Source organism: Danio rerio, chromosome 22 (genome assembly GCF_049306965.1).
Source record: "Danio rerio strain Tuebingen ecotype United States chromosome 22, GRCz12tu, whole genome shotgun sequence".
Taxonomy (NCBI): domain Eukaryota; kingdom Metazoa; phylum Chordata; class Actinopteri; order Cypriniformes; family Danionidae; genus Danio; species Danio rerio.
In genome coordinates, this window is record NC_133197.1 from 7,314,207 (window position 1) to 7,386,295 (window position 72,089).

Here is a 72,089-nt window from a genome sequence, read left to right on the forward strand (position 1 = left end):
CAGTGTTTGATACTGATGTTTGGCCTCTCCTCTTCAGATGAAGACTTCTGGTTCTGATGTCATATATAAGCACAGCAACAGTAGCCACGCCCACCTGTGCAGCGAGGACCAATCGGATAACAGCTTCAATACCAAAGCAGTAAATATAACCTGAAGACAGAAAGAGAATAATTACGTATTCAGTGTTTAAATGAACTACTGCCATTCTGCTCACTGCTGTACCTGAACATGGCTGACAGTGTGTGTTGATGTCCAGATGAGTGGTCTGGTTGCTGATGGTGTTGTTGATCACACAGCTGTAGGTGTTGTTATCCTGATATTCCACCTCCAGAGGTAGAGAGAGACTGATGCTGAGATCAGACACACTGATGCTGGACAATACACTTTTTCCTTTGTACCAGGAGAGACTCACAGCGCTCACATTCACCACTGAACACACCACTGAACAGTTCTGGGATGAAGATAAGGAGGAAGAACATTGAGAAGAGTTGAAGAGGACATCAGGAACAGGCAGACGACCTGTGTGACATAATATAATATGATGACATAATATCCTAGCTATAATATCTGCAAGATATTTTTATATTTACAATTAAATTTAGGTTAATTAATTACTGTATTAAATGATCAAGCTGACTTTATAGATTTATTTCATGATTCCATAGCACAATATTATAATTACGAGAGTGTTTGATGTCACAAGATTTAAATGAAACATTGCAAGTAATACTTTACTCACCATATACAGTACAGTTGAATGTGAAGAGTGGGTTGCCATGCTCGCTGATCACATTATAAAGTCCAGAGTCTGTGCTTCTGCTGTTTGTGATGGTCAGAGATCCAGTCTGATGGTCCAGCTTCAGTCGCCCTTTGAATCTCCCGTCAGCAGCCGTGTCAAAGAATTTGCTCGTATTATTCTTTGTGAAGAGTTTAGCTATGAGAGTATAACCATTTCCAAACCGCCACTCGATCTCATTATTTCTCTCTTCTTCTGTAACACTGATGTGTAGAGAGACCGAATCGCCTTCAGTCACCAACACAGGCTTCACTTCAACACCAAACACACCTGATAAACACACACAAACTGTTACTCAGCCAAAGACTTGCATCTGTACTTCTTTTGAAACAGTTATATACAGTTTTTATATGTCTGAAAAAAATGAATGCAACATGAGCACAAATGAATGAGTGAATACTACATTAGAATACTACATTAGTCTGCGAATAAGTTTAATAGTGCATGTTAAATAAATGATGTAAATAATAACCTAATAATGAAACTTACCAGCCAAACTCCATGAGCACAAACAGAAGAAAATAAACACGTCTAACATCTTTTGTTGGTTTAGAAATTAACTGAAGGGTTTAAGAATTGTGTGACCTTTTTACAATTAAGAAGTAAACACAGCAGAATTATGCCGGATCTTTCTAAATGAACTAGAGGAGCTGGAGAGCAGAGTGCTGCTGGTCTGTAAGTGGTTTAGTGAAGCTCTGCAGTCAGTGATAACAAACTCTTCTAGTGGGCGTCACCATTCTGAGACTCTGGGTCCTATCATACACCCAGCACAATACACCGCAAGATGTGTTTGGCGTATTTGTTGCTATTTTCAGACCAGTGCAACTGTCATTTTCACATTTTGCACCACATAGTTAAGTAGCAAAAACATTGTCTGAAAAGGAGGCGTGTTAAGGCGCATTGCTGGTGCGCTGCTATTTTGAAGAACTGAAATAGAACACGCCATTGACCAAAAAAAAGATGGTCTAAAGTCCAGCACAGAGCATATTAGTTATGCGCTTTTGCCAGTCCAAATGCTTACACATTGCTTAATACACACAGAATGTACAGTAATACACAAATATCTTCATATGGAAAAAAAAATTATGATTAAAATGTTACAAAAATTATTATTTTCTGCATAAATATAAAACCACTGCATATTCAGTTTTTCCATTTACAAAGCCCGCCGTGTACCAAATGCACCATGGTGCGACAACTGACTCTTAAAAGGAATGGGAGACGAGTCTCTCTAATGCACGTTATGCTCAAAACACACCCATAACTCATTAAGAGAATAAGCACAACCCTGTTAGACCATGTGCCGCGGTGCAGAGCATATTCTGTCCTTAAAATAGCAAAAGTAGATTCGGACACATCTTTAATGCTTTTGCACCATGTGCTTTAGACTTTGCACTTAGTTCGTTACAATAAAGCCCTATGCCTAAAACTAGACTGTTTCTCTTATTGACAAAAGCAAAGAGAAAACAAACTCTATGGGCAGGATTTAAATATAGATAATTTACATTTCCCAGAGTATAAATGGTAGATTTGATCTGATATCTCTCATATAAATGCAGACGATCACCCAATGAGGTAATGAACACTTAGCTGAGAACTCAATTTATGGTAGAATCAGTAGAAACACCAGCATCTGGAGATCTAGGTGCACATGAGAATTTCACCCACAGTGCCTTAATCATTTTAATAATCTACATATAATTAAAGGTTGTATGAGTAAATAATTACTATATTGCCAAATGTTTTGGGACACCCCTCCAATTTAATGAATTCAGGCAACCAGTCACTTCCATTGCCACATATACAATCAAGCACTTATAAGACCCAAATACACTGTAAAAAAACAAAAAATTGTTTTACTTTTAATCATCAGCTTTTTTCATTATTATATTATGGATGTTGATCTCAGCTCTGTCGATTTTTGATGGTAAAAAATCAACTTTACAGTTTAACAAAGTCACTTTAATTGACATTTTAGTAGTTTGAAATAATTGAATGTATAATTAATATGTAGAAAGTTTGTAAAATAACAGAAAATGTAACAGCAGTTTGTTTTATATATATATATATATATATATATATATATATATATATATATATATATATATATATATATATATATATATATATATATATATATATATATATGGGGGTGTATGCATTTTTTCCTCAAAAATAAAATAAAATAAACAAACAGATCTCCATTGCTACTCCTATTCATATACTATATATCATAATCTGACTGCCGATATGGTCAATAAAGCTTTCAGGAGTCTCCAGTTGTATTTCATATATTGTTTTTAGCGCCCCCTGGAGGAAAAATGGACCACATTTAAAGGGGACTTATTATGCCCATCTTTTTACAAAATCTAAAATAAGTCACTGATGTCCTGCTGCTGGTATCCAGAAATGATCAGATGTGCTCTATAATTAGAAAACACATCTGTTTAGCTGTGCCTTTACTGAATGAGCGCTGTGCGGAGTCTGACAGATTGCACTATTATGTTTTTTGTTTTTTTCATTTCATTGCAGCACATTTTAATCAGTTTTTAATAATTTATATCCATTGTGATTCTTGTTTCTTTTATTCTTGTTTAAGTAAAGCACTTTGAATTACCATTGTGCATGTAATGTGCTATATAAATAAACTTGCCAATTCAAACAAGACAAAAAAAAAAGTATATCAGTAAAAAAAAATGAATGATGAAACTGAACTGAAAATGTCCAGAGTCAACAGAGACTCCCGTGTTCATTTGTGCATCCTAAAACTCCACATTCATGATGCCTCTTACTCGTTGACATTACCTTCAGCAGGTACAGTATGAAAACTCTTATGGCAGATGGCTGCTTATGCTAATGAGGGAGAGATTTTCACTAATGGACAGGGCTTTCCCCTTCTGATGACAGGCACACACAGGGAAAAGGTCAACCACAGTGTTTCTACAGACAGTTTTTATCAAGTGTGATTATAAAAAATAGAATTCCTTAATTTTTGACATTAGAAGCTGGTTATATTTACACCCTGCTGCTATGCAACTGTGCTTAAACCCCTTATAAAAGGGATTTTTGCATGATAGGTTCCCTTTAAAGCTTTACATTATATATAAAATAGTCTCAAACTCAATTCATGAAGAGACACAGCTTTGCAGAGCTTAGGTCCAACCAGCTCCAACTCTTTCATTCATTTTCTTGTCGGCTAAGTCCCTTTATCAATCCGGGGTCGCCACAGCGGAATGAACCGCCAACCCACCCAGCAAGTTTCCACGCAGCAGATGCCTTTCCAGCCACAACCCATCTCTGGGAAACATCCACACACACACATTCACACACTACGGACAATTTAGCCTACCCAATTCACCTGTCCCACTTGTCTTTGGACTGTAGGGGAAACCAGAGCACCCGGAGGAAACCCACGCGAACGCAGGGAGAACATGCAAACTCCACACAGAAATGCCAACTGAGCCGAGACTTGAACCAGTGACCTTCTTGCTGTGAGGTGACAGAACTACCTACTGCGCCACTGCTTCGCCCAGCTCCAACTCAGTCCTGCTTAACAGTTTCCAGCAATCCTGAAAACCTGGATAAGTTGGATCAGGCGAGTTTGATTAGGGTTGGAGCAAAACTGTGGATTTGAGTTGAGACCAATGATTTTTTCCCCGATGAAGCCAGGACAACATTTGACAGGGGAATACTAGTGTGTGTGTTTAAACTCAACAAGGACGCATTATTAAGGCCCTTTCACTTGGGAAGTGGCAAGTGATGAATTTCTGCCCTTAGGTGCCTGCAAATGATTTGTCGAGTCAAGTGGTGATTGTGTGTGTGTGTGTGTGCGTGCGTATGTTAACAAGGTCACATCAGTATTTGCTCAAATCTAATACAAATGTCGAGCTTTAGCAGAGCAAATCTTTATTATTGTGAGTAATTCTGTGAAAATCTAGTCTCAGTCTACCCACTTATGGCATCTGCCTGGATTTTGGTTTCCAGTTTTCCTTAAAGTGCCAGCCTGAATCTCTCTGGACTTGTTGTGTAGCTATTTAACTATCATTGGTCGTTTATTCGGTAAAGCTACCAGAAACATACTTATTTGGTTTAGTAAGCCATAAATTAAAAAAAAGTTTAGGAACCACTGGCCCTGATAATGCAACATTTCACTCTTCTACTATTAGTTTTCATCCAGGAACACAAGATCATTATAAAATCAGATAATGTTGATAATTTTTGTGACTTCCTCTGATAAAGGAAACAGCTACAAGAGTTAGAATCCTGTAAGAGGAGATTCAACCAGATAAATGGGTTTAGATCAGGTGTCAGAAGTCAGCGTTTTCAGACATTTCAAGCATTTTCGAAGAGGGTTTTAGTAAATCGATGAAGAAAATGTTTCTTATATTAGTTTTGCTCTTTTCGTGGCATCTGGTTGGTGAGTTTTAAATATGTTTTTAAGAGTTCAACTCTCTATGTTCTGACACCATGTAATAAACTACTGGCTAAAACAATCAAACATGACCGACACAGCTGCTCTCGTATAAAAATCTATTGCAATAAAATGCTGTAAAACACACTGAAGGAACTTTAATCAGTGATCAAGTCTGTTTTGTCCAGGTGTGTTTGGTTTTACAGCAGCGCAACCTGTGAGAGTGATGGAGGGAGATTCGGTGACTCTAAACACTCATCAAGCTCTAATAATGGGCAAAACTGAAATTTGTTGGTGGTTTGGCAAACATTTACTTGCTGAAATGAATGGGATAAACGACAGCATCGTTGTACATGATGAAGTGTTTAACGGGACATTCAGAAACCGACTGAAGGTGGTCAATCAGACCAGATCTCTGACCATTACAAACTTCACTTTTGAAGATGTTGGAAATTATGAAATGCTAACCATGCCACCAATGAGGATCACTTTTATCCTTACTGTCTACAGTGAGTTACAATTGTGTTCCAGTGGCATTACATTTTTAGATAAATAATGTTTGCTTAAATAACCTTAAACTCATATAAATGCTTTCGAATCGTATCTGTGCTCCAGATACGTGTCAAGCAAGAATAGGTTGAGCAGCCTGGTGAAGGTGGCAGGCAAGATCATTGGTTTTAACCAGACTGGTCTAATGGTAATCTACCAAGACTATGTTCTAAGGAGAGCTCAGGGTATCCTATGCACCCCGGATCACCCACTGTACTCTGTATTTCAGCTGTTGCCATCAGGAAGTTGTTTTAGGGTTCCTATTTGCAGGACAAATAGAACCAGAAATTCTTTTATAATGGTGGCCATTGGGTCATTAAATGAGTCCAGGGAGGAGGGGATGTTTCTATATACTGATGTATGGATGTTGGGGGTAATATTTTATTAATGTGTACATGGAACTTCGCCTGTGTTATGGTACCTTGTTGCAATCTTAGTTTCCCTAACGGGATAATAAAGCTGAGTCTGAGTCTAAATAACAATAATGTAAATGTAATAATGTGAAAAAACCAAAGCATTTTATAATAGTATACTATATTGTAGGCTAATAGTATACAATACAATAATTTATAGCAAATTATATACTGTAGTAAAGTATAATCTGTATATTTACAACATTTTGTTAACAAGTGCTACAGCACAGAAGTAATGAAATCATCAACAATAATAAATACTGGAATAAACTTTAGTTTTTACAATAAACTGTGAGTAAATTTTACCCTATAGCTGTAGAAAACTACTGCAATGGATCAGTTATTTGTGTTAGTTGTGTTATGCATACTATAGTAACTGATTAAAAGCGCTTTATTATGGTTCAAAAACTCTGTAGTACTTAAAGTATTTTGTTTTTGTATGGGGTAACTTTAAGGGAAAGAAAGAACAAAACAGTGTTGTTAACTGAGGTTGTGCTACAAAGTCACACATTTGTGTGCTGCTGCAAGTATAGCTTTGTGTTGCTTTTTTGTAAATGTCAACCATTCTCGGCTTACAGACTGATGTCAGAATGTCCGGGTCTGTAAAAAACTGTAACAAAAAATAGAGAAGGAAGCTTATGTTATTAATCTTTTGATAATATTTATAAGTACCATATTCACTGATACACATTTATTAACCAAAAACACTTTTATCCAGCTATACTAAAATAATCAGAACATTATACTAACAACATAAAGCAAAACTAATACAAAAAAGACAGTTTCAAGATTCTGTAATTCCACAAGGCCCTGCATATGTACTTATACACATATATTTGTTTATTTGTTTGTCTTATTTATATTGTTTTTGTACACCCATGATCTTTCTTTCTTTCTTTCTATTTGTATTGTTCTATACTCTGTTTTTTAAGCAATAATAAAAAAGAGGGAAAAAAACTAACCCAGCAGGCACCTTGGTGTCAAAAAGGTAAAAAAAGATATCAAAAAATGCAAATCCATTTGATATAAATTGACGATGTCAAAATGACATCAAACTGACATCCAACATTGCCGACCAAAAAACATGTCAAAAAACTGATTCAAGTATTAGATGTTAATTTGATGTTGTTTAGTAGTTTTAATATGCATTGACACCAATACTCATACAAAATTTCAATCAATACTGTGTCGTTAATTTAGTGGTCAAAAAGATATTAAGGGTTTGACAACAAATTAAACAGCATTTTTGAAGGATTTTTATTTATTTATTTAATTTATTTATTTTTTTCATTTTGACATTAAGGATCCTGCTGGGAACAATTAGACTATCCTACAAGATAAAAATAAATGCTATTCAGATTAACTCAGCCTGCCATGAATTTTCAGATATTTTTAATCAAGTTCCTGATTGTCTATCTTTTTTTCTTACAGAAATCAAAGGCGGAAGCTGTGTATGAAAATATGCCCAAAAAAACGATGATCCATAAACTCTAAAATGCTATATTCTTTTATCTTAAATGTTTTGTTTTTAGATTTCACATGCAAATCAAGCTTTTTATTAAGTCTTGATCCCATTTATGGAATTTATGTTTTAATTTGGGTTATTTTTTTATTATTCTGTGCTCGGAATAACCAATATATATATATATATATATATATATATATATATATATATATATATATATATATATATATATATATATAAAACTGTTTTTTTTTCCTTAATTTTGGTCATATTTACTACACTCAAAAAAAATTATTTTTTTTTGCTCGTTCAAGCTACTTATTTAAAATGAGTTGAAACAACACAATTTCATTTTTTTATGTTATGTTTAAGTTAACCTATTCAATTTGTGTTGGGACAACATGAATTAATTGTGTGAAACCCTGCATTTTTTTGTGTAGATACTAAATAATTTATTTAAACAAAATGTTTTGACTGTATTTTTTTCTCTGTAGGCTACTGCTACAGTGCCATCTAGTGACCAAAGCTTAGCTGAGCATTGGCATTTATATTAAAAAGCACAACATGAAAATAAAGCTTTTAAAATAAAAACTTAGACAGCATCCTTTAGAACAGGGGTGTCAAACTCAATTCCTGGATAGCCAGAGCTCTGCAGTTTAACACACCTAAAGGTATGTATTAAACAAGCTTAAAGGACTCAATTACTTTGATCGTGTGTGTACAATTAGGGTTGGAACTACTGTGCAGAGCTATGGCTTTCCAGGAATTGTCCAGGAACAGTCACCAGTGCTTTAGAAGATTATTAAATATCAACATCCTGTTGTCTCTCACACAAACAGTGTAAGCATGCTCTGCATTATGTTCACCAGTTAACTTCAATAGCCATTAAACCATGTGGATGCATTATTTTTCCCCAGTTGGTTTCATTTTCAAATGATAATGCAGCTTTAGGGGTAAAGTCTAGTTTCTCTCTTGTTTAACATTCTAGTATCTGATCAGGCTATAATTCAAAACACACACCCACACGTCTTTTTCTATTCCAGTGAGGATTCTCCAGATGTAATGATTTTTAAACTGTACAGACTGTATTTTTGGAACTCTTCACATCCAAACCTGACAGGAAACAATATGCATTTCAACATTTTTTAAATAGTTAATTGTGTGTTTTTTTTATGTAGGGTTTTTTATTTTGGGGGACCAAAAAAAGTGTCCCCACAAGGTCAAAATTTAAATTCCTATACATGTGGCGACAAATTGTCTCAACAACATAAGGAAAACAAATACACACAGGCACACGCACACACATACAAATAAAACATAAAAGCAAAGGTATTTTTCACTATAAAATCTAAGGTATGTAGTGCAATGTCACGTTAGAAAATGTACCTTTTAAAATTAATGTAGCCTGTGGAAACACAATCATTTACACATACAACCAATAAAACGATTAGTTTAGGTATTGCAATTATTATTTTGTCTTTATAACTAGATGAGCGAATCTTGATGGTCAAATCAAGGCAAGGCAAGGCAAGGCAAGTTTATTTCAGATCAATCACTTTTATTGTCACATTATCAGCAGCACGTGTGCTATGATGAGTGAAAAACTTAGGTGCTGGCTCCAGACAGTACAAAATATAGATAGTTAATGACAGTTAATGTTCTGATGACATTTAGCATTGCAATACAAAGAACATTCAAGTTGCTTTCCATTTAATTCTGAGAAATAAAATAGAAGAAAAAAAATCAAATCACATTTTTGGCTGTTAAATAAAATAATAAAAATAAGTTAACATGTACCATTTTCACAATTACTTTCTGAGAGCATTTCAAATTAAATACACCTCGATTCACAGAAAAGGCCAGATGTCAAAGTTCAGTGAGATCATGATTTGCATACAAGGAGTCTGAACAAGTCGTTCAAACTGGATAAACCTGAGACAAAAAGTCTTTTTGTTCAAACATGTAAACATACGTCTGTTAGGCATCCATGTGTAAAAAAACATTTGGCGTATTATTTCCCTTTTTCTTCACAATGTCTGCATTAGGATTAATCAAACATAGAAAAGAGTGACATAATCCTTTTACAATGGATGCCTGTTGAAAGTTTGATTCGGATTGGCTAATGATCATTTAAAAGTGTGCAGTTACTTTTAGGCAAACACACAGACTACAGCTGCCTGGGTCATAATAAGACCAGATCATTAGCTGTGCATGTATGATTCTCCCATCACCAGTCCCAAAAGTTTGTTTATATTGTTGTCTACTTTTATGAGTTCATTCATCAAGGAGTTCTCCAAACACACTGGACCAGACAATTTAAATTAAATTATACATTTTCAGATCGGCAGAATCTCCTTTCCACAATTAAAGTCACATGTCACAGCTGCAAACAGAAAATAGAACAGAAGTCAGAATTAGAATTAATTTAAAGGAACAGAACACTGAGCACCAAACCAAATGAACAGCTTATTACATGCACTGTGGCATGTCACCGACAAATAAAAATTCCACCATTATTTACTCACCCATTACTTGTTTAAAATTTTTATGAGTTTCTTTCTTCTGTTGAACAACAAAAAAAGATACTGTGAAGAATTCCAGAAACCTGTAACCATTGACTTTCATAGTATTTGTTTTTCATACTATGGAAGTCAATGGTTACCGATTTTCAGCATTCTTCAAAATGTCTTCCTTTGTTTTTCAACAGAAGATAGAAACTCAAAGGTTTGGAATCACTTGAGGAAACGTTCATTTTTGAGTGAACTTGCCTTTTAAGACCTCAAAGCAGCATATACTAATAACTAGTTTCTTATTTTATCACCTCTAATAAAATTGTAATTAATTTATTAAGGTGTGAGCTGATCTTATAAAACTAAATATAAAGGCAAAAATATGTACGACACACTTGTCATGACATATACTGTCAAATCTACAATAATACTGCGATAATCTGAATTAAGGATAAAACATTTGTTTAATTTTACTTGCCATTAACTGATCACTGAAACAATGCCAAAATTAAGCTATGGTCACATTGCACTCTTCTCCCCATAGACTTCCATTCATACGCACGCGAATGGGTCAGACCGGAAACGCAAGGTCATGCGTCAAGTTTCGCTGGTCACTGCGGTTCAAAGTTCAAGCTTGGTGAACATTGACCTGCGAAATCACATCACTTGACTGCATGAGACCAATTGAGGATCAAAACATGACCTCTCTGGACAGGAATTTAAAATATGGAGCAATCGCTTGCTTTTTTAATGTCTGATGATCATCTTGTTTAATCCCGTTTCTTTACGCAGCGCCGCACGACATAATTTCGCACGCACAAACTCTAGTGTGACCGCAGAATGTTACATTATATTAAAGTAAATTAGAGTTAAGTGTGCATTTTAAAGGCCTAATTTTGAGGGATTTCGATTTGTATGGGTTAAAAGTAGTATTAACAACATATGAAGGATGTTGCGGTTTCCCCTGTAAAAGGGTTATAATAATCCATCCTTGTTGCTTCCGTGCGGTAGATAAATATATCTTTTTTTGATAATATTAAATTTTACACTCCAGAAAGTACTGATTAATCGCATCCTACTGTATTACGTTGGTTATTTTCTTGTCACTGCTGAAATAGAATACAGACCCGTCAACGTTGGGATGTGAAAATAAGAGATATGCCCACCATAATAAGGGATATCCCCCTTCCTCCTGCCCCCCTTTAAAAAAATCCCTAAATATTCTTCTGGAGCTGTATTATTTGTAAATAAACAGTTAAACGGTCAGTAATATGTTTTATTATTATTATTATTATTATTATTATGTACAAAACAAAACTAATAGTTTACATTAGCAGCAAATAAATTAGCTAACAGTTCAGCTTATTAAAATTAATAGCTATTAGAATGAAATAGAATTAAGTTATCAAATATCATTAATCTTTTCTTCACTGTAAAACTTACATCAGGGGTGTCCAAACTCGGTCCTGAAGGGCTGGTGTCCTGCAGGTTTTAGCTCCAGCTTGCCACAACACAACTGCATGGATGTTTCTAGAAAGCCTAGTAAGAGCTTGATTAGCTAGCCTAGTACCACTAGGGTACCACCGTATTTGCTTGGGGTTGGAACTAAACTTTGCAGGACACCGGCCCTCCAGGACTGAATTTAGACACTCCTGACTTATACATTCTGATTAAAAAGCAACAAATGAATCTCATTTATTTGGATTTTTTGTTTGATTACATTACATAACAGATGTCACTTTAAAAATGTACACATCTAACGTTATAAAGTGTTTGATTGCTTTCCTAACTTTTTATGCTTATTTAGGACAAAATTTGTTGTGTTTACATTTTTCGCCATCTTTAGATGGTATTATGAATTATGTGTATATGTCTGTTCAAACACACATCCAAAACCCAGACTTTCGCTCCACTTCAAATTGCGTGTACAGAATCCGTTTGGGAAACAGCGTCTATTTATTACTATGAAGCACATCTGACAGTCACGCACCGCTATATTTTTTGAGGACTGCATAGGAGGGGCGATAGAAACTGTAATGGAAAGGAAGGGAATTCCGCTTTTTTTATATTTATTTCAAAGTGTTTTCATGCCCAAATAAAACGAAAGCACAGAACAGACTCGCATTTAAGAGCATGGGGCAGCCCCTGATGGTTTGATGAAGCAATGAAGCTCTGTATTTTGCTTTTGCTGGATAAGATATGGTACTTACTCTTTTGTTGCCGACAAAAGAGATGGTCAACAAGGAGCAACAACACAAAGATTACACAAAAACCCACTGCTATGGAAACTGAAACTTTATCCACTGCTGGAGTTTCTAAATGAGAACAGAAGCACACACACACACACAAAATTACCAGTAGTGACAAAAAACGATTTTATGTTTGTTTGTTTGTTTGTTTCATCAGTACCTAAAGTGACAGGATCTCCCACCATCATACCTGAAACACAAACGAAACAGAAGACTGAAAGATCCATTTTTTTTACACATTCTCTTTTTTCACATCTCATTTTTTGTCTGGATTTTTGGTGTACATTATACAAGCTTAAATGTATCTTATGATAAGGGTTAGTCTTTAAAAACAAATTTAAATCACAAGCACAAGTTTGAGCCAGGGACGTTTTATGTTGTGAAAGAGTTACTCTAATTGAAAGAGTTTAACCATTTCCTGAGTTAATTTAAATATAATATGTCGTTTAAATACAAAATGTTAAATTGCAATGGCTAAATAACACTTACCAGTGATAGTGACGGTGATGCCCTTTGTAACAGTGATGCTACTGATGTTGATGATCTCCAGTTTGTAAACTCCAGAGTCTGTGATTCTGCTGTCTATGATGGTCAGAGATCCAGTCTGTCGATCCAGTTTCAGTCTGCCACTGAATCTCTCATCAAACTGAACATCTGTGCAGATCTGACCTCCAGTGACTTTAGCGATAAGAGCATCATTAAAAAAATACATCATTAGATCATCTGGTTTTTTCATTCCACCAAGATTTAAAGTGACTGATTCTCCCTCCTTCACAGACTTTGTTTCCTTTTGATTAGCAGCAGAAACATCTGAAACAAACCGACAGAAATATAATGCATTATAAACAAACCTTGTGTAACTAAAGGAGGCTTTCATGGAGGTGTGAATCCAAATGCAGATTTTTTAAAATGAATTTTTAAAAAATAGGTGGACAGAAAAATAGCTATTGACTCACCGTATACAGTAACTCCGAAGGTCTTCACACTGTAGCCACCACTGCTGACAATCTCTAGATGATAATTGCCAGCATCCGTGCTTCTGGTGTTCATGATGGTCAGTGATCCAGTCTGATGATCCAGCTTCAGTCTGCCTCTGAATTTGTCAGTATTTTCATTACACTGGACATCTGTACAGCTCTTGTTGAGATCTTGATTGATTTGAGCGATGCGAACGTCATTAAAATACCATACAATGTTTTCTTGTTGGTTTGTTTTAACGCCACTGTAAAGAGTGACCGAATCTCCCTCTGTCACCGACACCGACACTCTATCTGAACCAACACCACCTGAAGAAGAAATCAACAGTCATTTATATATTATTTCTTGGGTAGTGTAACAAAAAAGTTAAATACAGATTTGAATAAAGATAATGTTTAGAGTCATACTACAGCACATACTTATTTAATAGTAGATCACTCTCCTCTAAATCATTCATTTGTTCATTAATTTTAATTATTTACAGCTTAGTCTCCATTTCATTGGCCACCACAACAGAGTAAACTGAAATTTATGATTCCAGCATAAATTTTATGCGCAAATGGCATTCCAACTGCAATCCAGTACTGGGAAACACCTATAAACTCATTCACACACACACACACACTCATAGACTACGTCCATTCATTCATTCATTCATTTTCTTGTCGGCTTAGTCCCTTTATTAATCCAGGGTTGCCACAGGGGAATGAACCGCCAACTTATCCAGCAAGTTTTTACACAGCGGATGAGCTTCCAGCCACAACCCATCTCTGGGAAACATCCACACACACACACTGCGGACAATTTAGTCTACCCAATTCACCTGTACCACATGTCTTTAGACTGTGAGGGAAACCGGAGCACCCAAGGAAACCACTAAAGTTGAGAACATGCAAACTCCACACAGAAACGCCAACTGAGCCGAGGTTCGAATCAGCGACCTTCTAGCTGTGAGGCGACAGCACTACCTAGTGCAACACTGCCTCACCCTAGACTACGTCCAATTTAGCTTATTCAATTCACCTATAACGCATGTGTTTGGACTGTGGGGAAAACCAGAGCACCCGGAGGAAACCCATACCAACACAGGGAAAATATGAAACTCCAAACAGAAATGCCAACTGGTCCAGCCGGGACTCGAACCAGTGACTTTCTTGCTGTGAGTGCGACCGTGCTAACCACTCAGACACCATGCCACCTCTCCTCTACATCAATTTTTGCTAATGATTTTCTTAAAGGGCCATGAAACCCCCTCGTTTCAGCAGGGTGTTTTCACACCTCTACTTTGGAAAAAGTCAGAAAAGTGGGCGTGTCCAGCTCTGTTTAGGGGGGAGTGTCAGAGGAACTAAAGTGGGAGGATGTGGGAGTGTCTATTTGGGCACGCGCGAGTTTCAGAGTCAAAATAAACACACAGGAGAAAGTGATGGTGTTTAACCTACATGGACATCTGTAGTCGAATTATTTGCCAAATTATTAAATGGTGGACTTTAACTGCAGTTTGGCTCTTTCATTCAGGGAATTCATTCAAGCCCCTCGCGACAAACAAGATATTTGATTCAAGGAACTGCTCTAAGCGTGTATTTTTCATTCAATGTTTGATACCGCACAGCGAATGAGAGAAAAAAAACCCCTCCGCATTTCCCGGAAACTTAGATGCACACGGCAGGTAGCGTCAGAAAGCCGCGTGTGTTATTCCGGTCACTAAATGCGGTAAAAACCCTACACGAGGTTAAAGTTTGGTTGTGGTGCTGCTAACATGTATGTACTTGGTGCAATAGTTAACTTAGTTCGATACGAACAAAGTGAATAAACAAAGAGCACTGGTCGCTTACTTACCAAATCTTTAGAGACAGGACAATCACCAGCAACTAGAGCCGCGTCTTTATTAAGAGTAGACTACAAGCGAATCCGGATCTCAGCGTTTGAGAGTTGAGAGATGAGAGCAGCTCTCAGGTAAACAATAATCCTCCTTAGACACGTAAGTTATTGTTGTCGCGCATCGCGTACACTGTTAATCCACACGTGAGTCTGAGCTCTCACAGAGAGAAAATGAAAACGAAACTTAACTGCAGCAAACTATAAAAGCAACACTCCATGCTTGTTTTGCCAACACAACGTGGCGTCTCTGCAGTCTAAACATTATGACAGTAATGAATATTAATGAAGTTGCACAATAAAGCGCGCTGATTGGTTTGAACCAAGCCTTACTCGTGCATTAATGCATCACACTGTAAGACGTAATAAGACTCACTCTGGCACAGACGTCCAGTCTGCACGCTGGAATACAAGCTATTATGTCATGACCGTGACGCAGCTTCAAAAATTCGTTTCAAACCGGAAGTACGAATTTGCTTGAAATAACGCAAAAACAACCAATTTACACTTTTTAGTGAAATATAGGTGTCCTAATAGTGTTTTTAGCAGTGTGGGACACATATACGACTGTCAACAGCTCAAAAAATGTGTTTTGGTGTTTCGTGACCCTTTAAGTAAGATGCACTGTTTAACAGAAACCTGACTAAAACCAGATGATAACACAACCTTAAATGAGTCTATATCTCATTATAGACACATGTTTCATCTTTAAGGCAAAGGTGGAGGTGTTGCAACAATATATAGCAATATTTTCAATGTCATTGAGCAATTTGGTTCCAAATACAATTCCTGAGGTTACCTACCTCTAATTTCTCTACATGCATAATGCCGAACACCCTGCCCCCTGTCTTTACTTTCTGTATTCATATATTAGATTAATAAATAATCACTTATCTTCACAACCAGTCAGCTGCCTAAAATGAGTTTAGTTTACAAGTTTTTCTAACATAAATACAATAAAGTTTAAAACAACAGAAGAATGATGAAAAAACCTATACAAATGTTTACAGCTTAAAAACAGTAAACAAACTACAAAGGAAGGAGATGTGTGCTGTGATGGTAACTTGACTAAAGGCAAAAAAGGAACTTTTTTTTGTGGATGCAGCATTACAAATATGTCTTAAACTACAAAAATGTCATCCTGTACTACAAAATGAGTGTCAAATCTTTTTTTTAATTAGTCTTATACATCCTTTGAAAGCTAAATAATTTTTTTTTCCATTGATGTATAGTTTATAGCTTTTGGCTTCTGGCTAAGATAGAAATGTTTGAAAATTTGAGGGTTAAAAAAAATCACATTTAAAGTTGTCAATTTAAGTTCTTAGAAATGCACATTAGTAACTATATATCACTTACTTAAAAAATAAGTTTTAAGATATTTACTTTACAAAATTTACAATATGCGTTAATGAAATATGATGTGCTTAACATTGTAATGATGAAAGAAAAATCTTTAAATAAAAAAAATCTATCATAATTTGATAAGAGTCTAACAAAAAACTTAAATGTAGATAAAATTTACTAATTTAGATGTAAGTTTCAGTCTGTTAGTTTTAAGGATATACATAATCTAGTGTGCTTCAAAAGAGTGGTAAAAATCACATTTAAAAGATATAAAATATAAACATCTAAAGGCTTGCAGTTTGTCACTTCCGCCTAAATGGATCGGGTTTACTCACATTACCTCATACTTATACTACTAATACTAATAGTTTAGCAACCAAACAAATCCAGAGTTGTAGTCGCTGTTTCGAGTTATCCGGAGCGACTCCACAAATCTTGATTATCACACTATTATTAAACTCTACAATTATAACAATAAACAGCAATACCCACGCACATTACACAGCTACACAGCTGACTCAGTCATCGCATTGAGACAAAAAAAGCGCACTCATTTTTTTTCTCGTCAACAAAAAAAGAACATAAGCACGTTCGGTGCGATTGGCCCATTGCTCTGCTTTTGTGGTCGACTTGTCTAAATTCACTTTAGCGCTGGATACAGAATATTATGGAATGCAAATTGTTCTCAGAAATACAAAATATTTCTTTTGTTCGAAGTGATTCCCTGCTGAAAAAACAGGCTGGTCGACCAGCTAAAACCAGGTGGTTTAAGCTTTTGTCAACAGGGTTTTAAGCTTTTCAACTCTAAAACGTCAATCTTTTTGCGTGTTGATTTGCATTTGTTTACATTGTGCGTTAGAGTTGGTTTCACCTTTAAGTGGACTTTGAAATTTAATTTTTTTATTAACTTCAAAAAACTTTATAATACAACTTAGAAGACAGTAAAAAATAACAGTTCTTTTACACAATAATCACATGGATACTCTTTAAGTACACTCACAAGCAAATAGCAACTGCGTCACGTTTTAAAAGTTGACAACTGCGTCACGCTTGTTTTAAAAGTTGACAACTGCGTCACGCTTGTTTTAAAAGTGACTAATAAATGTTTTAAGGTCGTGCAAAGCCAGCAAATATAGCTAAATAACACATAGCCTAGATTTATCTTGTTGAATTTAAAGTAATAAAACAAATAGCGTTACTTTCGCTTTCATTTCTCACCATTGTCATGTAAACAACAAAGCAATGTTGCCAAAATAAACAGAAGCTGCTTTTCCTGAAGAATATGTAGATTCTCGTCCATATTTTCGCTCCACTACATAACAGCTTTTATCTCTCAAGTCAGCGCTTTTGGATAGGAGGCTGCTCCGGTTCATTCTCTGTGCCACTACAACATCTCATGGACAGAACTAGCTTTTTTGAGTTTACAAGGGGGAACTCCCAGATTTTCTTTGTTGCATTTCATCTGGTAATGTTTAAAGAAACAGTCAGACCAAAATGAAATACAGCGGACAGCAACGTGTAGTTCTGTAAAAACATTGCGACTTAAATTTTGTATCGTGTAAGTCACTCAAAGTCATTTTAAAATGTACTAAAAAAATTTTAAAAATTCCTTGATTTAAGTTTTACGTTAAGTGGTTGTAAACAATTTATTTGGAATGTCAACAAATAAATTAATTTGATTGTTTAAATTCAACACAAGTAAATAGTTTGCAACAGTTTTGAGAACAGCATTTTTTCAGTGTATGACATTGTTTCAAAGATTTTAATTTAAAAAAAAAACATCCGTTACAGTAAAAGATTAAAGGCGTATATCACCACAGGTTGTGTCAACGTTTTTATTTCAATAGTTAAACGAACGAAATAAATGAAAAATGTTTTTAAAAACGTTTAAATAAAGTCAGGTTCAGCTATTTCGCTGCACATCAAATTTAAAGCATCCAAAACAAGTAGGCCTATTAAGTGATTGTTGGTATAGTATAGTTTTAATATATTCAATTGTATTTGTTTCTATATGATCAACTACACATTTGACCATGAATGACCTAAAGGAGGAAGAGTTACAACATCTAGCAGCAGAGAGCGGAAAAGTTTCGATACACTGTAACCCACTAGAAATATAAGCATTATGAACGTTAACAACAAAGAGGAGACCATTCATGACTCCATCTCTGGAAATACAGAGGATTTCAGACTCCTTCACTTATAAACACTAAAGACATTTAATCACAGTTCAATGAGGAAAATAGGCTTTTACATTTAATCTGCTGATCACATCTCATGATCAAATATGCTACAGATCACTTTTACTGTCGATAAATAAGTCAAATATAAATCCAAAATCAAAAAGTATCATGCAATGATCACATATCTACTTAAATAAATCATAAAAATATAATTTATACATATTAACTTTTACATATTAATATATAGAAAAGTTTGTAAAATAACAGAAAATGTATTTGCAGTTTGTTATATAACAAACTGCATTTTTTCCTCAAAACTAAAACAAACAAACAAACAGATCTCGATTGCTACTCCTATTCATATACCATATATCATAATCTGTCTGCTGATGATGTGAATAAAGCTTTCAGGAGTCTCCAGTTTTATTTCATATATTGTTTTTAGCGCCCCCTGGAGGAAAAATGGACCACATTTAAAGGGGACTTTTTATGCCCATTTTTTTTTTCCAAAATCTAAAATAAGTCACTGATGTCCTGCTGCTGGAATCCAGAAATGATCAGATGTGCTCTATAATTAGAAAACACATCTGTTTAGCTGTGCCTTTACTGAATGAGCACTGTGCGGAGTCTGACAGATTGCACTATTATGTTTTTTTCATTTCATTGCAACACATTTTAATCAGTTTTTAATAATTTATATTCATTGTGATTCTTGTTTAAGTAAAGCACTTTGAATTACCATTGTGCATGCAATGTGCTATATAAATAAACTTGCCAATTCAAAACAAGACTAAGGTTATTTCAGTAAAAAACTGAATGATGAAACTGAACTGAAAATGTCCAGAGTCAACAGAGACTCCCGTGTTCATTTGTGCATCCTAAAACTCCACATTCATGATGCCTCTTACTCGTTGACATTACCTTCACCAGGTACAGTGTGAAAACTCTTATGTGAAGATGGCTGCTTATGCTAATGAGGGAGAGATTGTCACTAATGGACGGGGCTTTCCCCTTCTGATGACGGGCACACACAGGGAAAAGGTCAACCACAGTGTTTCTTTTTATCAAGTGTGATTATAATAGATAGAATTCTTTAATTTTTACCATTAGAAGCTGGTTATATTTACACCCTGCTGCTATGCAACTGTGCTTAAACCCCTTATAAAAGGGATTTTTGCATGATAGGTTCCCTTTTAAGCTTTACATTATATATAAAAAAAGTCTCAAACTCAATTCATGAAGAGACACAGCTTTGCAGAGCTTAGGTCTAACCAGCTCCAACTCTTTCATTCATTTTCTTGTCGGCTTAGTCCCTTTATCAATCCGGGGTCGCCACAGCGGAATGAACCGCCAACCCACCCAGCAAGTTTTCACGCAGCGGATGCAGCGGATGCCTTTCCAGCCACAACCCGTCTCTGGGAAACATCCACTCAAGATCTAATGAAGGGCAAAACTGAAATTCGTTGGTGGTTTGGCAAACATTTACTTGCTGAAATGGATGGGATAAACGACAGCATCGTTGTACATGATGAAGTGTTTAACGGGACATTCAGAAACCGACTGAAGGTGGACAATCAGACCAGATCTCTGACCATTACAAACTTCACTTTTGAAGATGTTGGAAATTATGAAATGCTAACCATGCCACCAATGAGGATCACTTTTATCCTTACTGTCTACAGTGAGTTACAATTGTGTTCCAGTGGCATTACATTTTTAGATGAATAATGTTTGCTTTCATAACCTTAAACTCGTATAAATGCTTTCGAATCGTGTCTGTGCTCCAGATAAGGTGAAGTCTGTGTTGGTGACAGAAGGAGATTCTGTCATTTTAAACTCTGGTCTCACTGACATAAGCAGATATAACATAAGATGGAGGTCTGAAACAGAAGAGCTTGCCGTGGCTTACAAGTATAACACTGAGTGGAGTTTCAAAGACAGACTGAAGCTGGACAATCAGACCGGATCTCTGACCATCACAAACATCACAACTGAGCAGGCTGGACTCTATAAACTACTCATTTTTCTCGATGTGAAAGGGACAACAAAAGAGTTCAATGTTTCGGTCTATGGTGAGTAAAAATCATTTGTCCTGTACTTAAATTAAGATATTTTATTAACACTTTCAGGTGTTTAAAATATTCTAGAGAGTTTGAGGTGATTGGGAGAAGACAACATTTACATCCTCTGACAAGGAATTATGTATTTCTATTGCAACGATATCAAAATTTGACCAAAAATGCATAACGTGCAAGTACATTGTCAATGGTTAGATGGTGTATGTTTACCTCTGTTGAAAAACAGCTGAAACCAGCCTAATTTTGTTAGATTGAGGTAAAGTTCATATTCACACATTTGGACGTTCTCCTTAATAAAGTAGTATTCTTTGCTAAGTCTAAATTGTGAAATCATAAAAGCAGCCAATGGCTATCCAAGAACAACATTGTTTAGCATAATTAAATAGAGCTAATGTTGTTTTAAAGCCTCACTTGTGTGTGATTTCAGACCAAAAATTCAAAAGTACAATGGTAAACAATATAGGGAGCATGTCACAAGTTGTCACTGAACGAATGTGTGAATTTAAAACCAACTTGGCCTAAATGTTTGTTAGTTGGTTTATTCTGGAAGTAGCAACTGGCTAGGCTGGTAACCCTGCTGAAAAAAAAACTGCTTAAACTGGCCTACGTTGGTTTTAGCTGGTTGACCAGCCTGGTTTTAGAGGGGTTTTGGCCATTTCCAGGCTGGTTTCCAGCTATTTCCAGCCAGCTAAGACCAGACAGGAAATAGCTGTAAACCAGCCTGGAAATGGCCAAAACCCCTCTAAAACCAGGCTGGTCAACCAGCTAAAACCAATTTAGGCTAGTTTAAGTCGTTTTTTTTCCATTCTATGACTAGGAATTATATATTTCTATTGCAACAATATCACTATAGTCTTAACATAGCATGTAACATATCGTCCTTTACACTTGTTGATTGTTGCAATGCTACAAATCCTTCTTGGTTGGGTTCAATTTTACAAAGCAATATTAAAAAGTTGGACCAAAACCTCATAACGTGCAAGTACACTGTTTTGGTCAAATGGCTTACTTTTACCTCAATTGAAAAAACAGCTAAAGAATTAGGATTGTTAGAATGAGGTAAACTTAACATTTAAATTTCACAGAAGTATTATTTGCTAAATCTAAATACAGTAATCATATTAGCAACCAATTACTATTAAAGTATAACATTGATCACAGTCAATCAAATAGTGCTAATATTGTTATACTTGCATGTGATTTCAGACCAAATTTTCAAAGTACCATGGTAAACAATATAGAGAGCATGTCACAAGTTGTCACTGAATAAATGTGTGAATAAAAAAACAAAAAAACAACTTAACTTCAATCTTACATCGGCTTTCTTTGTGGCTGTCAAAATATTACATTATCATCATTAGCAAAAAACAATTAAGACATTATTCTTTGTGTGTTTTGAACACTTGCTTGGCCAACCAAATATCCATTCAGCCATTAGTAAAACAAACACTGCCATGATTAATTTTTCAAACAATTGACCATGAAAAAAAATACTAAAAATATAGTTACGAATAGGTGTGTCATATGTCAGCTCAATTCATAAATAAAAATAAACCAAGTTCCAATTAGCCAAGGAAATATAGCATAAAACTATTTTTTATATTTATTTGTTTTGTTATATTTCTTTCATTTATTTGGCGCCACTTAACTCTCGTTTCCCCCACCATCTTTAATCTATATTGATTGATTTATGTTGTGAGATCTTGTAAATAATACTTTATTACTTTTTGACTTCCTTTCACTATTGCAAATAAATTCACTTCTTTTTGCAGTATTTTGGTTGTCGTGTTGATATTTTGCCAACTGACCACAAAATATTATCACCTTAAATGTTACCTTTTAAACCCTAGATACCAAAAAGTTAAAAGTCGTAACACAATAATCTCACCAAGTTTCTTCTTCTGCCAAAGTAGAGGAGCAGATTTTCCAATTAAACCCAAACAGAAACTCATATATTCCACAGGAATCAGGCCTGAAAACCAAGTAATCCCAGTGATTGTGCAGACAAAGGCCACGTGTAGTTAAACAATTCACTCAGGTTGAGCATTCATGTGTTTGTTAGTCACCTGTATGATCATGATCATCTTCTTTTTCTTCTTCCATGTCGGTTTCATGGTGGGTGTTTTATCGCCACCTAGTGTGTAGGAATGTGAAACCCCACAACCCCCCCAAAAACTACCAAAAGAAAACACTATATTTTGGTCTCACTACAACCCAAAAACATGTTTACCTCACCACATCCAAAAAAAAAACAACAACCGAAAAACATATTTTTACCTCACCACGCCCAAAAAAATCCCAACTAAAAAAAACAAACATCTTCACCTCACCACACCCAAAAAACATATTTTTATCTCACCACAACCCAAAAACATATTTTTCATTCGCCACCCCCCCCCAAAAAACTATTTTACCTCACCACACCCCAAAAAACAGCCACAAAACATTTCTACCTCACCTCACCCCAACAAAAACCCAGCCAAAAAACATCTTTACCTCACCACAACCCAACAAAAATACCCAAAAATATTTTTACCTCACCAAAACCCAAAAAACAACCAAAAAAAAATAAAAAACATTTTTACCTCACCACAACCCCCCAAAAAACAACCAGAAAACATTTACCTTATCAAACCCACTAAAAAAACAACCAAAAAACATCTTTAGTTCATCACAACCAAAAAAAAACATATTTTTACCTCACCACAACCCAAAAACAACCAAAACCGTATTTTTCTTTCACCACACTCCAAAAAACAATTTTTTTTTACCTCACCACACCCAAAAAAAACCTAACCAAAAAACTTTTTTACCTCACCACAACCAAAAAAACAAATTTTTACCTAACCACACCCCAAAAAACAGCCACAAAACATTTCTACCTCACTACACCCCAAAAAGCCCAGCAAAAAAACCTCTTTACCTCACCACACCCCAACAAAAATACCCCAAAATTATTTTACCTCACAAAAACCAAAAAAAAAACATTTTACCTCACCACAACCCCCCCCCCCCCCCCCAAAAAAAAAAAAAAACAACCAGAAAACATTTACCTTACCACACCCCCTAAAAAAACATCCAAAAACATCTTTAGTTCATCACAACCAAAAAAACATATTTTTACCTCACCACAACTCCCCCCAAAAAAACTACAAATAAACATTATACCTCAACACACCCAAAAACATATTGTTATAATGAACTTTATTCTTTTGTGATTAATTCATTTAATTTGTTTCCTTCCACTGTCACTTTAACACCTGTATCTACTTCAGACATAACATCAATATTAGAACAGTTCTTGTTTGTTTTTTAATGTTACTGTGAGAGGCAGGCTCAGGGTTGGACGTTAATAAAACACAATTATAATGGATAATTTAATAAGTAATATAAATAATCCTGTTCACTTTTGGCCAGAAATGTATCTCTTCTACAAATGGCCCCCATATGCCCTTTCTGTGCAGAGCTGGCTATCATAACAAAAGCCTAATCAATCCCACATTCAAATCAAATAGGTTTCCCTGCAAAAAAATAAAAATTAAAAATTAAATAAAAAAAAAACATTAAGACAATATGCACAAATATAAATGAATATTGTCAGATATGAAAAATCTGCTTGAACTTTTTGTGGCAGTGTCACAATTGCCATTATAAGACTCTAATTTAGAGAGTTTGTTCAGTCACTAAACTGAGGTAAGATTTTATTTAACATCATTTCTTTTATCTTTTCCAGCTCGTCTGCCTGTTCCTGTCCTCATCAGAAACTCATCTTCATCCCAGTATAATTGTTCAGTGTTGTGTTCAGTGGTGAATGTGAGCGCTGTGAGTCTCTCCTGGTACAAAGGAAACAGTGTATTGTCCAGCATCAGTGTGTCTGATCTCAGCATCAGTCTCTCTCTACCTCTGGAGGTGGAATATCAGGATAACAACACCTACAGCTGTGTGATCAACAACCCCATCAGCAACCAGACCACACATCTGGACATCAACACACTCTGTCAGACGTCTGAAGGTATAGAAGTGCTAATAAGAACTAATAGCAATATATATAGACTGATCTGAGCTCAGTTTGATGTTGTTATTCCTCAGACTCTGCCTATTGCTGTGGTCCTACTGAAGCTGTGATCCGATTGGTCCTCTCTGCTCTGGTGGGCATGGCTACTGTCATTATTGTGGTCTATGACGTCAAATCCAGAAGAGCAGAAGACACTCAAGCACATATCCACACATCAGAAACCCTAATAAGTTAATTTCTGAATTTTTAATGCAATTTTTGTGAGGTTTCAAAATCTAAAGAGGCTGTCAGATTAGCATCAAAGGTGTTTTTGTTGTAATAAATAAAGATTGTTACTTAAGCTTGTACCTTAACTTGTGTATTATTATTTTACATAAAGGCTTTTGTTTTTAAAAATGTATATGAATAGAGACAGATCTTACTAGAATATTACTGCTGCTGTTCATTTACCATGTGTACTTGCTCGCCTTTATCAATAAAGATTTCTCTGTCTGATGTTCAAGACTATCTTTTTGAGTAGAAAACAAACTTTAATTTTTCAAGTTTAAAAGTGCACGAAATGTTAATAAACTGATTTGTGAGTGCTTATGTTATTAATATTGAGCTCTAACGTAGAGACAAACATATTTCATTTTTTTTTAAAGCAGAGATACCCAAAGTAGGGCTCGCAGGCCAAAGTTAGCCCATTGTAACCTTTGATTTGGCAAGCCATCCCATCTGAAAAGAGAGTAAGAATTATGGAGGTGGTTGGGGCGAATGCCGACAAAAGAGATTATCAGTTCTAGCTTGACGCAACCTTTTTTGTTTGTTTTATTGCTGAGCTACAAATAAAATAATTCAATTAAATGTAACAAATATGATTTTTAAAATGTAAATAATGTTACTCAGAAAAACATTGAAGAGCAAATGAAGGCAAAAACTAGCGTAACTCCACTCTGTTACAACTGAGATTGTTTTTGTTTTACTGTAATTTGTGTAATACTGTAAGTTCATTATATAATAAAAAAAATGCTGTATTATTCAATGTAAAGCAAAGTTTTCTAACTACTTTTAAATATTTTTAATAAATTAGGATATTACCCATGCTATATTTCCCTTCGGCCCACTTATCAAGGTTGCGTTTTGGCCCTTGTTTGTCATTTTTACTAAATGCATTAACTAATACAACCTTATTGTAAACTGTTACCATTTAAGTTCACTTTATTAACAATGATTATTCTAATCTAATCCAACATTTGTTACAGTTAATAATCTTCATTTATGCTAATGTATAAGCACAAGTCCTACAGATGTAATAGTAAGGCTGAAATGGAAATAATAACCTATTAATATATCCCCCTAAATTAAAGGAAACTATAAAAATAATTTTAAAAAATAATGGTTACTGTGCTTTTTTTATAAATCTAAAATAAAAAGGACTCCTGTTCAACCAATATTTCATAAAAAAATAAATAAATTCAAGCTTACAGGCTTCCAATCTTTATATGAGAAACAATTGGGAGTTTGTTTGTTTTTTTCAACCAAAAATCACAGGCTAATAATAATTTTAGACCTCCACACTTTGCAAAGATCAATTTAGGGATATAAAAGCATAACAAATTAGGGTCAGCATTCAAGAAATGATCCAACCCATTTTGAAACCCTCATTAGAGCAGTCTATTAATAAATATTTAGGAGATGAAACAGATGTGAGTTCGGTGAACTGATGACCTTCATGACCAATCACATTCATTTCTGCTGCGCTTTAATGTTTGCGGTACACTGAGGTTTTTACAATTTCAGTATCGATTGGTACCGAATTCCAGTATCATGTCAACCCTATTGTAAAGATTTCTCACTGGTGAATAACACACGATGTAGTGCTGTAATGTTGCTTGTGGTCGTCCATTTAGTACACGTTCATGACTTAAAGCTATGAAAGCGTGGCTTTGAACAGCAATTTTCATGCAGTGAATGACATGCATTTTCAATGCTATCAGGTTAAAGTTAGGATTTTCCCAGACCACCTACTGCACCTTTAAGATATATAAAAATATATAAACTAAAAATCAGTCAGAACTGGCTAACACTTAGGTCACCAGAAATGAGTTCCTTCTAGTTGCCCATCTTCTTGTTCAATGAAAGTTAAACAATAAACCAGTGTTACGTTGGCGTCTCGATGGCAGCTTCAGTCTGATTGGTGGACGAGTTGCTAATAGTTTTCATCAATAGAGTGTCATTCTGATCAGGACAGTCTTCAACACCTTTTGCCTGTTGAGAAAAAAATTAAAATGAGGAAGACAGAAGACATGGAGCTGTCCTTTGAAATTAATAACCCATCTTTAATGTACAATGACTACATTTACATGGACATCCGTTTACTGACATCTAATTATTTACCGTAATGTAAATAAGAGAATAATTTGATTAAGGTACAAGTCACTCCATCACCACCCTATCCAATGTTACCTCTGGAGTTTTATGCAATTATGGGCGTTTCATTTTTAATTTTTCAACTTTAAAGCAATTTGGGACTTTCACTTTCATTTAGGAACATTTCCTTGAGAAAAACTCTCAGCTGCTGGATGCGAGTATGAAGTAAAGATTGATAGGAGAGTGTTTTTGTATTGGAATTTAATACTGCGCGCCGAATGGAAAGAAAACTTGTGCATTTCACAGACAGCATAACAGTGTGTTCAGTGATGATGATGATGATAATGTCGGGTGTGACGAGTCTCCAGGCAATGCATTTCTTTATTTAATTACATTAACATTCTCTGTGATTGCTATAAAATAAGCATTTTATTATATCATTTACATGTGCCATTTCCAACTACAGTTTTAAAATGTAAACTACACACCATATGTAAGGTCTAGTGTTGGAACTGGTTATTTTGGTTGTGTTTTTGTGATTTGCAGAGACTGCATGGTTCATGATTTGTGGGTGGGTCATCTCACCTGACACCCATTATCTGCTGTCTATAAGGAGTCCAACATTTGCCATGAACGTAGAGCTCAATTAGCCGGACCTTCCTGCCTGTTGTTTTGATTATTTTATTTTGGTTTGGACCATGAACTCAGTTCACTACCATGCACATGTTCTTTACCACTGACTTAGACTGACTTTGGTTGCTTTAAATATGCTTTGTTAAGTACTGTATGTTATTTGGTAATAAATCATTTCTCTTTACAATTTACCTGGTCCGCATTGTCTCTCTTATGATATTTTGAGTCTGTTGCAACACTTTATTTTGATACTTTATAAGTTGCTAAACTTAGCTGAAAATGTAATACTGTTTTAGTTTAGGATTGGTTAAATTTGTGTATTAATATACTAATTAAAAATGCTAATCCAGCCAGTGGTGCCTATAAAGCAGCAGCAGAAATAATGATGTTGCCAACGGTGTCATCTCGGTAAACAAAAATCAAATCTAGCATGATTTGATCAATTTCATAAACTACACAGTAAACCAATATTAGCAGACTAAATTCAGGTGAACTTTAGCATACAACTACACACTGTATAATCAAAGACTTATTAGTATGTTTTAAGGGCCAATCAATGTTTTTTGATTTTTTTAATCAACTTGTAATACTTTTAAGCCCCAGTAGACACCCTGAGAGAGTAAATAGTGAGTGAATTATAATTTTTTGGTAAACGATCTCTCTTAAAGGTTCAAGACACCCTGGAGTACTTTGAGACTTTACCAGATTTGTGTTGAGCATCAGTTAAGAAAATCAGCTTTAATTGTGGGGAAAACTGGATAATATAGATCTTCTGTCAGCTAATTTCATCTTCTGGGTTTAAAATAATTTTTAGGGCTGGATCAGGTAGTGTGAATCTGCTAGTAGAGTGATGATGCATTGGTTTGTCAATATTATTCATAGCAGAGTTTTTTTTATCCAACGAGAAGATGCTGCTTCTTAATTAATTATGACTACACGCCCACTATGCCCACTTCCTCCCTCTGCTCACAGCGCTCCACACCCATCTCAGAGCAATTTGTAAAAAAATTCTGAGGTAGACTTGGGGTGCTTTCACACCTGTGGATCGATTATTTTGTTTCGAAACAAGAATAAAAATTTCTCCTTTTTTGCACTTTGTTCTTGGTGCAGTTCGCTTTCACATGGCAAAGTTTCTAAACAGACCAAAAGAGTTAAAATAAGTCACGTGCGAGTAAACTCTCCTCACATTGGTCAGAGTTTCAGGGTTTATTTAGCAGAGTCCCGCTCAGCAGCCATAAGTCCTTATTTTAATTTATGACGATGAGCAATAAGACATTATAAGTGAAAAGCTTTGCTTTAATTTTGAATGGTGACATTCACATATATTGTCATCGAATATAAATCAGAGGTAAGGCTTTCTCATACATAGCCATTGACTTATGCATTATAGGCTTTACATCTTAGAAAGAAATAACAGATAAACCAAGACTGCGGTTCAGTCAATTTTAAAATGGATTAACAGCTCTCGTTAATAGTTAACATACTTTCACTTTCGTATTTGACATGAAATGCACATTTACCAGTAGGAATGACCTCCCGCACTACTCATAATTCTCTCTTCATACTGCCATATATGCCTATTACATATTCATAATACACTGTAATATAGCCTGGCTCGGATCGTATTGCTTTCGCACTACATTCGATCCACTACAGAGTTCGTTTCAATCGAGCCGAGACCAATTGTTTTGATTATAGCGTGATTGCTGGATTCACATATGCCAAATGACCCGCGTTAACTGGGGAAATGTGCCAGGTTCCGAATCAAAAGTCTAGGTGTGAAAACACCCTTAAACTGAAAGTAGGGGGTTTCATAATCGTTTAAATAAAGAAATGCTTTGCCATTTAACTTATTGCATAACAGTTTTGATGACTTGTGCTCACAATATCTCACCTGATCACTCCGCTGCCTCCTGGAGTCTGACTGAAGAATTAAAACAAACTCAATTAAACATTCTGACGCTTTAAAACAAATCTATGAATGTAATATACATCATATGTCCATCTTTTTACTTAATCTGAACGTTATACTCACTTTTACCATTTGCTTTGCTCTTGTAGCAGCAAATTACACCAGAAACTGCAGCAGCAAGAAGCAGAACAGCAGCAGCAATAGCAACAATTTCATATAGTCTTGGTACAGCAGCTGAAAACGGCCCAGAATCTGGATATATGAAGACCAGATGTTATTTTTAAAAGAGTGACTGAGAAATTGGATGATCACACATTTCTACTCATCAATTGGATGAACTACGCTAAAACATCAAAACAGTGAGAAAACTGGAGCACAGAGAAAACAAATGTTAAGCATTTTTATGATAATAACATTAGAACTGTAAGCAGAAAATATTGCATTGATAACACAGCATGCCACTTGATGTTTAAGTGTTGAACATTTTAGGCAAACAAATCTGAATGAAACAGGTGATCCATTAAATTGCTGACATGGGACACCCTTTTTCACAAACTGAAATGATTCTGAGGCCTTAATCAAAAGTCTATAACTTTCTTTGGTTAAATTCTTCAAGTGTAAATAAACACCCTTTTACCTTTTCAAAAACACCTCAGTCCACAGTGACCCATTTTGGTGCCTGTATCTTTAAATGATAATGAGCTGCAGCTCACCACGCCCCTCTCTGAAGCTCTGATCCATTCTTGATGTGGAAAACCCAAAGCACCACACAAACAGTGCTTAGCTGAGCCTCGTGGTGCTGCAATCTGGATGGACGACTGTCATGACAAAGCATTTGAAGATTTTTCCCACATTATTATGACAAAATCTGAGGCTGCATTGAACCGTCATGGGTGCATATAATCACACGTTTAATTATATATAATCGATCATTGACCACCCTTATCAATATAAAGTGTATTCAAAGTGCATCATCTGTGGTTACACTAGACTAACACACACAGCTCTGCACATTAGAAGGTTATGATCTGATCTAAACACGCGCTAACATCACATGTACAGTACAGCTACATATACATACATCACAGCTACGTCATTTAATTGCAGTTCTAGCTTAGTATACCAGCTAATATGAATAATAATTAATAATCAAATACTTTGTCAGACTCACCATCAACAAGAACTCTGAAGATCTTTCTTCTGCTGCCTCTGTTGCTGATGATCTCCAGTTTATATTCTCCTCTATCTCTGTTTCTGATGTTCATGATGGTCAGAGATCCAGTTTGATGATCCAGCTTCAGTCGGTCTCCGAATCTCTCAGCGCCTTCATCGCACTGAACATCTGTGCAGATGTAACTGAGATCTCCTCTGATCTGAGCAACACAAATGTTATTGAAATACCATTTAATTTTGTGGAGCTGCTTTGTTGTAGTGTCAGTGTTTAGAGTGACTGAATATCCATCCGTCACGGACACTTCCACTTTCACTTCTTGAACCCAATGGACATCTGAAGAAAAGAACAGTTAAGAGCAATTCATTATTATTTAAATATAATACACAAAAAGGTGTGGGGAAAATGTGTTTGTGTCGTAAAGACAGTGAGCTGAGAAATACACACACACTTACAGGCCACTTTATTAGGTACATCTGTCCAACTGTTTGGTAACGCAAATTTGTAATCAGCCAATCACATGGCAGCAACTGAATGCATTTAGGCATGTAGACATGGTCAAGACGATCTGCTGCAGTTCAAACTGAGCATCAGAATGGGGAAGAAAGTTGATTTTAGTGACTTTGAACGTGGCATGGTTGTTGGCACCATGCAGGCTGGTCTGAATATTTCAGAAACTGCTGATCTACTGGGATTTTCACGCACAACCATCTCTAGGGTTTACAGAGAATGGTCTGAAAAAGAGAAAATATCCAACGAGTGGCAGTTCTGTGGGCGCAAATGCTTTGTTAATGCCAGAGAAGAATGGCCATAAGTACCAATTGAGGTTTGTATCAACACCACAGCCTAATTGAGTATTGTTGCTGACCATGTCCATCCCTTTATGACCACAGTGTACTCATCTTCTGATGGCTACTTCCAGCAGGATAACATGCCACGTCATAAAGCGTCATCATCATCATAAAATCATAAAATCATCAAGCGTCATAAAATCATCTCAAACTGGTTTCTTAAAAATGATCGAGTTCACTGTACTCAAATGGCCTCCACAGTCACCAGAACTCAATCCAATAGAGCACCTTTGGTATGTGGTGGAACGGGAGATTCACATCATGGATGTGCAGCCAACAAATCTGCAGCAACTACGTGATGCTATCATGTCAATATGGACCAAAATTGGAGGAATATTTCTAGTACCTTGTTGAATCTATGCCACAAAGGATTAAGGCAGTTCTGAAGGCAAAAAAGTGAGTCCAACTACAGTAGGTATGGAATGGTAACCATTTTCAACATATACCGGGGTTTGGAAAAGTCATGGTTTTAAAACCACCAAAATTTTCTTCTGTACCGTTCCTACAGAATTATGTACGTTTTTGTTTTTTTTTCATATATTTTGTTTCAAGTTTTTTAGGACAACAGTATATACAGCAGAAAATATATCTAAAGATGCCATTTTAAACTGCAATGAAATCTGTGTTTAAAAATGTTTAAGACCACAGAAGTCAATTCATTGGAATTGTTTAACCTGACATGATTACTTTTCCAAAATAAGTTTGGTCAAAACAAAACATATTCTGTTCACAGGGGGAAAATATTTTTGTTTTTTACCCAGACATTTAAAAAGAGCTTATATTTTAAAGCAGTAATCACCATGATATTTTTATCCAAGGTTATCATACCATCAGAATCTTATACCAGCCCATGCCTAGATCCAACCCCTTACTAGTAAGGTGTGCCTAATAAAGTGGCCGATGAGTGTATATCAGGATTCATAATGTACCAAGCAAACAAACAGCTGAAATATACAAAATATCCAGAGATATATATCCATATTTATCCAGAGACTGACTGACTGATATAAAATACATTCACTGTCAGAATGTATCATTATTTAAACATCAGTTAAAATGCGTCTTGTTTGACTTTTGGTCAGAAAAGTTCTATTTACAGAACTAAAATTCTATTATTGTTGTTGTCATTAAATTACTTGAATAATAAGATCTATGAATGTGAAATTATAGTTGTATTTAAAGAGGTGATGATAAAAGCTGATCAGACTTGATGAGATGGGAATCTGTCCTGTGCACCAGAACAAAACTATTAAAACTAGAAAAACTCTTTAAACTCACACTGAACTAGACTTGTCGTTAAAGCAACACACTCCACTTTGACACAACATAAACACATTAATGAAGAGATTTAAATGTACTTCTTCTATTAAACATTATGACTCACCATGAACAACAACTCTGAAGATCTTTTTACTCAAGCGGAAGCTGCTAAAGATCAGTAGCTGATATTCTCCAGCATCTGTGTTTCTGCTGTTCATGATGGTCAGAGATCCAGTCTGATGATCCAGATTCAGTCTGTTTTTGAATCTCGTAGTGCTGTTATCACACTGAACGTCAGTGCAGATAACATTGAGATCTCCGCTGATTACAGCGACACGACTGCCTTCATTAAACCACACAATTCTGTCCTGTTGGTCTGTTTTAACACCGGTGTGTAGAGTGACTGAATCTCCCTCAATCACTGATACTGACTCTTCATCATTATCGTCTTCATCAACCCAATAGACATCTGAAGAAGAAAAAAACAGTTAAGAGCAAGTCGTTATTGAAATAATACACAAAACCAGATGTGGAAAATGTGTTTGTGTCAAAAAGATGGGATGATAACCAGTTTCAAGGTTTACAGTGATTTAGGAAAGTTAAGGTTTTAAAACCACTGTTATACCGTTTCTGTTATACTGTTTGTGTATGTAAGGTTTTTTTAAATGTTTTTATGTGTTGTTAATAAATCTGAGTTTTGAAATCAATGATTTATTTTAATTAGTTAGCCTGATATGTTTCCTAAGATAAAATATATTGTGTTCAATGGGTAAAGAAGTTGTTGTTTTTTTACTCAGACTTTTAAAATGAACTTATTACAGAGTAGTAATCACAATACCGTCATACCGTGAAACTGTGGCACATTTATCCAAGGTTATCATACTGTCCGAAACTTATACCAGCCCATGACTAACTAAGCGTAGACAAATATATCATAATTCATAATGTAACGGGCAAACACACAGCAGAAATATACCAAATAATATTAGTCCAGCTGTCTGAATCTTTGCATAAATTAGTCTACATTTTTACTTATTTGGCCCAATTTTTATTTAGTGACTAGAGCTGCACAATATATTGCTGCAGCATTGATATTGCAATGTGTGCATACAGAATAGTCACATTGCATAGATATTTAATGTTGAGTTAGGATTGTATCTGAGCAAGAGTCACAGTTCAGAACACGAGACTTGTGGATTTTGAACATGACAATGTTCACTGTACTCAAATGGCCTCCACAGTCACCAGATCTCAATTCAATAGAGCACAAAATAGCTTTGTCATTTGCATGCTCTTTAAGGCCTGAGAGAGAAGTATTCTGGCACAAGACACTTTGCTAATTGAAAGTTTAATAAATAATAATTTAATTGCATTATTTTTTACAAAAAAGACGTTAAAATGTAGTTTTTACACTTGTATTTACAAAACCACAAAGGACGCACTGCTTACTTCACTTTCATCATTGCTTTTAATTTAAATTAATACATTTGGAAACACTTTATGATTAATTAATTAAATGATTGCTTATTAGCATGTTTGTTATTAAGATATTGGCTGCTTATTAGTACTTATAACTAGGCCCATATGGAATCTGCACGCGCATTCTGCAGATTTCAAACCTGTTATTGATTCAGTTTATTTACTTGTGTATATGCATGTAAATTTATATTTATTAAGTTTTTAAATAAATTTCAGTATAACTATTGACTAATATGAAAATGTTCATGTAATTTATTCACAATACAGTTTGTAAAGTAATATTTTCTGTCTTTTAGTAGATATATTATATGAGAGATTTGCTTTGTTTACCAAATAACGTGGATCTAATTGCATTTGCATTGTAAACATTAAATGAAAGTTAAAATGTATTTTTTATTTTATATATTTAGGTTTTAGTTGTCATACTAGTATTGACAAAAAAGATAATGATTCGCACTCAAGTAATTGCTTCGCACTGTTTTTCAATATTTATTTTCTTATATTCTTCGGGTGATTAAAAGACGCAGACGTTTCGGCACAATGCCTTCCTCAGTTTAGTTGTCATACTTTCAAAATCATTCCGCATAAATCTGCAGATTTTTAACAAAATTATCAGCAAAAAAATAGCAAAAAATGTCTGCAGATTCTGTCTAGCCCCACTTATAACCTAAATATTCTGCATGATTATTATTATAATATTATTTTAATTTATTTATTATTTAATTATTGCCACATCAGCAACTTCTTATACAAATTCGTATTCCAATAAAAAGTTACTTAGACAAACATATAAAATAGAAATAAATAAAATTCACACAAAAATATATTCAAAGTTTAATATGATTTTTCAGTTCAATTTTTCATAAATGATTTAAGATTCTTCCTGGTGGTACCTTTTTAAAATGTCCAAAATACTCTCCTTATAAAAATTTTGTCTAATGGTATCCAAACTTCCACATTCCAGCAAAATATTTTTCATGGTAAGAGCAGCCTGGCAGTAATTACATTTAGGTGGTGCTTCGTTATTCAGTAAATACAAATGAGTCAACCTAGAATGTCCAATTCGACATCTAGGGTAGAGAGTTTGATCATGCATGGTCTCAAATTTATAATTTGCTAAGTGTTTTTTTTTTAAATATATTTTCAGGTTAATATTATTATAATTATAATATTCTACATCCCTATCCCAACACCTAAACTACCTTCATTGCTATTAAAAAGGAGCAATTTAGGAGTTTATTGAAGTAAAAGTCATAGTTAATGGTTTGCTAATAGCGAAATGTGAACATTAAAAGAAAGAATGACTATAAATTGTTTCTAAATAGTGCTATTCAATCATTTGGTGAAACTTTAGATACAGTTTATCACTATATATATCAAAATCAAAAAATCACACTAAACTAGACTTGTAGTTACAGCTACACACTCCACTTTAACACTAAATGTGTTTGTGAAGAATCTGTGTATTGTGGATTAATATATAGGTGAAGATAAACACCTCTGGAAGATCCAGTAAACACATCATTAACACATTCGTTAAACATATTGACTCACCTTTAACAACAACTCTGAAGATCATTTCATTGATGCTTTTGCTGCTGCTGATCAGTAGCTGATATTCTCCAGCATCTCTGAGTCTGGTGTTCATGACGGTCAGAGATCCAGTCAGATGATCCAGCTTCAGTCTGTCTCTGAATCTCTCAGTGCCATTATTGCATTGAACATCTGTACAGATATAACTGAGGTCTCCTCTGATTACAGCGATACGAATGCCTTCATACAACCACACAATTATGTATTGTTGGTTGGTTTTAACACCAGTGTGTAGAGTGACTGAATCTCCTCTGCTCACAGACACATCATCTTTACCAACACCAGACACACCTGGAAGAAAAGCGCAGTTCATTATTAGATCAACAATATCACAACTACTTTTTGTGTGGTGTGACAGACATTTTTCTAATAACAATAATAGTAATAATAATAATGTTACTATTAGTATGATTTCATAATGTCATATTTGATTTAACCCTTTAACTGCCCCACCAACAAAATGTAATGTAATGTATTTTTTATTTAATGCCATGTCAGCAACCAAGGCTTTCCTGCCAAACTTTCATGGAAGGAACATTTTAATAATAAATATACAATTAAAAACCAACAACCAAATTAATACATAAATTAAATAAATTTTTTAGTGTTAACACATGATACAAATTCTAAAATCTTTTAATTTCATTAAAAAAAAGATCTGGAATAATTAAAAGCAGTACAAACACAAAGTAGGGTTTTCACCTTGAAGTAAAAAACCTTGGTTTATTCTTGTATGCCCCACCAAAAAAAATAAATAAATAAATAAATAAAATAAAAAAATTGCATTGCATTTCTTAATTCGTAATGTCACTAGTTAGCACACTCAATGTATTTTTTAAAAACATCCCATAATTTCTAAAATATTAACCATTTGGTAGAAGTTGATATGTCGGTGTAAGGTAAAAGTACCAGAATTAATACATATACTACTGAAAATATGAAGTGTTATTTAAAAACATAATCAAAATAAAACATTTTTGAATACTAAATCACCTTTACTTTTTGAAGTATGCAATAAATATTTCAGATTCTCATTTAACATGTTTTCTTGTTTTTTTTTACAATAAAACCAGTCAAGTCAAGTATAGTAGTGCAACATTATTATGTTTGTATGTTGCGTAAACCATTATTTAAAACAGTCATTCTTTAAATTACTTTAACATTCATCATTTAAAACAGTCAAAACATGGTCAAATCATTTATTTTTAATCTTTAAATTAACATTGTGTTATACAAAGTGTTTTCATGATATCGGACTCAATTTGAGCTTAAACCATCAAATGAGCAGAGTTTTATGGATGTCAAAGTGAATGTTTATGTCAAAAGTTTAACTTATTTAAACTGGGCTGGGCTACTAACTTAACTTAGGTTAAATTTCTGCATCGTTCAACAATCAAGTATAGCGTCCATTACACTAGAGATACACGAAAAACAACAACAATCAGGGAAAATATAGACAAATAAACTACAGATAAGTTTGACGTGAAGCTAAAATGTCGATGTTATGAGTGTTCAAAACAGGCTTAACGTTAAATGTCTTACCATTCTCGTGTAACGTTAAGAACAGTAGCAAAAAGAGAGAAAATAAGACTTTCATGTTCCCTTTCTGGTCAAAGGTGAGCCTTGATTCAGCGAAATAAAGTCCATCTGTCGATCGACGACGCCATGAAATTACTAGTTTACAATTACGTAGACCGACGTTTTTTCAATCTTCCTACAAAACAAGTCTTTTTGCTGCGTCCTAAAACCGTAGTATGATAAAAAGAGTTTCAAGTGTAATTTGAAAATATTTATTTGACAGGGACAATGCTCATTAGCAGTAAAACTGTAAATAAGACACAAAGACTCATTTCATCTGTTGACAGATTTTAAAAAGGCAACCTAAAATCAAAAAACCCATTTACACATACAATTACAGTAAAGTTACATACATCAAAATGACAAAACATAATAAGAATTTCATAAAAAAAAGCTAAAAAAAAAAAAAAAAAATTACACGATTATTAACTTGATTGGCTTTTAACTTGTATTTAAATGTGGAATAATTTGTAAGACCCCTTAAACCAATAGGAAGTGTGTTCCAGAAATGACTGGCTCTAACTGAGAAGTACGTCTAAACTGCACAGTAGTCTCCTCTAGTAATAGATTGGTTGCTCTACCATTATTACTCTAATGTGTCACAAACTCACATAAGGGAGATGGAGCATATCCATTACATTTTTAAAAATCAGTCAAATATTTCATAATTTTTTAATATTATCAAACATTAACATTTGTTTGTATTATATTACAATGATGATACCTTATAGTCTTTGATGTGGAAGCTGAAGTATGAGAAGCAGCGCTATCCTGCTGAAGAATTTGCCTTCTCCTGTGGTTTATAACATAATGGGCAGCACAAATGTCTTGATACCTCAGGCTGTTGATGTTGCCATCCACTCTGCAGAACTCTCACACACCCCCATACTGAATGCAACCCCAAACCATGACTTTTCCTTCACCAAACTTGACTTATTTCTTTGAGAATCTTGGGTTCATGCGGGTTCCAATAGGTCTTCCGCAGTATTTATGATGATTGGGATGCAGTTCAACAGATGATTCATCAGAAAAATCCACCAACTGCCACTTTTCCAAATGATCAACAACAAGACTTTTGTCATGTAGTGTACAATGCAGTGCAGTTTTCACTGGTTCTGTTCCTAAGATTCTTAACAAACACTTTTAAAATGTGTCAACTCTAACAGATGAAAACACCAGTTTAGAATAATGTGAATATTGTTAATTATTTATTATTATATAATTACAGTGTATTAAGTTTGCCATGGATACTTTTGTCTAGCGTTGTCAAGATGCTAATAAAATTGTAAAGGCAGCATATAAATAAAATCATTAAAAAAAAGGTTATCTATTGTTTGTATAAGATTATACAACCAGTATAACCAGTTGTTGTTTTTTATCTGGATCGCAACTTTACCAAAACTACACACTGAAATAATCTTATTAATCTAAAGCACTCTTTGATTTGAAGTTAAAAGGCTTTAGTGCAGGGGTGTCAAACTCAATTCCTGGAGGGCCGAAGCCCTGCACGGTTTAGTTCCAACCCTGCTCCAACACACTTACCTGTAGGTTTCAAACAAGCCTGATGGACTCAATTAGTTTGATCAGGTGTGTTTAATTAGGGTTGGAACTAAACTGTGCAGAGCTGCGGCCCTTTTGGAAATGAGTTTGACACCTGTGCTATAGTGTTTTTGATTTTAATGCGAATTAACTGTTTCTATGTTCTCCACCAGGCGAGGCAGTGGCGCAGTAGTGCTGCCGCCTCACAGCAAGAAAGTCGCTGGGTCGAACCTCGGCTCAGTTGGCGTTTCTGTGTGGAGTTTGCATGTTCTCCCTGTCTTCACGTGGGTTTCCTCCGGGTGCTCTGGTTTCCCCCACAGTCCGAAGACATGCAGTACAGGTGAATTGGGTAGGCTAAATTGTCCGTAGTGTGTGTGTGAATGTGTGAGTGATGTTTCCCAGGGATGGGTTGCAGCTGGAAGGGCATCCACTTGCTGGATGGGTTGGCGGTTCATTCAGCTGTGGCGACCCCAGATTAATAAAGGGACTAAGCCGACAAGAAAATGAATGAATGAATGTGTGTTCTCCACCAGTGCTTGATTATTTGATCATGACTCACTTCAGAATAAAACTCTTAAATGTGCAGTGACTCCCAGTGGATGAAATAAGTATTGCACCTCTTTGTTGAGTTATGTGCGTGTTTGTTTGAGATTTTGGTGCTATCAAATAACAAAAATATTGGTTAAAAACCGCATAGAGGATGATTAGTTTCCCTGTGAGTTTCTTTAGGTTTCCCATCTTCTCTTTCAATGGATATGTCAGCAGATGAACTAGCATTACATTGGTGGGCATCTTGATGGCAGCGTCATTCTCTGCCCAATTATGTTCATCCATGAGTCTTTAACACCGTCTGCCTGTTTAGAAATAAACTCTATTATTGGCGTCTCAATGTAATGATTTCAATACACATTAATGTGTTCATTTGCTGGCGGATTTTCATGTTGAGCGATACACAGATCTTTTTATAGGTAGCTTTCCATCCTACAATAAAATAAAAATGAAAACTTTCCACATGAAAACACTGTTTGTTTTCTTCTTTTCCTCCATGCTCTGCATTTAAACCCAGTTCACACACAGAAATCACTTACATATGTAGTAATATAAAAGAGTATAACATACCTGTGTTTGTGTGGACAGAGCCTCAATGCATCAGCAAGTTTTTCATCTGAATTCTACATTGAAGAATTACAACCAATAAGTACAACAAATTCTGACAAATAAGGTTTATAGACTGGTTTTAAACTATATATTTATATTAGAGGTGTAACGGTATATGTATTCATCTTAAACAGTCATGGTATGGGGGTGACGGTTTGCTACATCCGCCCACACAACGAATACAGTCAGTCCAGATGTGCCAGCCCAGTCACAGGAATAGGGTAGAAAAGAACTCGGTAGTGCAACAACTTAGCAGCAGTTCACAAATAATACATCTTTGCATCTGAAAACACAAATAGTTCTGCCATGTTGCTGTTTTCATGTCAACTTGATAAACCAAAGCTCGCGAGAAACTCTTGCCCCGCTTATGAGTACTTCTGGTTGGTCTACTGCTGTGGAACTGACAGTAATGAGCGCCACTCATGTGCGAGGTGCTGCAGAAGACGCGGATGGTCACACACACGTCTCTCAACTGCATTTACATAGAAACGCTAGAGTTGGTTCTTCACCCATACCAAGGAAGATTTTGTGTTCTCTAAAGTATGCAGTACTGTGCAGTAAACACAAGCCAGGCTTGAACTGGGTTTGTGTAAGATGAGCAGTCTGCAGAAAAGAGGTGCAGGAGCAAATTAAGTCTTCTTCTGGTACTGAAAACCTCCAGTCTGATCGTGATTAACTAATGGAAAGGTCGGAAACTACAACACACACACACACACACACAAACACACACACACACACACACACACACACACACACACACACACACACACACACACACACACGCAAGATTGAACCAATAGCAGCCTTTATGATGCAAGCTGAGATTGCATCACTCAGCAATAGAATGTCAGACTCAATGCACTCAATGGAGTGAGTGACGTCACTGTGACGGGTAGGGTTAGGGGTGGGGTTAGGTGAGCGCATTAAAAAGCATTGGATGCAGCTCAGATTGCACTGCACCAAGCCTGCAGCCAGACCACTCTCAATTGAACAGTTGTTGTCCACTGCCCTCGCTGTTATGATGGGCCTCCAGTCAGTGCTGAATTTTCATAAGAGATTACAGTTCAGAAGCTTACTGAGTCAATGCACAATTATTCTGTTGAAATAAGTTGGAATCAACCTTTGAAAGTTTAATACATAGTTAATTGTGTAAATTAAGTTTTATTTTTCATTATTCTGTTGATTTTGTACTTATGCATCACAAGAAGCCCTTTAGTTCTGAATGTGATTGTGAAAAAAAACACGTCTGCCTGTTCAAAACAAACAGGGATTTGGGGATTTGTTGATATTCCTGTTGGACTGTACCTGTACCAAACCCCAAATCTGTGGTACATACTGTATCATAACACCAGTGTACTGTTACACCCCAAATATAAATGTGTGCATCTTGTTGCATCATCTGAATGTAATACTCACTTTTTCTTCTTGCTTTTGCATTTGCAGCAGCAGCAAATCACACCAGCAATTGCAACAACAAGAAGCAGAACAGCAGCAGCAATAACAGCAACACCAGCAAAAGGTAATCCTAATGTACATATAACTGACACAACAAAGACAATATATTGTTATTATTATTATTATTATTAATATTATTATAATTATTATTATTATTAAGAGAGAGAGTTTGCTAATATTAATATTCCCAATATGACATTACAAGTCCTGCAATGTGACTAATGCAGATGCACACGTTGCAGCATTGATGCTTAAAGGATATATTGTGCAGCCCTCATTTTTGACATTTCATTTTGCAACACTTGCTGGTATTTCACGTTTATAAACTTACTTGTCATACTTTTTACATACTCGGTTTACTAAAAATATAAATATAAAAAACGTGAGTGTAAAATGTAACTAAAGGACATGAAATATGATATACAGTTGAGGTCTAAATTATTAGTCCCCCTTTTGAATTTTCTTTTCTTTTTTAAATATTTCCCAAACGATGTTTAACAGAGCAAAGAAATGTTCACAGTATGTTTGATAATATTTTTTCTTCTGGAGAAAGTCTTATTTGTTTTATTTCAGCTAGAATAAAAGCAGTTATACATTTTTTATGAACCATTTTAAGGACAAAATTATTAGCCCCTGTAAGCTATATATTCTTTCTGATAGTCTACAGAACAAACCATCATCATACAATGACTTGCCTAATTACCCTAACCTGCCTAGTTAACCTAATTAACCTAGTTAAGCCTTTAAATTTCACTTTAAGCTTTATAGAAGTGTCTTGAAAAATATCTAGAAAAATATTATTTACTGTCATCATGGCAAAGATAAAATAAATCAGTTATTAGAAATATTAAAACTATAATGTTTAGAAATGTGTTGAAAAAAAATCTTCTTTCCATTAAACAGAAATTGGGGAAAAAAATAAATAGGGGGGCTAATAATTCTGACTTCAACTGTATATAACACTATCTAAAACTATTTTCAATGAAATGCTTTTGATGAAATGATGCATTTACCGTTTGTGAATTAACACACAGGAAAACAGAAAAACACCTCTGAATGATTGAATCGTACAACACAATGACTGACCTCTTGGAATGACGGACACGGTGAAGGTCTTTACACTGACTCTGCCGCTGGTGCTGCTGATCTCTACTTCATATTCTCCTTCATCTTGGAATGTGCTGTACATGATGGTCAGACATCCAGTCTGATGATCCAGCTTCAGTCTGCCTCTGAATCTCTCAGTGCCATAATTGCATTGAACATCTGTACAGATATAACTGAGGTCTCCACTGATTACAGCGATACGAATGCCTTCATAAAACCACACAATTCTGTATTGTTGGTTGGTTTTAACACCAGTGTGTAGAGTGACTGAATCTCCTCTGCTCACAGACACATCATCTTTACCAACACCAGACACACCTGGAAGAAAAGCACAGTTCATTATTAGATCAACAATATCAAAACTACTTTTTGTGTGGTGTGACAGACATTTTTCTAATAATAATAATAATAGTAATAATAATAATGTTACTATTAGTATGATTTCATAATGTCATATATTATACCACTGAGATCTCCTCTGATTTCAGCTATTTTAATCGTATCATAATACCATCTGATATAGTTTTGTTGATTTGTTTTAACACCAGTGTGTAGAGTGACTGAATCTTCATATTTCACCAACACTTCTACATTTGAATCAACAGCAGACACACCTGGAGAAGAAGAAAAGGGCAGTTCCTTATTTGTGTAAAGACTTTTAAGCATCCAAAGCAACACTATTCCAGGAATATCTTCCCAACTGATGTACTTTAGTAAACAGATAGACATTTGCACATGCACATGGCTTTGTTTAAGGATTATGTGTTATATTTTATACTAAATTCACATGCACACCGTAGTGAAAACTCATTGAACTCCAACACTTTGTTTTACGAGACATCACCAATACACTGTTGGATCCAGAAAAACCTGAGTGTGCCTTTCACGTCAGACACTAGCAGAGTGCGAGGGATCATGGGATTGATCTTGACGCGAAGAGTACTATCACTGAGAGATGGCCAGACAGAGGCGGACTGGCCATCTGGCAATTCTGGCAAATGCCAGAAGGGCCGGACCAATTTTTTAAATGTGGGCCGGTCAGTTTTATATATGTATATATATATATATATATATATATATATATATATATATATATATATATATATATATATATATATATATACATATATATATATATATATATATATATATGTATACATATATATGTATACATATATATATATATATACACACACACACACACACATATATACATATATATGTATACATATATATGTATACATATATATGTGTATATATATATATATATATATATATATGTATATATGTATGTATATATATATATATATATATATATATATATATATATATATATATATATATATATATATATATATATATATATATATATATATATATGTGTGTGTGTCTTTTAGTTAATCATTTGGTAGCAGAAATGACTTATATGAAAGGCAAAGGCCTCTAGATTACGCTGATTTTACCAAAATAAAATAGGAGAAATAATGTACAGTATAAAATATAAAGTCATGGTGCAGTGGAAAAATAATGAATAATGTGTATGACTCCCATGAGCTTGGAAGACTGCATCTATACATCTCTACAATGACTCAAATAACTTATTAATAAGTTGTCTGAAATGGCAAAGAAAGCATTTTTGCAGGACTCCCAGAGTTCATCAAGATTCTTTGGATTCATCTTTAATGCCTCCTCCTTCATCTTACCCTAGACATGCTCAATAATGTTCATCTCTGGTGACTGGGCTGGCCAATCCTAGAGCACCTTGACCGTCTTTTCTTTTATGAACTTTGATGTGGAGGCTGAAGTATGAAAAGGAGCGCTATCCTGCTGAACAATTTGCCCTCTCCTGTGGTTTGTAATGTAATGGGCAGCACAAATGTCTTGATATTACACGTATGAAGCAACACTATTCCAGGAACATTTGATTAACTAAAGTACAACAGACAGATATTTACTCTGTAAATTAAGTTTAACTTTTGACATTCGCAGACATTCAGTTTGATACTCCTAAAAAATAAATTAATTGTAAATTTTTTAAATATCAATTTTAGAACTGTAAATATACTCAGTAAACTTAGCAGTTTGTTTCAGATTTGACTTGCAAATTTCTCAGATAATTATTATCTTTAATAAACAAGGGTGGTTTTACATACAATCTGTTTCGTATTTCACAGAACATAAACATTACTTAATAAAACGATTCACATGGAATAATACATGCAATTAAATGCATTAAAATAAGCTAAAAATACATTTAAGTTGCTTACATTCCCTTTAATGAACAAGGCATTAAACTGAACGTCTAATGTCAAATGTTAAACTAAATGCACCACGTTACGTCACTATATATGTTAAGTTGCTGTACAAAATTAGCATTTACAGAGAAACGTTTTAAACGTGTATTTATTCATTTTGACTGCTTATAATCGTTGACCAGGAAAGAAACTCGACGAACGACTACGATAGAGCAAAATAGTTACAGACAATGAACTACAGATAAAAAGATTGATGTCAAACTAAACTGTGACGTTTATTTTGACCGTTATTAGGAAAAGGGCTGAATAATGTCTTACCATTCTCGTGTAGACACAGCAGCAAAATGAGGAAAATGAAATGCTCCATGTTCAGTTTCTGAGTAAAAACAGAGTAGTAAGATGCAGATGTGTTACATTTATAGTGTTCTTGTTGGAGTGTGAAGTGATGAAATTATCTGAGACTGCTCCCACAGAGCGCAACATGTCATAACCTGAAAGCCACGCCCATTACGGGAAGATGCTGCCGCCTCGTCATTTCTGAGGAATGACAAAAACAAAAACTAATTCCGCAGTAGGTAGTGCTGTCGCCTTACAGCAAGAAGGTCGCTGGTTCGAGCCTCGGCTGGGTCAATTGTCAAAAATCCCCTTTTTTTGCTCAATATGATGAAACATTAAAGCATTTAGTTTGGGAGTGCACTTACTGTGTTTTGGGTTGACTTTTCCAACTTCATGAAAACAATTCTTACTTCCAAACTTTTGTATTTCCCCAAGAATTGTGTTGTTTGGTTACTCTCTGAATGTAGATACTTGTCATTGTACATTTATTATTAATTTATTTATTTTCGTCAAATTTTACATCCATATGTAAATTTTCAAAGAAACACCCTTACTTTTTATTATATGTGAATCTTTAAAAGATTCTAACAATTATATTGCATGTAAAACTCTTTCCTTGTGTAAATCATTTAAACTTTTAATTTGCTGAAATTTTATTTGTGTAACCCTTTTGTCACTTTGTTCATACTGTATCTTTCTAATATTCTTTCCTGCATAATAATAATAAAAATAATAGTAAAAAAAACGAATTCCTTGTTAACCAAACTTTCCCCATTTTGTGAAGACTTCAAATTATATGTAAATCTTTAGGAACAACCACAAAACAAAAAAGCACTGAAATCAAGTCATTCTCTGAATATATATATATATATATATATATATATTCTCTTTCAAAAACTATTTAAATATATAATACCAAAACATTTGAAGATTGTAATATATATGTAAATACATGCACATTGCTGTTTTACCACAATATTAAATGTGGTAAATTAACATGTTTAATATAAATAAAAAACTTATTCTACAACACAACATACATTATAAAAACACATTTTAGAGTAGTCCTTGATAGCCACATATATGTGTGTATTTACATCTGCAACACATGTTTAGGGCATTTGCTCATCTGTCTCCGATGGATATTAGGTAGATGTCTAGAATGTATTCATATTTAAGGCATCTTCATATTTATCTTATGATTTAGAATGCAACAAACAAACAATTACTTAAAATATGCAATCTGGGTTACTACAGGTTCAGTTTCCGAGATTCATGTTTTACTCACAAGTCTAAAAGTAACAACCTTACACTGATTATGGGACGTCCCAAGTGTGGTGTTCATCAATATGTCTCAGTCTGATAATGGGCTGTCTCACTGCTAGAGTTCATTGGTTGGTCATTGGACATCCTATTGTTAGCGTTCACCCCTGTATGAATAGAGGACGAGGCGTCATCATGATTGCCCTGCAAGAAAACAGATTCAATGAGGGTCAAAGACATAAACATGATTGAGGTTTTAAAAAAGTATTATGACACTTAATTTGCTGTCACATTTTCTAATCAATGATATACTGCATCTAATCATGTTTGACGTTTAAAGAAGATATTATTGGTACTTATAATTACTCTTAAATTAAGCTTGTTGATTTTATATTACTTTTCAGTTTAATTTATTTTGAGTTATGTTCTGCTTGGGTGTAAAAAAAAAAAAAACAAGTTCCTGATGCTATTCCAGCACTGAATCAGTTTGAATTAATGAATTTCACAGGAAAACAGGAAATTCAGATCTAATTCAGGCCGACTCACAACTCCAACATTACTAGTGTTGGGGCCGAGTCCACCTTTGGTCCAAGTCAAGACCAAGTCCTTAACCAGTAGAGTCCGAGTCCAAAGTGTCACGGTTGTGGTTAGGGAAAGGAGCGAGGACTCAGGTGCAGCAAATAATGGGTATTTATTTATAAAAAATAAAAAGCAAAACAGCAAAACAAACTACCCGAGGGGGAAAATATTAATAAAACAAATAAACAAACAAACTAGACTGGGCAGGCTGGCAAACTGGAGAACAGGACAAGACAGGAAACGATGACATCTGATGACGAACTGGCACAGGACAGCAAACATGAGGGGTTTATAAACTGTAGGAAATTAACACAAACGGATGAACATAATTAACTAATAATGGGTTAACAAGGAGGGTGGGACTAGACAATAAACGGGAGAGTGCATGACACAGAGACAACACAAGCCATGTGCTCGCATAACACAGGACAAGAACATGCAGCCAATGAGAGAACTCATTAACCGAAACCAACTAGACTGGGACGCTGGGAATGAAACACTACGCTGCATACAGACGAACACAAACACGAGTACAAGAGCGCGCGCGTCCGAGCGGGAGCGCGCACGCTCTGCGCACACCCACGAAGGCGTGCGCACACACGGAGACACACACAGTAACAGAAACAAGTGCTCGACCCAAGAAAACTTGAGCCGAGCACAACAGGACAGGACTAGACATGACTAGTGTCCGGATTCTGCCACCAAAACAAGAATTTACATGACCAGAGTGGCAGAACCCTGACAAAAAGTGGGTCGAGTCGCACTTAAGTCTGAGTCATTAACATCCAAATCCGGCTGAATCCAGAAAGTCATAAAATTCATTCATTCATTATTTTTCTCTCAGCTTCCCTCATTTATCATGAGTCGGAATGAACCGCCAACTAGTCCAGCATAAGTTTTCTGCCCTTCCAGGTGCAATACCAACACTCGGTCAACTAGATTGGATTTCATGACTGGATTTCATGACAGTGATGTTGTGAAAACAGTCGCGCAGGAAAACTTTGAATATTTTGCCTTCAATTTTATTACGGCCATATTAAAAAATAATAATAATACAAACAACTAAACTGTTGATTAAACAAAGTTTATGCATTTATCAATGAAGGAAATCCACAATTTGAACCTTTTACGCATGATCTTGCATTGAGAAATAGAGTCGGGTCTGGATTGAACAGCTTCGCAATCCGGATCTGGACCGGAGTCCGGATTTGAGAAGCCCTGGCCTAAAACAAGCGCTGAACGCATCGTTCTATGGCTCAGAGCCAAAGCGCAAAAGTTTGAATCTGGCAATTATTTGTGGATATATTGACACCAATATCAATAACAACACAGTAGCCCCTTTTACACATACACACCTTTCCGGAAAATTACCGGCAATTTTCCGGAAAGGTTGTATGTGTGAACAGGCCCTTTTCGAAAATACCGGTAAATTTGTTCTGGCTATTTTCCGGAAAGAGAAGTTGTAACATTAGCGGTATTTTGCCGGAATGCTGCGCTGTGTTAATGCAGAAGGAAGATTGCCGGAATAAGCGCGTGCACGTCTAGAACGTGGTGACGTGAGACGTCTGCTTTAGCCAATCACAACAGTCAGACGCATTTACGTCCGCGCGGTTTGTGAGAATAAAAACCTTTGAATATTTTTCCAGACACATTTAGCTGCTAGAAGTTAGTCAGATCACGTTTAAATGTTCTTCTTAATGCCAACTGTAAATAATCATCGATGATATGCCTATGATAAGCCGTTGTTTGTTTACCTTCAAGCTTTGCGTGTACCTGTGAAACAGCTTGCACATATTATGAACATCTCGACATGCGAAAGTGATCCTGCGAAAGTTGTTCACAATAATGATCAACCACAGAGTTTGTAATTTAGTCAAATGTTTACAAATACAAGCGCAGCCGTTTAAAGCTCATTTGTGGTGAATGATGTCAGAATTTACCGGTATTTTGGAATGGATGTGTGAATGCTCTTTTCCGGAAAATTTCCGTAACGTCCTCGCCTGTGTGAACAGCGTTTTTTTGAATATACCGGTAAAGTCGTTCCGGAAATTTTCCAGATATTTACCGGTATCACTGTGTGAAAGGGGCTAATATCTACACCAGGGGTGGCCAATCCTGTTCCTGGAGAGCCACCTTCCTGCAGATTTCAGTTGCTACCCATATCAAACACACCTGAACCAATTAATTAGGACCTGAACACATGTGATAACTACAGGCAGGTGTGTTTAATACTGGTTGCAACTGAAATCTGCAGGAAGGTGGCTCTCCAGGAACAGGGTTGGCCACCCCTGATGTACACTATGAATGAACATCGTCACTACGATATGAATATACAATTTTAAAAAATAAGCTCCTACCTTTCTTTATGTTTTCTTTCAACATGTCGATAGAAGTCGTTCTAGTTGGTTGAAGTGACTTGCAAATAAATTATCTATGATTTTCATAAGCAAAACAAATTATTGCTGATTTTAAAGGCATTGTCCTAGACCTAGCCACGAATTGTGTGATATGGCTATTTCTGGTTACAAGTTTAAGGAAAAGACAGGCTACCGCTGCCTGCCGGTGCGGTGCAGTGGCGGAAATAAATGCTGGCAGCCAGAGAGTTCGCTAAATTCTTGTTATAATTTCATGCTCTTATTTATTAATTTTTAATCTCTTTATTTGTGTTGTGGATGATGTGGACTTTACTGTACTCATGATATTTTCTGAGTCCAAAATGTCCAAGTCTAAGTTAAGTCCGAGTACAAGTTCACCTGAGTCTGTGAAAAGTCCAAGTCCAATCAAAATTGGAGTCTGGACTCGAGTCTGAGTCCAAGTTCAAGTACTCCAACACTAAACTTTACCCTCACAAGTGTGGAACAAACCAAACAAACCAGACAGGAACAGATGCTCACCGATGGCCAGTGGGTGAACCGTTATCACTGTGCTCAGTCCTCCATCCGATGGCTGTTTAAACAAAATCAGCATTAAACGCATTACTTAAAATAATTTATTCATAAAATGGAGCTTATATTTCAGCTCACCTTTTCCAGTTGCTTGGAGTTTTAAATAGAAAATCCCAGCAGCAGCTGCTGCAACAAACAGAACAACAGCACATATTCCTGCTACAACAGCTGGAGGAAGAGCTGGATCTGGAAATATAAACACAGATGATCATTATTCCTTTTGTTCAACATTTACACCTTTAAACTCTGGTCATCAGTTGTATGTTATTTCTTTCATCAGTGAATAACCTGGTGTGGTCGTACATCACAGTGCCAGGTTAAGAAATACTGCAGTGCTATTCAGGTGAAGCCAATCCTAATCCTATAATAAATATAATGTAATACAATATACAAGCAGCGACCTTCTTGCTACCCACTACCTACTGCGCCACTGCCTCGCCCTATATATATGAGCAATATCACATGAGTAGCAGTGCGATATGGCTGTATATCGGCACTGGTGGGAGGCGGCCACAGGTCGCCTGCTTCGAGTGTGATATTGCGTTTATACAACAGTTTGACGGCATAATTGTGTATATAAACACAAAATCCAACACAGAGAGTTTTAAAAACCCTTTTGTATGTGGAACTACTTTCTTCCACATTGGATTGAAATCATAAGCTGACAGTTAAACAGTTGAGCGTGCATCTTTTAAACTTTAGATCTGTAGTGTCTGCCTTTTGCTGGCTGTATGTGGGCGGAGTAATACATAAGTGTAAAGAGGCTGTAGGAGTTCTGATATTGCAGAATATTGCACGGCTATCAGCCAATCAGATTTGAGAACCAGACAGAACTGTTGTGTGTGTATATATATATATATATATATATATATATATATATATATATATATATATATATATATATATAGTTGAAGTCAGAATTATTCTGCCCCTTTTATTTAATTTTTTTCTTTATAAATATTTCCCAAATGATGTTTAACAAAGCAAGGAATATTTCACAGTGTTTCCAATAAAGTTTTTTCCTCTGCAGAAAGTCTTATTTTGTTTTATTTTGGCATTGTAAGGTCAATATTTTTACCTCCCTTTAGCTATATATTTTTTCGATTGTCTACAGAACAAACCACTGATATTCAATGATTTGATGTGATTGTACTGAAATTCCCATCGGGGAGTTGGTTCATTTTCACGTCAGTGAGTGAAGTGAGTGAATCTCCCTCCATCACAAACACTGGCAATCTGGCAATCAAACAAAAACATTATGTATGAAAAAAAAAGTGCTGAGTGTTTTTCATTGACCACAGAGAATTCATATGATTCATGTCAAGATTACAAGAGTAAAATATCTGTGAGACAGACAGATCTCGCTTGTTATTATGAGACCAAAGATGAAAATATTGAGAAATAATCATCACTCAGTAATACTCACTTGTTACAGAAACATTGAAACTCTTCACGGTGTTGAGGACTATCAGCTGGTAGTATCCAGAGTCTGTGTTTCTGATGTCAAAGATGGTCAGAGATCCAGTCTGATGATCCAGCTTCAGTCTGTCTCTAAATCTCTCTTTACACCGATAATCTTCACAAATTTTACTCTGATCTCCAGTGATTTCAACAATGGTAATGTTGTTAAAATACCATTTAACATCATCTTGTTGGTTTGTTTTAACACCCGTGTGTAGAGTGACTGAATCTCCCTCCTTCACTGATACTGGCTCTGCATCTGTATCAGCACAGAAAACACCAAAAGCAGAGAAATAAATATTCACATCACTTTTATTGTTATGTTTTTATGTTGATGTTTTTTTCCATCTTTCAAGTTATGAATATCTGGATCACATATCAACAGAACAAAACTAAGATAAGATCACAAACTGTGAATTGTGAGCATTTGCGATCCATATACTGCACCAGCATCTGTTTTTCAGTCATTTAAAACCATAATGTCCTTTTAACGCTATTTTTTATTGCACAACAATTAGCTTATCCAGCTTTTTAGAAGTAAAAAAAGAGAAATTATGGTTTAATTTATAAATATTATTTTAAAATTTGCATGAACTAAGTTGTTGAATGTTCAGCGTGCTGCTTGCACTTTTTTAAAATTAAAATTTTTCTTAAATTAGTTTGTAACCGGTTGCATATTATGTCGTGGATATACCCCTCTAATGCATATGCAGTCCTTTTTTGGCTTGTTTTCTCAGATATCTCACCTGTTTGCCAAACACTAGTAGTTACCTCCTTGGGAATGTCTGACACTGGTGCAATCTTGCTGTAATAAACTTGCCAGATGTGAAAGTTTGACTGGCTTAGCAACAGTAACCAAGGAAGGCAGGGCTTAGCAAAAGGTCAATTTTGGGTTTCCTCCAGATGCTTTTGATTTTGAGCCTGCAGCTAGCTCTCTGCAACTCTCACATGGTCGCCCACTGAAGCCAAACAGGGCTGGGCCCGGTCAGTACCTGGATGGGAGACCACACGGGAAAGCTAGGTTGCTGCCAGAAGTGGTGTTAGTGAGACCAGCAGACACTACACTGCTCAGTAAACGCTGTCTTTCGGATGAGACATTAAACCGAGTCATTAAAAATCCCAGGATGTAATTCGAAAAGAGTAGGGGTTTAACCCCGGCATCCTGGCCAATTATTATGATAACATAATATATGCCTTCAGTGATTTCCTGAAAATAAATACCTAAAAATAACACAACTGGAATAACTACAGCAGTCACAATCATCTGATCTCATATGAAGCAAGAGATCGCGATGACATATGATAAAGCGCTTTATGTGTAAAGCGCACTCAAAGCGCTTTACACAATGGGGGGGATCTCCTCATCCACCACCAGTGTGCAGTATCCACCTGGATGTCGCGACAGCAGCCATTTTGCTCCAGACCGCACACCACACACCAGCTGATTGGTGGAGCGGAGACAGGGATGAAGCCAATTGAATATGGGGATGGTTAGGAGGACATGATGGACAGAGGCCAGTGGGCAGATTTGGCCAGGATGCCGGGGTTAAACCCCTACTCTTTTCGAAGGACATCCTGGGATTTTAAACGACCAAAGAGAGTCGGGACCTCGGTTTAATGTCTCATCCGAAAGACGGCGCTCACTGAGCAGTATAGCATCCCCGTCACTATACTGGGGCATTAGGACCCACACAGACTGCAGGTTGAGCGCCCCCTGCTGGCCTCACTAACACCACTTCCGACAGCAACCTAGCTTTCCCGTGTGGTCTCCCATTCAGGTACTGACCGGGCGCAGCCCTGCTTAGCTTCAGTGGGCGTCCATGTGAGAGTTGCAGAGAGCTAGCTGCCGGCAACTTCATGCTTCTTGCATGTCATGTGTCCATACACCTGAACCAGCGAGTCAAGGCTAACTAGAAACTTACAGACAAGTGTGCTGAAGCTGAATAAAGCTAATTTGATCTACATTTGCTTTACAAGAGCAGGATTGTATACTCCTGGCATGGTTTACATGAATTTGGAATAGCGCTTTTTATTTGTGCAAAGAGTTCTCATAGTTTAAGACTGAGCATAGTCTGAGTAAAAGTAACTTGGTGGGCACTAACCATTAAAACAACAAAGATATCGTGAGGTAAAATGAAAATGAAGGATATCGAAGAAAAAAAGCAGAGGAGGTGCCATAACTAGTGTCATTTGCCAGGGAAGTGAACCCATGATCCTGATCATACTTCTATAGGGGAAGATGTCAACGAGATCTAAAGGTTTAGTCTGCTTGCCATTCATGGGTGGTTTTGGACCTGCGGACAGCCACACACCTTCCTATGAAACACCTCTGCCTTTTTCAGTAAATGCTCTTTTACTTAACTGTGGTTCACCTGGAACTGGCAGATGACACTACTAAATGAGCACTGTTGGATGAGGAGGGAAGGTCTAGAGCAGTGTTTCTCAATCCCGGTACTTGTGACACTCCTCACTGCGCATTTTGTATGTTTCTCTTTTTACTATAGACACCCTGCAAAGTGGACTCCACAGGATATTCCACTATGATTTCATTTTGAAGGGAGCATCTAGGTATCCTTCAATTGGAACTTTAGCGAGTGATAGGAGAATTCATATTTTATTTAATTATGGAGGTATGTCATGTGTTACATCCTATGATGTATTTAGGTAATAAGTTGTTGGTGTGAGTGGCAGCTTATTGCTCTTCCCTTTTGTTTTATTAATCGCTCTCTCTATCTCTGTCTCTCTGCCTCTCTCTCTCTCATTGAGCAGCGTTCCAAACCAGCCGCACCTGTTTTCAATCAGAGCAAATCGGATCGGTTGCTGTTGATTGAGCTTCCAGGCTTTATAAAGAGGCAGAGCGGCAAAGCACGGAGAGAGTCCCTGTTTTCCCTAACCCAGTGATTTTAGTGTGATAGAAATTTTGTTGGATATTTACAACTGTGAGCTTGTGAAACTTGTGAGATTATAGTGTGAATAAGTGTGACGTGTAACTTTATGTGAAAAGTAAGCCGTGTAGAGAGACAAGTGCTGATTTATTTTGGGTTTATCCTTTAAGTTTCCTCCTTTTTCTGGATTTAGCCCAATGACTGTAAAAAATATGGACGACGCGACAGCCCTTTTTCCCATTGAACGCCTTGAGGGCAAAACGCCTGCTTGACAGGCACAAACTGTCGCAAAAGACTGCTGAAATTGGAGCCAGACATGCGCAGAAGGATTGTCTGATGGAGCCAGAGGAGGAGCCGCGAAAATGAGCAGAGTCGAGCTTCCAATCAAACGCTTTATGTAAAATCAACTACGCCCCCCGAACTTCTCAGCATGCGTTTGCTGTCATATCAACACAAATGGATGTAATAACGTTAACAAATATGAGGGTTTTATATATTCAATCGCGCCAGCTCCAGGCCGCAACACATAACTTACTCGCGGCGTCGCTGGCTGATTCCGGCTCGCATGCGGCAGCGCCTGCTCGCTCGGCCGCCGCATCTGGCTCGATTGACTCGGGCTGGAATTGGGTAGTGAGTCCAGGCATCCGGAGTAGGTCCAGCAGAGGTAACATTAGTCAGTCTGAGCTCTAAGAGATAAGTCTCCGGCAGGCGAGAATCTAGCCGGAACTGTGTTTTGCTATCTGGGTGGCTAGGCGTGTATCAGCAAACTAATAAAGCCCGAAAAAAGCCCTGAACTTAGCGAATAAACAGTGTTCCACCAGGATCATGTATGTCAGAAACTATAGTTTACTGCTGAACTCATTTTGTCATGGTAAAATAACACAGAAATCGAATAATAACACTTCAGTCTCCTGCCGAAGCTCAGACGCCGCGCTTTGAGAAACTGTCAATCACAGCTGTCAATCACGATGACACGCCCAGCATTAAATTACTGCTAAAAACAAACTGTTTACAAAAATGAAGATCTGCACCTATTTCAGCACAATAACCAGTGCCTTAATCGACCAGAACTATCTTTCGGGACATTTTATTGCAAGTGTAATATTTTTTTTATTTGGGCTTAAGTCTCCTTCATTAACATGGAGTAGGCGGGCTTTATGACTTGTACTGCAGCCAGCCCCCAGGGGGCGATCTAACGGCCGAAACCTTCACTCAAACGTAGGCTTGCGGCACACTTGATTTAGCCAGGTTGTGGGGTAAGAGCATCGTCATTGATTTTGAGTTTTCTTTATATATATATATTAGGAAATCTAGAACTTTTTGTCAATTTAGGAAGCTTTTGTTTTGTTGGTTATTTTGGCCTTACCCTCTCATAATGATTTTGGTTAGGATAATTTTCATTTACGTATCTCTTTGTTTTTGTTTACCCTGTCTGGAAATGTAAAAAAAAAATTTTTTTGTTATTATTATATCTAAAGTGAACGTATGCTGGGATAGAGAAAAAGGAGATTCTCCACGCACATTATTAAATATTAATTTATTATTAATTCGATCCAATTAAAATTTGATATATATATATTTTTTTATCCTAATTAATTTTTTTTGTTACTTTTGTCTCCGTTCCCCTAGAAAAGGGACTAAAATGTAACACATGCATGCTTCTTTATGTAAGAAGACACTGCAAGCAATGTCGTTTTGTAAATCTGTGAATGAATGTTCAGAAGTGAAATAAAAGTTCTCGTGCTCTGGTAGAGAGAAATGAAGGAGAAGGTACTAAGGAATAATGTAGGGACTCTGTCACTCAGAGCACAGTCCGTGCATGGAGCTCTTCTGATGAGCTGGTTATCTAAATCAGGTGTGTTAAATAAGAGAGACATGTAAAATATGCAGACGCAAGGACTGGGATTGAGAAACGCTAGAGAGGAGAAGAAAGAATCGCCGGATACCTTTGACAACGGTCAACCATGCAGATTTATGGGAGATACCGATAGAATTGTCCACCAAGCAAGTATACTGCCCAGCATCCTCAAGCGACACATTCCTCAACTGGAGCACTACTTCTATCTCCTTGTCGGTGGTGCTGAGGTCAGCCATCTGGAAGAGAACGAGAAAAGCAGACCCGAGACCCAGAGGGGAAGGGATGAAAAAGCTTGAAGAGATTAGGGGAGACATTGCATCTGGTGCTCCTAAAGCACAGAAATCTTTTCATCACCTGTAGAGAGGCCAAAAATCTCTTCCCAGCACCATCACCCTCAATCTACCTTTAGGCAAGCCACATGTAAATTCCCTCCAGCAAGACCCAATCTATTAATTGGGCCGACAGGGAGTTTCCACGGCATTATGGGATAGGAAAAACCCAAAAGATTGAGATAAACCCCAAATCAAAAACGCCTAGAGATCATTTCGAAATAGCCTGTGGTCAAGTGGCTGACTGATTTGCTTCTCCTATATAATTGGACACTTTGCATACATATTCGTCGCCCACTTCTTCTGAGATATTGTCAGCACCTAAGTGTCCGAGCCATTGAAGCATGAGTGCTGAGGACAACAAGAGACCAAATGCATGACATCTAATCCCAATACATGGTATCCTAGGGGTGTACTTACACCAGGGTATCCAATAGGGGTTGGAATCAAAGGATAACTCACGATACAATATTTTGCCCCTGATAATGACATTCTGTGATATATGTGATCCTACGATATATTGATACATGACAAAAAAAAAAAAACCTCCACGATAAATCACCATATTTTTAAATAAAGGGGGAAAATGTATCCAAAGGTTATAAGATGCATTTTTTGTCACTGATGTAGATGTGAGAACTCTTTCTGTGGTTGTCTGTGTTATCACCTGTTTATGTTTTGCTTTACTCCATGTCGATTTTATTGCTGCGTTTCTGTGTTGCGATCACATGTTTCATTGCCCAACGCCGATCAGCAGCGGTTAGTTTCCGCACCTATATCTGAGCGGCAACTCTTTGCTTTGTTGTATAGGAGTATTTCTTATGCATATACTTTTATTATGTAATCACTATATAATCTGCCACTATTAAAATAAAGATTCTTATTAAAATACACTGTTAAAACTTACAGAAATACATTCAAGTGATGCAGAGGAAAACACACAGACATGCAGGGCCTTATAATTGACGAAAACACACAGACATGCAGGGCCTTATAATTGAGGGCCTAACGGCCTTGAGGCATGGCAGGTCATGCGGCGAAGTAAGAACATTCAGACTACATATGCAATACATTTAGACACATGTATGTATTGACCAAGACAAAAACAACCCTCGACAAAATAGCATATATAAGGAGAATCATTCAGAAAGTATGGAAACAACATGATCATGTGCAAACACATGATGGTAAGCACATGCTATATGACCTTTAAGATATGTAAAAACAGAAAAACATACAGCCATTAATTAAAAAGCTAGGATCCTATTGGAGCTGGGAAATGTCATAATGCTAAACCACTTCTCATGATGACTATGAGAAAAAACTGTATATAAACTGTGGGTTTTTGAGCATTGGTAGGAGAGAGATCGATCGACCAACTCTGCCGTAACATGAAACTGCTTCAACTTAAGAACTTCGAAGACCTCAGCTTCTTTTTTCGAAACCTAGAAAATGTTTGTCGAGATCCAGCACAACTTTCCACAACAGTTGTCAGTTCGTTATTGTTTGTTCTCTTGTTTCTCTTGTCTTGTCTGGACTCTCCTTTGGCGTTTTGCTGGATTAAAATGGGAGTCATACATGAGTTAAATTAAATTCATTCAACATTGTGCACTGGAGAGACCGCACGCGCCGTGAACCTTCGTCCACCAGTGGATACCATCATTGGACTAACTGGCTGGATCTTACAAGTTAAACAAAGATGCAAACTCCTCACTGCACTTCAGCTGCCAGCTTTAGCAAACCTCCTAATTTGTGCAGCACATGGAATTTTACGAAAATTGATGAGCGTCAAAAGTGGTAAATCTGTTCAACAAGATATTCGGCATTGTGTAACTGTGTCCCTCAACAATGTAACTAAAGAAATCTACACTGCACTGGCCAAGGTTGCTTCTCTTCCTGTTTTCTTCAAAACAGTTGCATTGATGACACTCATCAAGTGTGCTTGGAAAGTAAAAATGCAACCTGAGGGCAGGCTGTTAAGGGAGAGGGGAGGGGAAACAACTGTGGCCAGTCACAGATCAAGGCAACCATGTACACGCTTAAACATGTGGATCACCAGAATTAAGCATTCTGACTGCACCTCAAGTTGAAACGTTTACCTTTAGTACGCGCACGTAAGGGATTCCGTCCGGTCCTTCTTGGCTTCCGTTTACCCTGATGTGTTTGATCCATTGGATGTAAGATTGAGAATCGTTTATTACTTTGCACACAAACTCTACGTCACTGCCGACCATGGCCGTTCGGTTTGCAGGAAGTCCAGCGTATAGGATGGGTCTCTCAGGCGATGACTCTGCAATGTGCACAAAGAGAGGAGATGGTTGGATTTAATGGACCATTTTCACAAGACTGTCATGACGTGTTTATCAGTCATCAGCATCTTAAATCCTTGAACGTTTTTAATATTTAGATTTTTTTTTTACATATGAACAATTATGTGTTTTTATGTATGTATTATATCATCTTTACAGGCGAGGCAGTGGTGCAGTAGGTAGTGCTGTCGCCTCACAGCAAGAAGGTCGCTGGGTCGAACCACGGCTCAGTTGGTGTTTCTGTGTGGAGTTTGCATGTTCTCCCTGCCTTCGCGTGGGTTTCCTCCGGGTGCTCCGGTTTCCCCCACAGTCCAAAGACATGCGGTACAGGTGAATTGAGTAGGCTAAATTGTCCGTTGTGTATTAGTGTGTGTGAATGTGTGTGTGGATGTTTCCCAGAGATGGGTTGCGGCTGGAAGGGCATCCGCTGCGTAAAAAACTTGCTGGATAAGTAGGCGGTACATTCCGCTGTAGTGACACCAGATTAATAAAGGGACTAAGCCGACAAGAAAATGAATGAATTAATATATCGGGCTCTATTTTGACGGTCCATGCGCAGAGCGCAAAACGCAGGGCGCAAACGCTTTCAGGGCGTGTCAGAACGCATTTTTGCTAATTTACGGACGGGAAAACCTGATTTGCGCCAAGGCGAATGGGCTAAAAGGGTTGAGTTTATTTTCTTAATGAGTTATAGGTGTGTTTTGAGAATAAACCAATTAGAGTCTCATCTCCCATTCCCTTAAAGACCCAGCTGCGTCGCGCCAAGAGCGCATCCGCTATTTACAGGACGCAAAGTAAGTCTAAGTGGAAAAAATTAGCATTTCACAAGCAAACAGTTAACAGTTGACAGTTTTTTAACAAAAAAAACTGTTAAACAGAGCATCTACTGCGTGAGAATGAGAGATAATGGAACTACTTTCACATTCGCTCTTGGATAGGGAAACCTTTACACACAGACATCAATTAGTCTATAAATAATTAATTTTGTTTGTTAAGCGCAAAGATTTGTTTCAAAACTATTTCTAAATTCAGTTCTAATTTCTAGCAAATGAATAAATGAACAATAATGACCAAGTGTGGTCAAAATACTGAGTTATTTCCAAATACACCTGCCATGCCCCATATGGTCTAAAACCTGACAGGTGGGCAAATCTAAGCTTGTTTTTAATAAAACAAATATAAATATGGATATATTAAATAATACTGCTAATAATAATAACATGTTTCCTGTGTTTTTATTAACATTATTGTCCCTTATCAGGTATGAAATATTGAAATCGTTATCAAAATGTGTTGAATATACTTTAGAGATATAAAAGCAACAAGTGTCATCTATTAAATGAACCTGATAGTGTATATTAATATATATAAGAGTTCGTATTAACTGTATATATATATATACGCTCTGCACTGTAATTCCAACGGCAACAGTGATGATTTAAATGCCAACTGAAGAAACGGTCAAGTGAATGTATATTATATGTATCAACATAACAACTAACAAAGGGACTATTGTTACAAAAGTAATTATAAAGTCACAAAGTGCTATTATTTCCCATAGTTGGTTACAATGTATATATAAAGAGAGATATATGTGTAGGTCGGTTATATGCCTTTGTGTGTGTTATAGAATAATTAAACTGTGAATAGTTTATTTAGGAAGAATCATATAATTACTTTATAGTAATTTATAACAGTAATGTGCAGGGAATATGTATGTGATTATTTTGTGATATGTGTATATATATAATATCTGTGAAGATGTTTACATATGTTGTTCTACAATGTGAAAGTATACTTTTAAGTGCATTCATTTTAAAAAACAATACACAGACTCTGACGTGAAGCAGCAGCAGCTCCGTGTTTCCTGTGTTTTTATTAACATTATTGTCCCTCATCAGGCGGTGAGGGCGCTACACCAGCGGTCCGCCTCAGAACGCCTTCCTTTTTAGACCAGAACGCCTATGGGCGCACAAATGAGCGCTAATGCATTTGCTATTTAAACAGCGTAGCGCAACGCCTCAAAACGACTCTTGCGCCAAGCTGAAACTACCAATAGACTACTGCGCCGTGTCTTGCGCCACACTGCGCCGGGTGTATGATAGGGCCCATCATCTTTACATCAAGTAACAAAAAACAAATTACCACGTATGAAAGGTGTTTCTAATGCAGCGTCTATGGGGGCAGGACAGTAAATTTGACGTTGTTTTCTCTTCTGGCTGCAGTTATAAGTCTCACACTATTTCTTTCCTGCTTCTAAAAGTCTTGATAACACCATTGTGGAGTTTTTCTTTCATTATTTTAGCCAATAGGATTGTAAAAAAAATTATATGTTGTACTCCCATTCACTGCGCTCTGAGTTAGCCAACTTTGACAACTTCCACTGCTGAGAAACCCGGAAATGTGAAGAGTCTATTGTGATATTAATTGCTAAAATGTCAATGGTTAAAACTGAGTTGTTACTGACCCCATACATCCAGCTGATAGGTGTGGTTGATGCTCCCGTATTCGTTCTCCACCAGGCACGTGTAGTTGCCCTTGTCTGAGGGCACCACCGACTCCATGACTATGGCCCATGTGTTTTCCCACAGCTGGGAATGGATAAAAAAATTTTCTTAAAAATAACACATTCACAATGTTTACGTGCATAATTCAATAAGTAAATCTCTCAGGCCCTATTATGACCTAATATGAACATGCGTTTTCACAGTGATCCAATCACAATGGGGTATACGCACAACAGACTTTTAATTTTCAGTCAGCCATCCTGATCGATTCTGGTGAACTGTCAGGCCATAACAAAACTGCCACATTTAAAACTTGTTTTTTCAAAAATCTGATCTTCACTGTTCGATTGATATACAATATAAAGTAGGTATCAGACCAAACAAGAAACACTGCATTAAATTACATTGTTTCGCGCCATGTCTTAAAAAATGGAAATGTATACAGTATTTTCAATGTTTCTGACGGCGCTTGCTCTTACTGCAGTCTCACAAGTCTGCATGAACCTAAGACTTTAAATTCAGTATGTTGGTTGTGGAAAAGAGATAGAAAGAGCTCGGCTATGCAGAAACCATTATTAATCAGAAATCTAGTGAAGATAGTGTTATGTTAGGAAATGCAGTCTTCAATTTACAAACAGTCGGCAAGTACCAAAGAACAGATGTAAGACATTGATCAAATGTAGTTTTCAGTCACGCTCATGTAAGTCATATTCGACTCGTTTAGTTTTGCCTTCATTCATTTTTGATTTCCGTCTTGTTTTATCTTCCCCATGTTGACAGTCAGTTCAAAACATTTTACTAGTTATTTCGCAAGATGGTTGTATTCAGACAAAGCCCGTTTAAGTATTTTATAGTCTTTTATCCAGATTAAAGTGTCATTTAAAGACTTAATCAGTTAACTACAAAAGCTGGAATAATTAGTCAAATTATTTTGTAACTGATTTGTTGTGTAAATTAAAAATATACAGTAAATATTTCTTAAGGAGGCTAATAATTATATCGTTCATGTCTTACCCTCAATGTAAAACTGTGGGAATGTTTTTTTCAATTAAGAAAAATGAGGAGCACTGCTCAGATATTTTAGTTAATGGAGAAGTAATAAATATTGTTGATCATTTTAAATATTTAGGTATAATTATTGACTCCAATTTAAATTTTAAAAAACACATTAAGAAGGTTTCCAAAAGTGCTAGAGCAAGCCTGAGGATCTGTAGAAACATTAGGCATCAGTTACCTATGGCTGCTGCTAAACATTTTATGAATACAATGATTTTACCTCATTTATCTTATTGTGCTACAAGCTGGTCGCATACGAACATTACAACATTACAACCATTGTATGTTATATATAAACAAACTGTTAAAATTTTAGCTAAAAAGCCAAGGAGCTATCATCATTGCAAATGTATTGCACAACAAAAATTACTAACATTTGACAGTTTCTTATTTTATGCTGATGTGTGTTTAATGTATAAAATATTTCATGGTCTTGCACCACCACCCCTCAAACAATGTGTAATTGTCGGCAAGGACAATATAAGACAGACTAGGTCATCTGTTAGAGGTGATTGTTCAGTTAAACTTAAGAGAACTGCTTTTGGACAATCAGTTTTTTCAGTTAAAGCAGCAGAAAGATGGAATAAAATACCAGTGTATATGAAAGAGAGCAGCACTTTTAATCATTTTAAATCTGTTCTTAAAATCCGGCTAAAACAAAATCAAATATGCAGCCACTGATTTGATTTCATTTTATTGACAATGATGTATTGTATTTATTGTACTGTAAGTGTATATTGTATTTGTTATAAGTGTTAAATTTGTTACTTCCTGCCCAGGGACTACAGATGTAAATTAGCTTTATAGCTAACTCTGGCACAACATGTCATGTTGTACATTGTCCCTGTATAAATAAATAAAGTAAATAAAATAAATAAATAAAATAATACTGACCTTATTTTTTATAATTAAAAACTTGTTTTATTTACAAAATAAGCAATAAGAAATAGGACTTATTATGACCCCAGAATAATTTTTTTTCTAGGAAACACTGTGAAAAATTTCAGAAACATTATTTTAAATGAATGGCAAGGCAAAATAAATTGACTTCAACTGTAGGCCTATCTGTTAAAGTTTACAATGTGCCTTGATGCACTTGAATGTTAGAAATGTGTTCTCCTACACCAATACAAAGTTACTTAACAAATGAACAAGGAAGATTGTTTTGAGTTTAAGTTATTTAATTATCTTGTTTATGAAGACTGCAGAGTGATGCATGAAAAAAATGACCCACAAATAAGTTAAGTATTTTGTGATATATGTTACATGCCCACCAAAAGTACAAGTGGCCCCTGCCCGCAAATGATCAAAGGAAATATATCAACGTCACTTAAATATATAAAATACATATTGATGTTTACTTTTTGACAAACTTTTGTTCAATTAATATTTTTAAAAATATTTTGTCAAATAAAAGATTTTTCTAGAGTCATCAACCATAATTTTGTGGCTCAAAAGTATCGGTTCAGGCACCGTTTTGGCACCCGTATCATTTTAAAAGTATCAATTTAGCATTAGTATTGAAATAAGACCAAACGATACCCAACCCTATTCGTCGTGCAATATCAAATTTCATTAAAACATCACTCCCACCAGTCCTTATTTAATACTAGCATCAAATAACTCAGTTTGTCACAGGGACATGAATGAAATGTTCCTGAATGAAAGTGAAAATGCCGAAATTTAATTAAAGCCGAAAATAAAAAAAGGAACACCCGAAACGACATGAAACTTCAGAGGAAACTCTGTCTAGCGCGGTGACGTAATAATGTTAATGGATCTATGTGCTATAACATGTAAAACTGGATCATGAAGAAACATTCAAAAAGCAACTCATGTAAACACCCTGATTATATAATAATCTTATATAGATTAAGGGAAATCGTTAGATCACTGATGAACCCTAGAAAAAAAGTTCTCTAATTTTGAAGACAGCTTTTCCGCAGGTTAGTAATAAGCTGATGTAATTTTAATTGCTATATGCAAATCTTGCATTCATGCTAACAACCAAATGATCAAAATAAATATATTAATGCAATACAAATATATAAAATATGAACTGATGTTTACTTTAAACTTTAATTATATAGTTCAATTAAAATTATTTTTAAAAAAAGTTTTTTTTAAATAATTATAAGGCTCAAAAGTGTTTGTTTAGACACCGTTTTGGCTCCGGTACCTTTTTAAAAGTATCGATTTAGCACCGGTATTGAAATAACCCCAAACGATACCCAACCCTACTGATAATCATACAGTGTAGCCGCCGGTGCGTTGGTCACTGTTGAACTCTTTTCCATTCTTCAGCCAGCGAAGTTTGGGATTTGGGTTTCCTTCAGCTTGACATTGGAATTTCACCGTTTTGCTGGCCAGCGCAACATGCACCTTTCTTCTCATCTTTTTAGGTTGGGTCCAACGAGGCGCCATCGCTAGAGGGAAAATAATGGGGTAATTATCTATAAACAATGCACTGAGGTTTGACTATCAGATTACAAAAAAATAAACTCCGTTTATTAGGGAAGATGCATAGGCCCTATTGGAATTGATCTGTTTATTATTATCATTATTATTATTAGGCAGCACAGTGGCTTAGTGGTTAGCACTATCGCTTCACAGCAAGAAGGTCGCTGGCTCGAGTCCCGACTGGGCCAGTTGGCATTTCTGTGGGAAGTTTGCATGTTCTCCCTGCCTTCACGTGGGTTTTCTCCGGGTGCTCCGGTTTCCCCCACAGTCCAAAGACATGCGGTACAGGTGAATTGGGTAGGCTAAATTGTCCATAGTGAATGAGTGTGTGTGTGGATGTTTCCCAGAGAAGGGTTGCGGCTGAAAGGGCATCCGCTGCGTAAAAAACTTGCTGGATAAGTTGGCGGTTCATTCCGCTGTGGCGACCCCAGATTAATAAAGGGACTAAGCCGACAAGAAAATGAATGAATGAGTTTGCATGTTCTCCCGTGTTGGTGTGGGTTTCCGCTAGGTGCTCCGGTATTCCCTACAGTCCAAAGACATGTGCTATTGATGAATTAGATTAACTAAATTTGCCATAGTGTATGAATGCATGTGTGAATGAGTGTATGAGTGTTTCCCAGTACTGGGTTGCGGCTTGAAGGGCATCCGCGGAGTAAAACATATGCTGAAATAGTTGGTAGTTCATTCCGCTGTGGCAACCCCTGATAAATATGGGACTATGCCAAAGGAAAATGAAGTTAAATGATTATTTTTTAGGGACCGCACACCGGTGGTGCGTAGGTCCTACTAGAATTGCTGTGTTTATTATTATTATTATTAAGGACTAAGCTCCAAATGTGCTTGTTCCTATTGGAATTGCTCCGTTTATTATTATTATTATTAAGGACTAAGCTCCAAATGTGCTTGTTCCTATTGGAATTGCTCCGTTTATTATTATTATTATTAAGGACTAAGCTCCAAATGTTATTGTTCCTATTGGAATTGCATCGTTTATTATTATTATTATTAAGGACTAAGCTCCAAATGTGCTTGTTCCTATTGGAATTGCCCTGTTTATTATTATTATTATTAGGGACTAAGCTCCAAATGTGCTTGTTCCTATTGGAATTGCCCTGTTTATTATTAGGGACCGAGGGTTGACCAAGTAAACACATCATCAACACATTAATGAAGAGATTTAAATGTACAAGAGTTTCTTTCAACATAATGACTCACCATTAAAAACAATGTAGAAGATCTTTTCTCTGCTGCTGCCGCCGGTGCTGTTAATCATTATCTGATATTCTCCTCTATCTGTAAATTTGGTGTTTACGATGGTCAGAGATCCAGTTTGACTGTCCAGATTTAGTCTGTCTCTGAATCTGTAAGCACCTCCACCACACTGAACATCTGTACAGATATAACTGAGATCTCCACTGAGTTCAGCGATGCGAATGCCTTCATAAAACCACACAATTCTGTCTTGTTGGTGTGTTTCAACACCCGTCTGTAGAGTGACTGAATCTCCCTTGCTCACAAACACATCCTCTCTATCAACACCAGACACACCTGGAAGAAAAGGGCAGTTCATTAATAGTTCAATAAAAAATTTTTACAAACGTTTACAACTTTTAAAATATTTATATATACAGCTGAAGTCAGAATTATGAGCCCCCCCTGAATTTTTAGCGCCCGTTTTTATTATATACATAAAGATATTCTATACAGCTTAAAGTGACATTAAAAGGCTTAACTAGGTTAATAAGGTGAACTAGGCAGGTTAGGGTAATTAGTCAAGTTATTGTATAACGATGGTTTGATCTGTAGATTATCGAAAAAAAAAAATTAGCTTAAAGGGGCTAATAATTTTGTCCCAGAAATGTTCTTTAAAAAATTAATAAATGCTTTTATTCTAGCCGAAATAAAACAAATAAGACTTTCTCCAGAAGAAAAAATATTATCAGCCATACTGTGAAAATTTCCTTGCTCTGTTAAAAATCATTTGGGAAATATTTTAAAACGAAAATAAAAATTAAAAAGGGGGCTAATGATTCTGACTTCAACTGTATATATTATTTTATTTTGACAACTAATTTGTGTTATATAACATCACACTAAGTCCAACAACGTTTAGTCTTAAGGTATAAAACTATAAGCAAACGACCAGTGCAAATTGTTTTTTTTGAGGATTATTTTTCTCGTTAAGGGTCAAGGCTGTTTTTAGAGATTATTCTTTTGTAATATTTCATAAATCAAACATATTTAAATGACTTAAACTCTAGTATTGTCACCTAAATGTTCCAAACAAATGTCACACCTATATAAGTTTATACAATGTACCTATAGGTACATCTTAAAATCTATTTATCATATAATTTTAGTATTTTCCTCCTACATTGTATCACACTGCATTTTATTGGCTTTTTATTATTCTGTCACTATTTCATTTGCTTTCATTGTGAGTGTGTCTGTACTGTGTACATGCATTTACTGCACTGGAACCTGCTGTGCACCATAATACACATATAAAACATTACTGAAAATAAAAACCTTTTTGATTCTGGGAATATTCTCTATTATTCGTTCTTTACTATTTTACATTGAAAATTGTACATTTAAACATTTAATTTCAACACATCTAAAGAGAACGTATGTCCGCACAATATTTGTTTAAATGGTTATTCAGTTGAATCAAAGAAAAGGCAAATGTTCATTAACGCTAATAAAACTTACTCATTTGTAGTTGGCTATGATCATGCGCTTGTACGCATTCATTGCTTCAGGGGTTGCTTATGAAAGGCGACGATCGACGCACAGTATTAATGTAAAGAAAGTGGGATAGAATGGTAAAATAAGGCAGAATTTCGGCAAAACGGGAGGGTTTACGTGAGGGAACGCAAAACTTTGCGAGAGAACGCAAAAACTTAGAAATATATATTTTCCTCCCACCCATTTTTTTCTTTCACCCATTATTTTTTTTCACCCAGACAATTTTTTTCTCCTCCACTACGTCCCTTCCGGGGTTCCTTAGACTTTTTAAACTTGACTGCAGCTAAAACTACAGCTCGTTCAACTTTAATTTTTAACAAGACAACAGAAACACGACAAACAACTTGTGGAGCAGAATAACTTACAAAAGCAAAAGTCTTACCGTTCTCATGTACCACTAAACACAGCAGCAAATAGAGTGAAAGAAAACGATGATTCATGTTCATTTTCTGAACAATTATGAACTTTGATTCCGCGAAATAACGACTAAAACTGATTGAAACGACTACTTTACTAGTTAGAGTGAAGGTAATGAAACTCTCTCCATCCTCATAGTCGCGCGCTGTAGTGGGCGATGTCAGAGGGCGATGTTTTCATACAAAAGAAAAGTCTCTTTCATCTCAAACTTTTAAAGCCTAGATTAAATGAAGATGGCCAAATGAGAACTTTTCTGTCATAAACTACAGCAAAACAAATGGTCAAAAGTAATAGAAAATAAACCCTGCGAAAAGATAAAAAATGGAGAAAAGTTTGCTCATTTATTATCAGTCAGCGCTTTTTTTCTGGGTTTTTTCACCTTTGTCGTGTGTGCAGTGTAAAAGATATTTGAGATTCAGTATTTTTATTACTATATTGAATATGACGCAGAATACCATCAATAAATGCATCTCTGTGCATCAATTTACAAAAACTACACATAACTTCATATAGATCAATGTATATGTGAAAATTAAAATATTGTAGGCCTATTATTATTGTATTCATTTAGGCCTATACTATTTTTTTTTAAGTTTTCATGCTTTTTTCTACTAGAACTGGATGACAACGTATTTATTTTATTTAAATAAATTTAAGAATTTAAATTACAGTTTGATTAGATAATCAACAAGTAAAAAGGCTAAATCTATTAATATCAATTTACTATGTACAACCCAGATTCTTCATTATTATTAGATTTGAAGAAACAAAATACATTTGTATGGTTTATTATTCTAATCATTATATGCAGCATTGTTGTTGTCATCAGGAGAAAAAAAAAACATGTGCAAAACATAAATTGGACGAGAATAGCTGAAGCTAGAGCTGAAAATAATTCTGGGAGAAAATATGGAAGATGACAACAGCTAGAATCAGAATATGCGCCAAGGTTTTCAGTCATTCGTGGGGTTTAAAAGTAAGATGGCTTGCACCTTGACATATTTTTTAGATACAAAATAATCTGTTACTTTATTAATTTATTATGATCATTAAATAAATAAATGATTTTAATGGCTGATAATAATACTGTTTTGCAAGTTATATTGTAAGAAATGTTGTTATTGAAACAGCATCACATATTTTCCAAGAATCATGCAGCCCTATAAGCAACACTCAAAAAGAACAAAGAACTAAAGAGAAACTGCAGCAAGATACAAATGGTCTAATCTGATTTAAGGATTTATGATTTTATCTTGCACTGAGAAAATAATGTTTTAGAAAAAGCCAGAATAAAAAAAGCTTATTCTTGTACTGCAGAAAGTGCTGTAGTAATCCTGTCATATGTAGCTGTGTTGGATTACCACATAAAAACAAAAGAAATACCACATTCATCTAATGGCAAATTCTTGTAATAGTGTAGGCTACTGCAGAAAGTGCTGTAGTTATCCTGTCATATTTAGCTTTGCTTTTTTTGTGTGGTAAATTTATCTTGTACTCCTGAAATACCACAGGACATTTTTGTAAGGGAAAGTCCAGCATCTGGTCTTGACCACTGCAGTTGACATCTAAAAGAAACGGGACGTAGTAAAACTGTGTATATGTGCTATTGCTAGACATAACCACTAGATGTCAGCAATGCTATACTTACCTGTGATGAAGATGAAAGCTCAGAAAAAGAAACTGCCTTTGTAATATTCTCGTTCCCGTCCTTAAAGAAACAATACAAAACAGTTTCATGCAGAATTCTTTCTTCACTGAATCAAGAAACAGCTGAATTTACATTGCATCCTAAATCTACACTAATGTTGCTGTATTTTATTACAGTATAACACAATGGGCTCTATGTCAGGGGTGTCAAACTCAATCCCTGAAGCGCCACCCTGCACAGTTTAGTTCCAACACACTTACCGGTAGGTTTCAAAAAAGCCTAAAGGACTCAATAAGTTTGATCAGGTGTGTTTAATTAGGGTTGGAACTAAACTGTGGAGAGCTGCAGCGCTTCAAGAAATGAGTTTAACACCTCAGCTATGTTACATATTAATGAAAACCTGAACACAAACTCACCATCGCTCTCTGGTGTCCAACGCAGAAAATTACATCTCCAAAAATAAAAACTTTTACCAGATAGGGTGCGACATAAACATAAGCTGCTGACTGTTCTCACAGTGGGAAAGCTATGGAAGCCCGTTCTCGCCACTGAATGATAAAAAAAAATGTAATTAAAGTGGTGGTCCAGAATGTAATTTTAAGGCTTAGTTGTGTTAATAAGATGCAAAGCAATGTGTGCTCATGTTTCACTTGAAGGATATCGCGTTATTTTTTTATAAATCTCACTTTGATTATACACAGCTACTCAGCTAACATGAAAACGACTGTCATATTTCCTAGTTCCTCTGAAAGGCCCGCCCTCAAGTGGCTTTGATTGGTCATCGACATAATATGCAGCGATTCGCGCATCGGCTCCACGTCACGCCCGGACAAGCACGCGCATTTTGTATGTATAGATGTATAGATAGATAGATAGATAGATAGATAGATAGATAGATAGATAGATAGATAGATAGATAGATAGATAGATAGATAGTCAACAAGTGTCTTTAACGAGTGAAAATTGGACGCTTTAAGAGTGTTTGTGTGCCATTATGTTTGTGCGTGTGTATACTATGAACTGTCTCCAACACGAGAAGCGCATGTGTGCGGGAGAGATGTTTATTTTTATTTTTCCCCCATGCTCGGATTAAGTTATTTTCTGTGGTGACGCTGGCGACAGAATAAAGCACAAGATGTGGGATGAGACCTGTTTGAGCCTGAATTGATTTGTTTTTCTGTTACACTCCAGTTGGGAGAGAATTGCTGTATTTTTTTTTTAACTCAACGCGTTACACAACATCTTTCACGCATATCCGGAATATGTTTGCATATCTTTTGCGACTTGATTGTCTGAGATGTAAAACGCATGGAAAAGCTGCTGATAGAGAAACCGCCGTCTCACACAGAGACGCATGTGCAGTGCGTGTGTGTTTGTGTGTGTTTACAGCAGTTTGACTGATAAATATGGATTTGCAGCTAAATCGTTGGCGGTGGCGAACAGCATTTCCCGTTGTTTACATCTTTGTTACAACATACCGTTAAGGCTAAACATTGTACATGTCAGGATCAATTTTAACAAATAAAAACACTTACAGGTCGTGGCTCAGAGTTCACAGCGTCTCCTTGTAGCTGCTTCATCTTTGAGGAGATTTTAGCCGAATCCAGCACTGAACAGGGAGAGATTCTGGAAGCTGCGTTTTGTCAAATCATGCTTGCTATGTAATTTATAATTGTCTGGAAGGTAATTACTATTGAACTGGAAGCAATTCTGTGTTTGGATCGTGTCATTTGGAAGCCCAAACACAGAAACAGAGAAGCTCTGTGGAAATAGCAGGATGGCATTTCCTCTTTCTGCTGTGACATTACAGCGCCTCTGGCCACTGCTCTTACCTGCAAAGTGTGGGGTGCGCAGTAAACAAACCTTTGTGATCTCACAGGGGGCGGAAGTATTTTTTGTAGTTCACAAGATTCGTTCATTGTGGCTTTGCTAAGATAACTATAAAAATCAAGGTCTCCCTTTGCATTGAACTTTGAGCATTTTACATTCAGAGATGCTGTTTATGTTCACACAGCTACATTACACATCAACTAAAGTTTAATATATGATATTGTAGTGGACCACCCCTTTAACAAA

General features: G+C 36.0%; 4 protein-coding genes and 1 long non-coding RNA gene across 13 annotated transcripts in view; all 5 read right to left on the minus strand.

Annotated features, from left to right (window-relative positions):
* The window catches only part of LOC100329398 (SLAM family member 5), a 10,984-nt gene extending 9,482 nt beyond the window's left edge, over nt 1-1,502 (minus strand). For both annotated transcript variants that reach the window (XM_073937220.1, XM_068216419.2), the window contains exons 1-4: nt 1,286-1,502; nt 740-1,066; nt 223-519; nt 1-150 (exon numbers count right to left, since the gene is read on the minus strand). The exon at nt 1-150 is cut by the window's left edge. In XM_073937220.1, the coding sequence (XP_073793321.1) occupies nt 1-150; nt 223-519; nt 740-1,066; nt 1,286-1,334 (823 nt within the window). In that variant the 5' untranslated portion in view covers nt 1,335-1,502. The remainder of the gene's footprint in view (nt 151-222; nt 520-739; nt 1,067-1,285) is intronic.
* A 7,669-nt stretch (nt 1,503-9,171) lies between these two features.
* On the minus strand, nt 9,172-23,011 carry zgc:171500. 4 transcript variants are annotated; one of them, XM_073936149.1, is made up of 7 exons: nt 22,918-23,011; nt 22,740-22,823; nt 13,350-13,679; nt 12,883-13,203; nt 12,554-12,583; nt 12,355-12,459; nt 9,172-10,017 (listed from the first exon to the last, which is right to left on the minus strand). In XM_073936149.1, the coding sequence occupies exons 1-7, from the start codon at nt 22,952-22,954 to the stop codon at nt 9,971-9,973; spliced, it is 954 nt and encodes a 317-aa protein (XP_073792250.1). In that variant the 5' UTR covers nt 22,955-23,011; the 3' UTR covers nt 9,172-9,970.
* A 1,043-nt stretch (nt 23,012-24,054) lies between these two features.
* Nucleotides 24,055-37,799, minus strand: si:ch73-213k20.5. 5 transcript variants are annotated; one of them, XR_012397705.1, is made up of 8 exons: nt 37,660-37,799; nt 36,079-36,408; nt 33,170-33,514; nt 30,935-31,270; nt 30,401-30,581; nt 29,887-30,015; nt 29,746-29,775; nt 24,055-27,116 (listed from the first exon to the last, which is right to left on the minus strand). XR_012397705.1 is itself a non-coding variant. In XM_017353473.4 (7 exons), exons 1-6 carry the CDS (start codon nt 37,712-37,714, stop codon nt 29,750-29,752), a joined length of 1,221 nt encoding a protein of 406 aa, XP_017208962.1. In that variant the 5' UTR covers nt 37,715-37,799; the 3' UTR covers nt 24,055-27,116; nt 29,746-29,749. The 5 variants fall into 5 exon arrangements, 2 of the variants coding, with proteins under 2 accessions (XP_017208962.1, XP_073793319.1); XR_012397706.1 differs by having other exon boundaries at nt 26,557-27,116; nt 30,477-30,581; XR_012397707.1 differs by having other exon boundaries at nt 26,574-27,116; nt 29,746-29,771.
* An 8,709-nt stretch (nt 37,800-46,508) lies between these two features.
* On the minus strand, nt 46,509-68,514 carry fgfr1bl (fibroblast growth factor receptor 1b, like). The gene is made up of 10 exons (XM_692962.10): nt 68,331-68,514; nt 66,416-66,748; nt 64,991-65,163; nt 61,642-61,765; nt 58,965-59,155; nt 56,625-56,772; nt 51,759-52,052; nt 50,411-50,518; nt 50,282-50,333; nt 46,509-47,012 (listed from the first exon to the last, which is right to left on the minus strand). Exons 1-10 carry the CDS (start codon nt 68,392-68,394, stop codon nt 46,970-46,972), a joined length of 1,530 nt encoding a protein of 509 aa, XP_698054.5. The 5' UTR covers nt 68,395-68,514; the 3' UTR covers nt 46,509-46,969.
* Nucleotides 68,515-68,973: 459 nt separating this feature from the next.
* On the minus strand, nt 68,974-70,844 carry LOC141380161 (uncharacterized). The gene is made up of 3 exons (XR_012397708.1): nt 70,430-70,844; nt 70,014-70,073; nt 68,974-69,930 (listed from the first exon to the last, which is right to left on the minus strand). It is a non-coding gene; the product is annotated as an uncharacterized lncRNA (long non-coding RNA).
* Between the last annotated feature and the right edge of the window lie 1,245 nt (nt 70,845-72,089).

What these genes read in the sequence shown, in the direction of transcription:
- zgc:171500 (XM_073936148.1), bottom strand. Translation starts at nt 22,954, where the DNA reads ATGGAAGAAGAAAAAGAAGATGATCATGATCATACAG. An exon ending in AGATGATCATGATCATACAG is followed by an intron (nt 22,824 to 22,917) that starts GTGACTAACAAA and finishes CTTGGTTTTCAG; the next exon opens with GCCTGATTCCTGTGGAATAT. An exon ending in TTGGCAGAAGAAGAAACTTG is followed by an intron (nt 13,680 to 22,739) that starts GTGAGATTATTG and finishes TTTCTTCTTCAG; the next exon opens with GTGGTGTTGGTTCAGATAGA.
- fgfr1bl (XM_692962.10), bottom strand. Translation starts at nt 68,394, where the DNA reads ATGAACATGAATCATCGTTTTCTTTCACTCTATTTGCTGCTGTGTTTA. An exon ending in AACGCACCGGCGGCTACACT is followed by an intron (nt 61,766 to 64,990) that starts GTATGATTATCA and finishes ATCCATTCCCAG; the next exon opens with CTGTGGGAAAACACATGGGC. An exon ending in ATGGTTGACCGTTGTCAAAG is followed by an intron (nt 52,053 to 56,624) that starts GTATCCGGCGAT and finishes GTGCTGATACAG; the next exon opens with ATGCAGAGCCAGTATCAGTG.
- si:ch73-213k20.5 (XM_073937218.1), bottom strand. Translation starts at nt 37,714, where the DNA reads ATGAAAGTCTTATTTTCTCTCTTTTTGCTACTGTTCTTAACGTTACAC. An exon ending in CTTAACGTTACACGAGAATG is followed by an intron (nt 36,409 to 37,659) that starts GTAAGACATTTA and finishes CTTTTCTTCCAG; the next exon opens with GTGTGTCTGGTGTTGGTAAA. An exon ending in CTTCAGAGTTGTTGTTCATG is followed by an intron (nt 31,271 to 33,169) that starts GTGAGTCATAAT and finishes TCTTTTCTTCAG; the next exon opens with ATGTCCATTGGGTTCAAGAA.